Source organism: Apium graveolens, chromosome 7, assembly GCF_009905375.1.
Source record: "Apium graveolens cultivar Ventura chromosome 7, ASM990537v1, whole genome shotgun sequence".
NCBI classification, from domain to species: domain Eukaryota; kingdom Viridiplantae; phylum Streptophyta; class Magnoliopsida; order Apiales; family Apiaceae; genus Apium; species Apium graveolens.
The window spans coordinates 99,449,263-99,521,351 of record NC_133653.1 but is presented as its reverse complement, the minus strand read 5'-3'; the positions used below and the strand labels follow the sequence as shown (position 1 = coordinate 99,521,351).

Sequence of the window (72,089 nt, the reverse complement as noted above, 5' to 3'; positions counted from 1 at the left end):
TTATACATTATAACCTAGCAGCTCTTAGTGATATTTGTTCATCACTGAGAGAGAACAGCAGTTCATATTGTAACAGAGTTTATTGAATATACTTGATCTTTGTTACATACTTGTGTTAAATCGATTTGATTGTATAAACACTGTATTCAACCCCCTTCTACAGTGTTTTGTGACCTAACAATGTTATTTCTTCCAACATGGAAAAAGAGAGTGAGAGGAGTCCTACCTTAGATTGTGAAGGTGAGGGTGGTGAGCCAAGGGGAGCCCTTGATGCAAAAGAGAGAGAACATGAGAGAAAGGCATGTACTGGAGCAATAAGGGTGGAAGCCATTATAAGTGAGTCAATGAGTGTCAATGAGGCACAAAGGAAAAGACTATATCAGCAAGAATACCAAGTTGTAATAGATTATATTTCCCTAGATATTGAGACATTTACTCATCCAGTTATAGCCTATCAGACTTTGGCTGCTCAGGGCAATGGGGAAGCAGAGAGGATTCTCAATTTGGGTACATACTACAGCTTCAGTGCTAAGAGCAAAGGATGCCATAAAGTCTCTTCCACCTATAGCTGGTGATGATCTTAAGTATGATTATGGTGACTCTTTTGATGATGAGTCAAATGGGGAAGATACTGATGAAGCTGGCATGGACTTAGGGGGAGCTGATGGTCCTAGTTCCTCAACTAGTACTCCACCTTGGATGCTAACCAAGGAGTGTAGTTATCACCATTTCAACTTCATAATGTTCAAGCTTATTTCTCAGACTCAATCAGCAATTGAAGCCTCCACCAAGGCTAGTACTAGAAGTCTTCTAGAAGCCCATCTTGAATCTCTACAGCTGCACAAAATTTAGACGCTTAGACAGAATCAAGATGTGGATGAGCTCAAACAAGCCATTGATATATTCAAGAAAGACATTAATGACAAGATAGAGGTTAAGCTTTCTGAGTCAACTATGAAGGATATACGCCGGAAACTCAGAAAGGACAATGATCTCAATAGGAAGGTTGAGGCCTTGGGTTCCCAAATGACAGTTGTTGAGAACTCAGTGGCTCATATACTTTCAAACCAAGTAGCTCAAACTCAATTACTTCAATAATTGGTGGCTTCTCAAACTTCCAACCCTACTTTACTTGATGATAACAAAAAGGGGGAGAAGGATGAAATTATCCAACTCAGTAAGGGGGAGAAGGATGTGAATATTCAAGTCAGCAAAGTGATAGTGCCAGCTATCACTATCTCTAAGCCACCAGCTGTAGACAGTATTGATTTGATCAATCTAGCAGTAGTTGAGCTCAGTTTAAAAGAGCAAATGAAGAAGATTGATGATGGAATTGAGAAGATTTTTGCCTAAACTACTACTCAAGCTCAATCACTGAAACATTTCACTCAGTTGAGACCAATCACCATATAAGACATGCATCTAGGAAAAGGAGATAAGGGTGATCCCTCTATAAAGAATGAGTTCAACAATCTTGTGGTGCTGAAACCCAAACAGGAAAATGGCATAATATCAGTAAAACATCCAATGTTGGTTGATTATTCTCCTCCTAGGCCAGATGAAGAGAAACTGATTGGTGCTTCAATTAAAAGCTTCAAGACCACCAAGGATGCCAATTTGATAGAAAGAATAACAAGGATCTGCATACATGGTAAGATGATTTGTGTTATATCAGGACACCCTCAGTTTGATGAAGCTAAAGATGAGGAAAATAGAAGACTGGAAGCTCAGAAAAGAAGATTGAAGTGGGCCACTAAAGGAGGAAAAAGGAAACCGGAGATGCCTGCTACTTCAAGTATAACTGAAAAAACCTTAGCTGATGATCCAAAGAAGAAGGAAGCAAGACAAGAGTGGGCAAAAGGAATTAGAAGGAAGGCCAATGCAAAAAGACCACTAGTCCTACTGAAAGGTAAACTGATCAAATTCAATCTACAACTACAAGTCAACCGACTGTATGCACTGAGGAACCTGTTGAAATCAAGGTTCATCCGGGCATCAACTTTCATGGTGAACATATCATACCCAAGGATGAACCCATAGATTGGGACAGTCTACCTTTACCAGATTTGAATCTTCCAGTGCCCACCAAAAAGAAGAACAAAAGAAAGGGAAAGATTATGGGAGTCAAGTCAAATCCACCTCAACAAAAAGTAATCTCCAAGAACAAGCCCAAAATCAATAAAGATAATCAATTGTTCACATGTGACATCATGGAATTCTCAGACCTTATTCTCTACCTGGATGAGCTTGATGAAGTAAGGGGAATTGCTGCTAACACCAAGCTACCAGAAAGATTTGTGTTTAGATACAAGGGAGGCAACGAGATTACTTGGCCTCTATACAGAATCCTCAATGAAAGTCACAATATTCTAGTGAAGGTGTTCTCTGCTATGAAGAAGGATTTTGGTTTCACAAAATAGCCAAAACTGAAGTTCTCAAAAAGATCAGCCAAATTAGACAAAGCTAGAGAGATCCAAATGCACTACCTAGAGTTTTAACTATACCACATACTGGTGATACAATTCATTTGAGACTTTACTGGATGATAGAGTTTAGAGATGAAAAGGGAGTCATAAGATTTTTTAGACTTGAAGACCAGCTACAAATATCCAGTAATGAAACTCTCAGAGAAATGCAGGATATGCTGGATCCCAACGATGGTAATGAATTTGAATTCCATAAACAACTCCAACATCAAATTGAGGAGAATGACAAGAAACTGGGAAGGAGGTCCAGAGTTTCAAGGAGAAAGTAATGATCAGCTTAGGCTAAGGGAGCATCTTGAAATGACTTGTAACCATACTCAACTTTCTTTTTTCAAATTTTATTTGAAGCATTTTGCAACTTATCTACTGCTTACTGTCTGAGTTTTTAATTAGGGTGTTTTATTGTCATCAAGTTAACCTGAATTAATGCCTATAATTCTATTAGACATAAATTGGGGGAGATTTTAAGGAATATGTTATAGGCTTGATGACAACTCGACAAATCACTCTAAGTAGATAAGTTAAATGATTTTGCAACTATCAAAGTGATGGAGTAGCTTATATTTAAATAAGTCTGAAGTACATTCATGTATACTACAGTATCTTAGAAGTTTATAAGTTGTTAGAAATTCCAAATCATGTTGTCTACTAGCAAGATATGCAGAATAAGTTTGCCGATTGTAAATAGATGATGTATTGCAATTCTGCATAAGTGAAAGAGTGTCAACTGCTAAGGAAATACTATCAACAGATAATCTACAAAGCTCTCAACGGATGACTCAAGGCACCTTCAACGGATAAGTCATAACGGACTCAACGAATAATGTTGAAGTCTCAAAGAACATCAGATCTGAATAGCAGTTGAAAGTGAATTGACAGTCACATCGGTTGATTGTATACAAATGGAATGTGGTAGCCTAGAATCAGGATTATGAAGATCAAGAAGCATTTCTATTTTCATGCAAAACAGGGTCGTTCAAAGATACTATATCTATCTGGATTACATGGGATACAGAAATGAAGATATATGTGATTAGACTTAAATAATAGTCGTATATTTTGTATTATTACATGTGTAACTTGGTGATATATAAACCAAGCGTAGCAAAGAGTTAATTAATCAATCAAGACAATTAGGAACAAGAGAGCATTCGTAAGATGTATCTTTAACACTCTCTAGTTCAGTTTGTAAGAACTCTTGTAAGCAGCTGTGTGCTTTTGCATCACAGAGATCTTTTATATTTATATATATCTATGGTGGAAAAATCAATCCACCAGAAAGTTTTTAAACACCCTTATTTATTTACTTTGTGTTTGAATACCTGAATACTTCTTATCCGCAACTAGCTTATTCAGACACTGTTATATATATTTGTAAATATGTAGTTAGATTGTTCGGGAATAATAGTGATAATCTTGATGTTGAAGATCTTTCTGATGGAGAAGATGAACCTGAAGTTGTTCCAAACAACAACAATGACAATGGTAATGATCCCAATGATCATAACACTGATTCATAATCAGATGGAAATGGTCCGAAAATAAGTAATGATAGTCACACTATCTCTAGGACTAGTCCTCAAGCTTCAGATTCTGGAAATCAAGCTGGAAATAACTCGTGGGGAGCATAACAAGAAGAACAATAAGGATCTGGTAGTCAGACTCAACACAATTCTGGAAATACTGAGTCGTCAAGGGCTAGTCTACCAAGACATAGAGTATGGAGTAAAGATCATCCTCGAAACTTGATACTTAGTGATCCAAATAGTGGAGTCAAGACTAGAAGATCTACAGTAAATGAATATTTCTATTCTGGGTTTCTATCTCAAATGGAGCCAAAGAAAGCAGATGAAGCTCTTGGGGATTCTGATTGGGTGATTGCTATGCAAGAGGAGCTCAGTTAGTTCGAAAGACAAGAAAGTGTGGAAGCTTGTACCCAGACCTAAAGATAAATCGGTGATTGGCACAAAATGGGTTTTTCGAAATAAGCTTGATGAAGATGGAGTAGTAACAAGGAACAAGGCAAGACAGGTTACTACGGGATATTCTCAAGAAGAAGGGATTGACTATGATAAAACCTTTGCACCAGTTGCTAGACGTGAAGCCATCAGGATGTTCTTAGCATTTGCAGCATATTCAAATTTCAAGCTATATCAGATGGATGTGAAAAGTGTTTTCCTGAATGGTGAGCTTGAAGAAGAGGTCTATATGGACCAACCCCTGGCTTCATAGATCCTGAGTTTGAAGACTTTGTTTATTTTCTCTTCAAGGCTCTTTCTGGTCTAAAGTAAGCGCCGAGAACATGGTATGACACTCTCTCAGAATTTCTACTTGAAAATGGTTTCACTAGAGGTGTCATAGATAAGATTATATTTCATAAGAATCGTAAAAATAATATCATACTTGTGCAAGTCTATGTTGACGACATTATATTTGGGTCTACGAATGATGCATTTTATGCCAGGTTTGCTAAGCTTATGCAGAGCAGGTATGAGATGAGTATGATGGGTCAGTTGAACTTCTTCCTTGGACTACAAGTGAGTCAGAAATCATATGGTATCTTCATTTGTCAAACAAAGTACATCAGAGAACTTCTAAAGAAATATAACTTGGAAAATTCAACACCTCCAAAAACTCCGATGACAACTGCCACAAAACTTGATCAAGACAAGTCTGGTAAGAAGGTGGACATCACTAATTATCGAGGCATGATTGGATCATTACTCTACCTGACAACAAGTCATCCAGATATTATGTTTGTTACATGCTTGTGTACACAGTTTGAAGCTGATCCGAAGGATTCTCATCTGATAGCCGTCAAAAGAATTTTCAGATATTTGAATGGTACATATAATCTAGGTATCTAGTATCCCAAAGATACGAGCTTTGATCTTATTGGCTATACATATTCTAATTATGTTGGTTGTAAGATTGATCGGAAGAGTACTTCAGAAAGCTGTGATTTTCTTGGGAGAAGATTGGTTTCTTGGTTTAGTAAAAAGTAGCATTCAGTTTATACTTCTACTATTGAAGCCGAATACATTGCTGCTGGAAGCTGTTGTTCTCAAATTCTTTGGATGAGAAACCAACTCTGAGACTATGGACTTGATTTGAAGAATATTCCTATCTACTGTGACAACACAAGTGTCATAGCAATCTTAAACGATCCTGTTCAACATTCAAGGACCAAACATATTAATATAAGGTATCATTTCATAAGAGAGCATATAATGAATGGTATTGTGGAACTTCATTGTGTTCCACAACGGATCTAATTGTAGACATTTTCACGAAGTCACTTGATGAAGTTACCTTCAATAAGTTGGTTAGTGAACTTGGCATGTTGAATTTGTCCAATTAATTAGAAATCAACAAATGTAATTTGGTGCGAGTAAACTTTACTACCCCAATGATGATGCGTTGAGGGGAAAGTAAGTTTACATATCTCTTTCATTATATATTCATGTTTGTAAACTTTTTTTGAAGCTAACTAATTACCATGTGTTACATGTTATATGCTAGTGGTAAGTAAGTTAGAGTTTTTGATGCAATATATGAGTTGTTTGAATGTTTACATGCTATATGTTTACTCTGATGCAAATACTCATGATATTGATATTTATTTTAGCATACACACACATTTCAATCTTATTTGTACTCTGATCTAAGATCCTGTAATCTCATTTATGATCTTATCATAACTCTGATTTATATATTTAGATCCTGTGCAACTAGCTTGAGTACTCTGATTAGATTATGTGTGATTATATCATGTTTTCTGAGTAATTATGTATGATTTTTGAGTTTCAAACTCTTGGTAACTCTGACAACAGATTTTTTGGTCACTCTGATTCTCTGTTTATGCTAGAATAACTCTGTCTATCTTGTGCTAAAATTAATATGTAGCATTGCTAGTGATAGTTGTGATATATTTATGTCAGGAGTAGTTTTTAATTGGTTTAGTCTTGTGATTGACTGAACAATTGGTACAGACTTGTTGAATGTACTCTTGGCATAAATGATTAAATTTATGACTTATGTGTTGATCCTATATGTAATTCTAATGATCTTACAAGGCTTATACCATGTTCTGGATATTAGATCCTGATATATCTCTTATACTCTGATTACCTTATGCAAGTCTTATAGGTTTAAAACAGTGTTCACCCTCTCCTCTATATTGTTTATCTATATTGGACAAACTTGAATTGTTTTGAGCTAATGAGATTTAATTGAGTAGCATTGACAAAAGAATCAGAAAGCATGATCATCTGAGACATCCTTCATGAATCTATATTGTGGTAAGTAAAGATAAAAGATCTCTGGACCTGAAATCACTCTATTTTTTATCATTAAATTCTCTGATATTGTACTTCGGATGTTTGTAATCTTCAACACCCACAGTGGTTTTAGGAATTGACTAAGAGCCTATCAAATCTCATAGGTTCTAACCCAAGTCATTAGAACCAAACACTTCTCAAACAATATTCCATTACCTTAATCTGATATATATCTCCATATTTTGTTCTGATTCACTTAATTTTCTTGAGATATCAACTTAGTGAACAGACAAAATTACCACTTGGTATTGGAGTTGCGTTGAGAATGAGGGAGATAGTACCAAGAAGCACCACATAAGGAAGGAAAGGTCAACCATACAGCTCTTTCTCTCACAAAGAATTGGGGTATCTATAACCTGAGACATCTGTAATTCCATCTGTATTCTCTCAAAAGGATATGGAGCTGAAAAGGCATATAAACAGTTACTAGGTGCATTCTCCCAATATAATGTTATCTATTGAAAATTCGCTTGTCAGCCATGGCATCTGTATGAGAGTCACTACCCCTTGATTAAAATATTTTCAATGCACATGTGAGATACACACACAAGGAAGGTATTGACGCAACAATCGTTGTTATACCATATCAAGGTCACTAACAATGGTTGAATACTGGACCATACCTAGGCTAATTATCTCTGATAATGAATATGGGTTTATGATCCTAGATTGGTTACTCTGATAAGTCTTCACAGACTTCAGAAAAAATCTTTGATCCGTAATGGCATATTATTGATCATTGGTTATCTTCCCAGAATTTAAATCTGGAAATGATTTTGACTTTGTCAAAATAGCAACTTGTAAATGAGGACTCATATATTATCTGACGAGTTGATGATGTATACTTCCTCATGTAAATGCACTTCCTAGAGTTTTAACTATCCCATACAATGGTGATATAGTGCATTTGAGACCTTATTGGATGATGGAGTTTAGAGATGAAAAGGTTATCAGAAGATTTTTCATAATTGAAGACCAGCTACAAATATCAAGCAATGATACACTCAAAAAAATGCAGGAGATACTGGATCTCAATGATGATAATGAAGCTGAATTTTTTAGACAACTCCAAAACCAAATTGAGGAGAATGACTAGAGGCTGAGAAAGAGGACTAGGGATTCAAGGAAAAAGGAATAATCAGTTCAAACTAAAGGAGCACCTTGAAATGACATGTGACTATACTCAACTTCCTTTGTTCAAACTTTAATTGAAGCATTTTGCAATTTATCTACTGCTCAAAATCTTATTTTTTATTAGAGTGTTTTGATATCATCAAGTTAACCTGAATTTATGCCTATAATTCTATTAGACATAAATTGGGGGAGATCGTTGGGAATATGTTGTAGATTTGATGTTAACTTAATAAAACACTCTAAGTAGATAAGTTAAATGATTTTGTAACCATCAATTGATGGAGTAGCTTGTATTAAACAAGTTTTTAGAACATTTCTGTATGCAACAAATAGCTTAAAAGTTTAGAAGTTGTAGTGAATTATGAGTCATGTTGACTACTAGAAATATATACAAAATAGGTTGGCTAACTATATATAGAAGATGCCTTGTAATTTTTTATAAGTGAAAGAGTGTCAACTGCGAAGGAGTTCATCATCAATGGATAAACTTGAAGCTTCAACGGATGACTTAAGACACTTTCAACGGATAATCCATTAGAGATTCAACGGATAACTCAAGTGAAGTATCAACGGATATTGTTGAACTCTCAACGGATAAAAGATTGAAATATCAGTTGAAAGTGACTTGACAGTCACATGGGTTGATTGTCTACAAAAGGAATGTGATAGCCTATTTGAAGATTTTAAAGAACAAAGAAACATTTCCATTTCCATGCTAAAGTGAAGATATTCAAAGATGCTGGATAGAGAAATGACGTAACATGTGAATAGACCTCGATTCTTGTTTTTACTATTTTTCTTATTCATATATAACTTGTGAAAGAGATATGTCCTAAGTCCAATCATGTATGAGAATTTAGGAATAACTTTTATGTAATCTGTTTTGATTTCATTGATATTAATAAAAGACTTGTTTTGTTTTTATTAATTTAAATGTTTAAATAAGATATACCACGGTTTAGAGTAAAGCTTTTTATGGATTGTGATGAGATCATAATAAAGAGACCTAAACGATGATAACTCTAAACTTAAATAGTTCCTGGTCGTAGGATTACTAACTGGTAATTAATAATCCGCAAAGATCGGTACATACTATGCTTGCTTCATTATGAAGGATGTCTGTTCTCATAGACATTTGTGTGATGACACTATAGCTAGTATGTAGGTGCTTATTATAGAATAAGTTCACTGACCATGACTCACACAGCTGAACAACTGATGGAGTTCACTCACGTGTCAGCAGTTGTTCACATAGTGATAGTTTTACAAGTATCCTTAGACTTGAGGTCATCATAGTCATCTTGTGTACACTGAACTATGCTTTGGTTTAGTTCTTAGTCTCAAGGGACAATTATAAGGGCTCTACTGGGTATAGAAATTTGTACACGAAGATAGTGTATGATCAATAGAGGATCTACCCCTTCCAGTGTAGGAAGAGAATGTTCAATGCTGATCCACTTATGTTAGTTCAGGAATCTCTGGCTAGAGTGAATGAAATTAGAAAGGAGTTTCTAATTTACATTAAATAGAACTAAGCATAGTGAATGGAAAAGTAAGTGATTAAATAAGATAGGCTTGACATAAGTTCCATGCCTTGTATTTAATCGTGACATTGCAGGGTAGAAGGAATTAATTATACGGTAACTACTCACTGAATAGGTTCTTGGTATTCTAAGCAGTGAATTCGTATTATCCGGATAGTCGCGATATGCTGAGAAGTATCCCTCACGATGTAGAATAAATATGATTAATTAATTAATCATATTTAATGAATTAGAGAATTTATATAAATAATGATAAAATAGTTTTATTATTATTTATTTCTACTACTGGCTTAATATTGAACCTACAGAGTCACACCATAAAAGAGAATGATTTAATGGTGGAGGAATTAATTAATAATGGCTGATAATTATTTATTTATGAAATAAATAATTAATTGGAAAATTTAATAATTAATTAAATGAGATTTAATTGATTATAAATTAATTAAGAAAAGTTTCTTAATATTATTAATTAAGAATTTAATTTTTGGAAATTAAATCAAGTGAGAGAATTATTTCTAAAGAGTTTAGAAAAAGGATTAATAATTAAAAGATGTTTTAATTATTAGTGAGAATAATAAAGGGTTAATAATAATAATATTTTATGGGAAAATTTTCAGCTGAAAATTTTGCCTATAAATATACTATTATAAACCCTATTTTTGCCTCAACCAAAAAGATTTACAAAACCCTAATTCTCTCCATCTCCTCCTCCTTCATTACATCGTTTTCTTGGTGGATACCGGTGGAGTGCTTCACACTTGAGGAGCAGCTGCTAAGGATCTCCGTTCATCGTTCTTGGATCGCTATTAAAGAACTCCATCTTTTCATTAACGTAAAGCTTCTTAAGGTAAACATACTGAACTACGAATTAAATATTATTTTTCGCATGGATCCTGCGGAGGGTTTTCGTTTTTTTTTAAGATTAAATTTACGTTATTGTTGCGTTTATGTGCTAAAAACCCTTCAATGGAATCAGAGCTACTTGCGAAAAGTTTTTAATTCGTTTATGTGTTTAACTGTTTTCGATATATGAGCATGTACGTGATTCGCCATGATTTTGATGTTGATATAATATGCTTATATATGTATGGTTTTGAATATATGATATTCATGTGAGTTGTATAATCATAAGATGATTATGTAATCTGATATATACATGATTTATGTTTGTTCTAATTATGAGAATCATGTTAGATACGGATTCTGAATTGGCTGCTGCAGATTTGCTGAAATCTGGGTCTGGTGTCCGATTTACGCAAACGAATACCCTATTCCATAGGTAAACGAGCGTCTGAACAAAACTGATAGTTATAACTATCAACGACTCGTCTGTAAGGCGTTTGACGTCGTTTACTGCCCGTAAACAGTGATTCTTGTTATCCTGATTTGATTCTGATTTTTTTGATTTTTGTCATATTTTCTTTTTATGATTAGATCATGGATAATATGATATGTTATGATCAGATTATGTGTTTTAACATGCTTTTATGTGTTGTATGAGCATGGTGGATGGTTATGGCCTTTCGACCTTAGTGTAATGGTTTTTGTTTTGGTTTTAAATACGACTTGCATGTCGTCAATCTTTGTAATCATAAATCTCGAATGTAACTCGAGTTATTCTTGTAAGTTCATTAGATTAGTTTTACTTTCAATCATGTATTGTAATTGAAGACTCAAGAAGGCTATCCAATGGAGGTGATACAAAAAAGAAGACGAGGCATACAAGAAGTCTAAACAAAGAAGAAGACTTATGTAATAAGTAGTTGTATTTATTTCCATCACCATATTAGATTGACCTTGATCTTTATCATGAGCTTGATAAAGATCACATAGGATGGGGCCATAACCAAACATATTTACTTTATTGCACTTTACATTTACTTGTTTATTTAATTTATATATGAGATATATGCCTATGTTTACCATGCGATGATAGATTTAGGTGAACTTAAATCAATATAAAGCGTGCTCTACAAAATCTAGAATAGGAATCGTTTCTTGCCTTAACAATAAATATTATGAATACGATCATGAGATTCTTGTGTTTATGAAACACGTGAAAGGATGATTCTGTCAACAACATATTTCTATCTGTAAGAAAGGGTTATTAAATGACGCCTCTTGACAATGCTCCACCCGATCTGGGAATCATCTCATTATCGATTACTGATTTGAAATATTTAATTTAAAAGGAAGAATATCTTTATAATATGATTATGATTGTAACGTAATATAATCTCTCTAAAATTAAATAATATCAAGTAGTAATTGGCCAATGACACAACGGGCTTGTGTCGGTCATAGCCTTCCAACATGGTAGAAAGTGGTTCTTATTTTTAAATCATTATCGTTTCATGCTACAACCGAGGGCTTTGATTTCGAAATAAGAAATACTTGTCTATTACATAGAGATGTGTACATTGAATTAGAATCTAAAGGTCGGTACGTGCTACAGCCGTGGGCCGTTGGACACTAATTCAATTGTACGAAATGTTAGGTTAGAATTGACTTAGAATATTGAGTTTGTCGTGCCACAGCCGTGACTCAATTATTCAAGAGGCTAAACTTATATTAGGGAATAACATAAGATGTAATTGACAAGAGTTGTCTGCCTATTGAACATCACATGACGTTTCATGCCACAGCCGAGGTTGTGTGATGGAATGTAGGATCCCTATTCCCACTAGCATTATGAATGCTTAATTTTCACTTAGGGGGTTGAAAAAATTAGATAAACTAGTGGGAGACACTTATGAATAAAGACCCGATTCATATAGTGTTTTGAAATGAAATTGAATATTTGCTAAGTGTTGTTATTTGTTTATCATTTACAGATTTACTATATTCGTCATGTCTTCTGCACTATCACACCGGAGCATACTAGATGCTCACAAGTTGACTGGTCCTAATTTAGCTGTTTGTTTTCACTGTAACAAGTTGGGGTACTAGAAGAGGAACTGCAAGGTTTACCTTACAGAATTGAAGAAGAAGGGTAGTGAGACTACCGCTTCTGATTCAGGCATGTTCATGATCGAAGTTAATATGTCACTAGGTCAAATTTCTACTTGGGTATTAGATACCGCCTGTGGTTCTCATATTTGCAATTCGTTGCAAGGACTAAAGGGAAGTAGGACTCTTGAAAAAGATGAGGTGATTCTACGTATGGGCAATGGAGCAAGGGTTGCGGCCATATCTGTAGGATCATTTAGTTTACATATGCCTACGGGCAAGACTATTATTTTGAATAATTGTTATTACGTTCCCTCTATTGTGAGGAATATTGTTTCTATTCCTATGTTGGATGTGGATGGTTTTTCATTTATTATTAAGAATAATGAATGTTCTATCCTTAGAGATAATGTTCTTTTTGGACGTGGCATTTTAAATAATGGTCTGTATGTATGTGACGTAGAGCATGATTTACTTCAGATTAAACAAACTAATAAAAGAAAACGAGATGATGAAAATCTGACATATTTATGGCACTGTAGGCTAGGTCATATTAGTGAAAATAGACTGCGAACATTGCATAAGGAAGGGTAACTTCACCCCTTTGATTTTGAATCATATCTTACATGCGAGTCTTGTCTATTGGGTAAAATGACCAAATCTCCATTTAGTGGACATGGAGAGAGGGCTGCAGATTTGCTAGGATTGGTACACACAGATGTATGTGGACCAATGTCTACGCAAGCCATGGGTGGATTTTCGTACTTCATTACTTTCATAGATGATAGATCTAGATTCGGATATATGTATTTGATGAAACACAAGTCTGAAGCCTTTGAAAAGTTCAAAGAATATAAACATGAAGTGGAGAAACAAACCAAACACAGTATTATAACTCTTCGATCAGATCGAGGTGGTGAATACTTGAATGGAGAGTTTCTAGATTATCTCAAAGAAAATGGTATAGTCTCCCAGTGGACTCCTCCATATACTCCACGATTAAATAGGGTATCTGAAAGGAGAAATCGAACTTTGTTAGACATGGTTCGGTCCATGATGAGCTATGCGAATCTTCCAGTATTCCTATGGGGTTATGCATTGGAAACCTCAGCATATTTACTGAATAAGGTGCCTTCCAAATCTGTTCCTCAAACACCATATGAGATACGAAAAGAAAGGAAACCGAGTCTTAAACACGTTAAGATTTGGGGATGTCCAGCTTATGTCAATAAAGTTGACCCAGATAAGCTGGAATCTTGATCCGTAAAATGTAATTTTGTGGGATATCCTAAAGAGACTTTGGGGTATTACTTTTACACCGATCATCGGGTGTTTGTCTCCAGACATGCTACCTTCTTGGAAAAGGAGTTTATCCTTGAAGGAAACAGTGGGAGCAAAATTGAACTTAATGAAGTTCAAGAAGCACAAACTACTACGGATCAAGTGGAAACACCTGTTCAGACTGAACAACCATCTGTGGAACAGCCCATTCGTAGGACAGGGAGAGTGTCTCGCCAACCTGAGAGGTATTATGGCCTTGTCATTGAGAATGACGATGAGTTGTCAATCATTGATGATGACGACCCTGTGACCTATAATGAGGCTATGAGTAGTGTTGACTCAGAGAAATGGCATAGTGCCATGAAATCCGAAATGGAATCTATGTACACCAACCAAATATGGACTCTGGTTGAGGCGCCTGAAGGTGTTAAGCCTATTGGGTGCAAGTGGGTATACAAAAGAAATATTGGAGCAGATGGCCAGATGGAGACCTATAAGGCCAGGCTCGTGGCAAAAGGATTCAAACAAAGGCAAAGGATTGACTTTGATGAAACTTTTTCGCCTGTAGCCCTGTTAAAATCAATTCGAATTTTGCTTGCGATTGTTGCTTACTACGACTATGAGATCTGGAAAATGGACGTGAAAACGGCCTTCCTCAATGGGGAACTTGAGGATGAAGTGTATATGACACAGCCAGAGGGTTTTCTTTCCAAGGGAAATGAACACCTAATGTGTAAGCTGCTGCGAACTATATATGGTTTAAGGCAAGCTTCTCGTAGATGGAACATCCGTTTTGATGAGACAATCAAATAGTTTGGTTTTATCAAAAACATAGATGAACCATGTGTCTACAAGAAGGTTAGTGGGAGCGCGGTAACATTTCTTGTATTGTATATGGATGACATACTTCTTACAAATGATATATCGATGCTACAATCAGTCAAAGTATGGTTATCAAAGAACTTCACCATGAAGAACTTGGGAGAAGCATCCTATATTCTCGGTATAAAGATCTATAGAGATAGATCTAGAAGAATGATAGGTCTTACCCAGGGTACATACATCCAGAAAGTGCTTAAAAGGTTTAGCATGGAAAACTCCAAAAGTGGTCTCATACCGATGAGCCATGGAGTGTCCCTTTCCGAAAAATGTCTCCTAAGACACCTGAGGAAAGAGAGCGTATGAGTAAGATTCCTTATGCTTCAGCAATAGGATCTATCATGTACGCGATGTTATGTACAAGGCCTGATGTTGCTTATTCAATTAGTGTGACGAGCAGATATTAGTCCAATCCAGGTGAAGACCACTGGAAAGCAGTGAAAAACAACCTTAAGTACTTGCGAAGGACTCAGGACATTTTTCTTGTTTTTGGTGGTGAATCTGAGTTAAAAATAGAGGGTTATACTGTGGCGCCCTCCAAACCCGGGTTAGAAGTTTGGGGTCCACACACACACCTTAATTATAACCTGTTTATAACAATAATAAAGATAATAATAATATATGCAATGACCCTACTTACCAACCACCACGGACCGCAACAGGTTAAAGTATGCACACAAGCCAAACACACTAATATATTACAAACCGTTCAAATCCCAACTATTTCAAACTCAAACTGAGTATTAAACATTATTACAAACTTTTACAAACTTAAATTATTCCAAAAGAAGCCTACTAGCTCCGCTTTCTCAACCTGAACCCCTAGCTCTCGCGCTGGACTGGGGATCCTCTTTACCAATTGGTTCCTTTTTAACTGGAAATAATATAAACAACATCGCACAAATGAGCTAACTAGCTCAGCAAGTCACAATGACAAAACTGAGAATAATGATCATCAGATGAATATGGTTATGATATCAAGTGAACAATGGATTATGATTTAGAATTGGATATTATACTTTTAATTTAAAAACCAAGGTTAGGCTGCTGATCAGTCACACACTAACCCTGAGCAAGGCACACAGCATTGTTCTAACTACTGGATCCAAGGCTCACATTGGCCTAACTTGACCATTATATGGTCTGACCACGAATCTGGTCCATAATTTTATAAAAACAATCTAATTCTAACATAATAACAGAATATGCAATAATAAAAAATAACTGAAATCATTAACAACAATAAATGTTTAACAATGAAAGGGTTTCAATCCTTGTAAGGATCAATAAGGCAATTTAAAAGCTTGGATGCTGGGTAATGAAAGAATTGGATAACAAAGGAATCAACATTTCAAGGTTTCAAGGATTTGGTCTTTCCAAGTATAAAATACCATGGGTTGAGTATATAATAGTTCATTTCAGTGTTTGGTATTTAGTTTGTATGTATTTGTGGAGTAGTATCGTAGATTTGTGATTCTTGTTTGGGTATACAATAATCAATAAATTAGAAAGAATATGATTCATGGCTCAAGAATAATAACTGAAATCAGGATTTAGGTTTCTGTGCTTCAAAGCACTTGCAATATCACAGGATTATCAAGTACTACAATATCTCGAGAAAGTTCAGAACACTTGCCTGATATTAGCTTACTACACTGCACTCGTTTCCAATCACAACCGTCTTACTCTTCAACTATCTGTTTCCCTTTCTTACGTCTTGCCTCTTCTGCTCACATATCATAAGCATCTATCAATAATTTACTCATGGAATTCTATTCAACACATACTTCTATCTACCCTTCGTTTTACCCAAATCCGATTAACGGATTGAAAGTTATGCAATAATCAAGTAAACACCGAATATATAGACCGATAGTCAATTAACAAGTCACATATAGCACATAATACATCACGTAATCAATGATATATTATTTATAAAGAAGTCTCGGGTCATAAATAGGCTTTCTCGTACTTAAAATGATTTTTAAAACATTTTTCGAAATTAAAACGGGTCATTGGATCAATTTCGGGTTAATAAACAGGGTTCGGTTGGCCCATTCTGGCTCCGAAATAATTTTAGAATAATTCTCGAGCCTTGGAAATAATTTAGAATAATATTTTAAAGCTCGAAACTATTTTTCAGAATTTTTAAATCATTTTTAAATAATTAAATCTAATTAAATAATTAATTAAAATCAATTAATCAATTAATTTTCGAATTAATTAACCAATTAATCAATTATAAATTAACTGAAATTAATTAACTAATTAATTTAGATTTATTTGTGAATTAAAAATAATTTTCAGAATTAAAATAATAATTTTTAGAATTTTCAGAATTTAAAAATGAATTTTTATAATAAAAATAAATAGGAAATATGATTTTTAAACATTTTATAAACAGGAATCCTAAATTTGCAAAGTCTGGAAACTTCAGGGACCTAACTGCATCATTTTCAAAAGTTGGGGTACTAAACTGTAATTTTCCAGCCCTTCGCCGGAAAACAGTCGGGTTCGCCGGAGAACACGTTCCCGGCGTCCTCACCCCACCAACACCTCCAGATCACATCTACACAACACCAGGAACACAACCATGCAATCAATTCATCCTAACAATCCCTGAGTTGGCCGGAATTTGGCCGTGAAGTTTTCCAGTTTCCGGTGAACATCGGAAAACTTCAAAACACAACTCCCTTCTCTACAGACCTCGTTGGTTCATGAAACTTATACGACTAGATTGCAAATTTCACAGAGAATACAACCCACTATAACACAACATCAATCTATCACAGAATAAGAAACCCCCAAATTTCAATTAAGAACATTCATACGGGTTATAAACCCTAATTTTGAAATTCGAAAATTAAACCCACTTTTGAGCATGTTATTGAACTCCAAATCAGACGTATGACATATGAAAATCATCAGGAAAACAAGCTCTACAACATGCAATCATCAAATCATACTAACAATCATCCGAACAAAAATTCATATTTTTAATAAAATAAATTCGAAAATAAATAAATTTTTAGAAAAATAACCTTGATTTCTGCAGTGAAACAAAGCTCAGAATCTGATAGAACACTTCAAATCCTTCGTTTTGGTTACTCAAGCTTTGAAAACAGAGATCGGTAACGCCTTCGTTTTGCTGTTTGATTCTTAGAACAGTTTATGTAATTAGGGCTTTTCTCTGAAAATTATATAATTATCTGTCTGCAAATGATTTTGATACGAAATAAAATATGGTAAAAGGCTATTTATAATTACGGAAAATTAGTATCCCGTTGGATCATTCAGGATATAAAACGGTACGTTTATTTGTAAAAATTGATCCAAACGGTATCGGTTTTCGGGATAATTATCAAAATCAGTACAATTTGTACTGTGGTCTTGGTCTCAGCGCCTGGTTACACGTATTACGAAGTGATAATTGGGATAGTTTAATAAAAAGCTCCCGTTTATCGAAAATACGGGTTTTATTGATTTACCGAAACGAATATTGTATCGAAAATGTTGCGCCGGGACCCGGCAGGACAAACCGTACGCCGGATCGAAAAAGTCGAAACATGGAATATGCTCGGAATATTACAATTAGGTTAGGAAGGAGTTCTCGAAAGAGTTTCGGGTTTCAAAAACGTAATAACGGGTGACGTCAGTTGGTTCCCGTTTTTATAAAATAGATTTTAATTACCCGGAAAAAGATTTTAGAAATTTCATATGATTCTTATAAATCCATAAACCAACATAAAAATAATTAGGAAGATATGACAATTATCTATATTTTATTTTGGACATATAAAAATTAAAATACTCAATTAATATTATTTTTGAATATTCAAGTACAGATAACACTTAACAATTAGCTCACAGAATAGATACTGAACACACATAATAATTATATAATAGCAAAAATAATTACACGATATATCCCGGATATTACATATACTGACTCTAGTTTTCAATCAGAAAGTGATAGCAAATCCATGTCAGGGTACGTGTTTACTCTGAATGGTGGTGCGATTAGTTGGAAGAGTTCCAAACAGTCTACAACGGCTGACTCCACAGCGGAAGCAGAATATATAGCTGCAAGTGAGGCTGCAAAAGAAGCCGTTTGGATGAGGAAATTTGTTCTGAGTTGGGAATTGTTCCTAGCGTTGAAGAGCCTATTGTGTTGTATTGTGATAACAACGCAGCAATAGCACAAGCCAAGGAACCTAGGTCTCATAGAAATTCCAAACATGTCCTGCGGCGCTTTTATCTGATTAGGGATATTGTTGAAAGAGGAGATGTCAACGTCAAGAGAGTGGACACACATAACAACGCAGAAGACCCACTCATAAAGCCACTTTCTCATAGTCACTTTGATCGTCATAAAAACAAGATGGGTATTAAATACCAGAGTGATTGGCTATAGTACAAGTGGGAGATTGAAAGAGATATGTCCTAAGTCCAATTATGTATGAGGATTTAGGAATAACTTTTATGTAATCTATTTTTATTTCATTGATATTAATAAAAGAATTGTTTTGTTTTTATTGCGGGCTCTATCTATTTAAATGTTTAAATAAGATATACCACAGTTTAGAGTAAAGCTTTTTATGGATTGTGATGAGATCATAATAATGAGACCTAAAAGATGATAACTCTAAATTTAAATAGTTCCCGGTCGTAGGATTACTAACTGGTAATTAATAATCTACAAAGATCGGTACATACTATGCTTGGTTCATTATGAAGGATGTTTGTTCTCATAGACATTTGTGTGGTGACACTATAGCTAGTATGTAGGTGCTTATTATAGAATAAAATCACTGAACATGACTCACACAGCTGAACAACTGATGGAGTTCACTCACGTGTCAGCAGTTGTTCACATAGTGATAGTTGTACAAGTATCCTTAGACTTGAGGTCATCATAGTCATCTTGTGTACACTGAACTATGCTTTGGTTTAGTTCTTAGTCTCAAGGGACAATTATAAGGGCTCTACTGGGTATAGGAATTTGTACACGAAGATAGTGTATGATCAATAAAGGATCTACCCCTTCCAGTGTAGGAAGAGAATGTTCAATGCTGATCCACTTATGTTAGTTCAGGAATCTCTGGCCAGAGTGAATGAAATTAGAAAGGAGTTTCTAATTTACATTAAATAGAACTAAGCATAGTGAATGGGAAAGCAAGTGATTAAATAAGATAGGCTTGACACAAGTTCCATGCCTTGTATTTAATCGTGACATTGCAGGGTAGAAGGAATTAATTGTACGGTAACTACTCACTGAATAGGTTATTGGTATTCTAAGCAGTGAATTCGTATTATCCGGATAGTCGCGATATGTTGAGAAGTATCCATCACGATGTAGAATAAATATGATTAATTAATTAATCATATTTAATGAATTAGAGAATTTATATAAATAATGATAAAATAATTATATTATTATTTATTTCTACTACCGGCTTAATATTGAACCTACAGGGTCACACCATAAAAGAGAATAATTTAATGGTGGAGGAATTAATTAATAATGGCTGATAATTATTTATTTATGAAATAAATAATTAATTAGAAAATTTAATAATTGATTAAATGAGATTTAATTGATTATAAATTAATTAAGAAAAGTTTCTTAATATTATTAATTAAGAATTTAATTTTTGGAAATTAAATCAAGTGAGAGAATTATTTCTAAAGAGTTTAGAAAAAGGATTACTAATTAAAAGGTGTTTTAATTATTAGTGAGAATAATAAAGGGTTAATAATAATAATATTTTATGGGAAAATTTTCAGCTGAAAATTTTGCCTATAAATATACTATTATAAACCCTATTTTTGCCTCAATCAAAAAGATTTACAAAACCCTAATTCTCTCCATCTCCTCCTCCTTCATTACATCGTTTTCTTGGTGGATACCGGTGGAGTGCTTCACACTTGAGGAGCAGCTGCTAAGGATCTCCGTTCATCGTTCTTGGATCGCTATTAAAGACCCCCATCTTTCCATTAACGTAAAACTTCTTAAGGTAAACATACTGAACTACGAATTAAATATTATTTTTCGCATGGATCATGCGGAGGGTTTTCGGTTTTTTTAAGATTAAATTTATGTTTTCGCTGCGTTTATGTGCTAAAAACCCTTCAACTTGGTAGTAAATAAACCAAGTGTAGCAAGTGTTAATAATCGATCGACGAAGAGTGTGAAATAGAAGTTAAACAGAGAAATAGATAAAGCTACATCGGTTAAGAATTCTCTCTGTTCATCTTTGTAGAAACACTTGCTACAGCTGTGTGCATTCTTGCATCACAGAGTTCTCGAATCTATATATATCTCTGGTGGAAAGTTTAATCCACCATAAAGTTTTTAAACTGTCTTGTTTAATTACTTTGTGTTTGAATACTTGAATTATTTTAATTCGCACTACTGCATATTCATTCACACTTATATATATAAGAGATTTTAAATTTCCAAAAGAAACCAGAATTCCATTCAACCATCTTCTGTAATTCTGTTGTTAGATTGTTAGCGAATAACAAAAACATTGTGAGGTAGGATCGCTTTAAGAAGTGGCATGTGACTGGAATCATAAATCGGATTAATATGACATGGGGCTAATGTATCATTTATATATAAGGTGTTTAGTTTAGTTTTGTAATCAATGTTGTAAAAAGGAGAAATCTGATTTAGTCGGTGAATGCACGGTCCAGGGATTAATCGGGTAATTGGAGATTAATCGGAATGAATAATGAAGACTAATTTAATATTATTTTAGTTTTAAATAATAATATACGTAATTATCTTACTATTTTGATTTTACATATATAATTATTTTATATATTTATACAAATAAATTTAAAATAAGTAGTACTGTTAAATTAAATATAATTCCTAAAATCTAACTTATGAATTGAGGTTACTTTCAAATGAAAAAATAAGAAAGTTTATTATTTAACTATTTAAAATAGTAATTATATATGCGAGAATATTATTTTTTCTAACTCCTTTTACAAATTTAAATTTTTTTAGGTGTTTTAATTTTTTAAATATTTTAAATTTTTTACCAATAAGCCCGATTTTTGACCTATTAACCCAATTTTGACTGATTAATACAATTTTTTTTTATTTTTGACTGATTTTTGTAAAAAACGATTTTTGACCCGATTTCACTTAATCATTCAATTTTCTATCGAACAACGATTAATCGCCGATTAGTTCCGATTAATCGCCGACTTTTAGAATAGAGGCTGGAACGAATATGTTTGATTCAAAATATTAAATCGTTAATTTTAATTAATTTTAAAATATCATTTTAATTTTAATTTTATTAACTTTTTGGTTCATTAATTATTTTTTTATTAAACATTTACATTTTATTATTAAAATAAAATCAAAATACTAAAAACGAAGTTGATTTTTTTGTACCCCACCTTCGTACTCGCATAATGTATTTCAAAAACTTATATCTTTAACCAAATATCATATAGAAATGATACCAGAATTTTTTAACTAAATTGACCCTCTGTTAGGTTCTGTTATGGAATATTATAATTACTTTTAGAATTTCTATTTTAAATATTAAATAGCTAAGTGTTTTGGCGGGAAAAGTTGTTAGAGTTGTAAACATATAAACAGGTGTAATCTCATTGTGAAACATCAAGAAATTAAAGATTCAAATCTAACTATTTCAATTCTCATCTCTCTCTTTCTCTATCTCTCTCTTTCTCTATCTCTCTCATATCTCTCTGAACTTCTTAATTGCACTATTATCTCTAACTATCTATAGGAGGATCATACATCCTATGACAATGGTATCAGAGCTGTTCCTTCCTGTTTTTCGACCTCTTTAAATTCCGATACATACACTTCTACTTACGATCGATATACATATCGAATTGCTGGCGAAAACTCGACGAATTACAGCGATGGAGAGACAGAGCGGCTCTCGATCAGGAATTGAAGAACAGGTGAGATCTCTAGAGCAACGACAAGAGTTGCAAACACAGAAACTAACTCAAATTGATGATACTTTAGGAAAATTGATGAATGTAGTGGCTAGAATTGAAGATCAATTAAACAAGGAACCTGATCCTACTCTGAGAACGACTACAAATCGCCAAACTTGGGACACAGGTACTCCTAATTTGCTTAAGTTTGTACCTAAGCTTGAATTTCCCAAATTTGATGGTACAAACCCTAGAATTTGGATTAAGAAGTGTGCTAGATATTTTGAGTTGTGTAAAATTCCTATTCATCAAAAGGTTGATTTAGCATCATTGTATATGGTGGATAAGGCTAAAAGTTGGGCTAATAGTTACTTGTCTGGTAGGAGGAATGTTGAATGGGATGATTTTATCGTTGATCTCACGGCTAGATTCAGAGATGATACAACTGTTAATATTGTAGAACATTTCAATAAGTTGTATCAAGAAGATAATCTAGAGACTTATATTGACGAATTTGAGAACTTAAGATCAGTCATGAAACAACATAATCATGTCTTTCCTGATGGTTATGTTCTTGATAGTTTTGTGAGCGGATTGAAATCAACTATGAAACTGTTTGTTAAAGCTTTCAAACCAGCAACAATTACAGAGGCCATAGATTATGCTAGATTGCAAGAAGAATCCTTATATATTAATAGCACTAAAGTTGTTAAAGAAAGGATTCATTTTCCAAGTAATAAGTCTGTGCCTCTGTTAGCCAACACCAAGCCACCTTTATTACCTACGCCTAGTTTACCTGTAACAGTAACTAAGGATAATCAGTTGGCTTTGACCAAATATCAGCCTAAAACTCAAGGACGGAAACCTACTAGATATATTCCTGCAGATGTAAAGGCAGAGAAGATTGTTAAGGGGTTATGTTATTTCTGTGATCAACCCTATAAGAGAGGCCATAGGTGTAAATGTAGAGAACCTCAACTGTTTACTGTAGAAGTTTCAGGTGATGAGTTGTCAGTAGAAGAGTGCAGTGAAGAGTTGGTTGTGCTGGAAAATGATCCTTGCATTTCAGTGAATGCATTAGTGGGTATTCATTCATTTCAGACAATGAGAGTGCAGGGAATGGTACAAGGTAAAATGGTGCATATTCTAATTTATTCAGGTAGTACTCATAATTTCTTGGATTTAGAATTTGCAAAGAAATTGGGCTCTGCTATGGAAAAAATTCCACATCAAGCTATTGTAGTGGTAGATGGTAACAATATTTCTTGTAACCATGTTTGTAAAAATTTCAAGTGGATCATGAATGGTGAAGGATTCAATACAGAAGCTATGCTAATTTCACTGGGAAGTTGTGATATGGTCCTAGGAATACAATGGTTACGTACACTAGGACCAATTTACTAGGATTTCAAACATCTAAAAATGGAGTTTATATACAAGGATAAACCAGTCTCCTTGAAGGGTGTGTCATCTAAGAAGCTTAAGGTCATTGAGGGCAGGACTTTACAAAAATTGTTGGAGAATGCATCTCAGCTATGCTTATTACAGGTTCTTCCAGCTGTTAAACAGTCAAGTATGATGGAATGTAATACTACAGAGACTACTGATCAGCTTTATCCAGAATTGGAGCATTTAAAGCAGAAATATGCAATAGTATTCTCAGAACCACAAGAGTTGCCACCAATTAGAGGAGTTCATGATCATCGTATCCCACTAAAGCCTGATAGTACTCCTGTAAACATCAGGCCTTATAGATATCCTCTTAAACAAAAGGACGTAATTGAGCAATTGGTCCAGGAAATGCTAGACAGGGGAATAATACAGGACAATGCTAGTCCTTTTTCTTCTCCAGTAGTGTTAGTTGGGAAAAAGATGGTACTTAGAGGTTGTGCATTGACTATAGGGAGTTGAATAAAAGGACTTTAAAGGATAAGTTCCCAATTCCGGTAGTAGAAGAGCTTATAAATGAGTTGGCAGGATCAAGTGTGTTCAGTAAATTAGACCTTAGGTTTGGTTATCATCAGATGAGGCTGAATCCTGAAGATGTATATAAAACTGCATTTAAAACTCACAGAGGTCACTATGAATTTCTAGTCATGCCTTTTGGCTTGACAAATGCACCGGCTTCATTTCAAAGATGGATGAATTCAGTTTTCAGGCCATTGTTGAGAAAGAGTGTATTTGTAACACCCCCAGATCCGGGGTCGGGGATCCGGGTTGTCACGGTCTTTCTTTCCACAATATCACTTCACTTAATTAATAATAAATAACCTCATACTGTGACCCCACACTAACACACACCACAACCCGTTATAGTCTCAGAGATGAAATTGAAATAAGTACAAGTCTTTGAATCCACAATTTAAAATTATTACAACCCAAAATGATTACTTGATAATTTACAGTTAATTGCCATTATCTGCCACAAGTTATAATTATACATAATTTGATTCTCAAAAGTAGATGGTCTAAACTACAATGGATCTACCTCTGCAGCTATAGCAGCTACAACATCAGCGGGAAGACGCGGGACGCTTCCCACGCGCTTGCGCTGGGTCTGCTGGAGTCTGGCCATCTCTCCTAACTGTTGTTGTGTGATTAAGAAATAAAGCAAGAGTGAGCCTTACAGCTCGCAAGATAATATATATAGTGATAACAATAATATAAGTATCTAAATGGATACTTAATAGCATCTCTATCATATGCAAGATAATTACTAGCTAGATATAAGTAAAAACAAGGAATGAAGTTACCAATACTTCACCACACTTATATCATATAAAGTTACTTGAACTGCCACCGTTCAAGGTATTATAAGTTTTAAGAAAAACATCCCATAGATGAGACCACAAGTTAAGACTTGAATAGATTCAATCTTTGAAATATTATTGAATGAAAAAGTTATGAGATACTTTATTTAGTCCCGATATATATATATATCCACATATATATATATCCCGAAAACATTTCCTGGAACCTCTGTTATGTGAAGTATGAACAGAGTTCGAAACATCCAATGAATTTTGGAAAGGAAAAGAATTTTGGCATAAACCCGATATCTCGCTGATCAGGCAAAGATACCAATAAGTAACCTTTTCTACTAGTAGATGGATGAATTCCTCACCGGTCATCACCCTGGCCGCATTAGGACCTCGCGCTAGACCGTACCCCAGCCCCTCACGCGTTGATGGACTGCCACCCAGCCACTTACACAAATATAGACCGTACCCCGGCCTGTCGCTTATGCCGACTCAATGAGATGGGCTTACTTCCCGAACGTTGGGCAAGTAATCAATTCATTTACCAAATCTGCAACCTCGTTGCGAATATAAAATACACCACAGAGCCGGATTCCCCAGGTTTTTGAGCGAGTATTTAAATCCCCTTTAAAAAGGAAGATCTTAAATATAAAAATGAGTTTTGGGATCCGCTCTGACTTTTAAAAATCATTTTGAAGACTCGAAAACACTTTAAAGAGTGTTTGGAGTAAGGCTGATTTAATGAAGTAAATCAGTCCCCAGAATATTTAGAAAATATCTGAATATTATTAATTAATTAATATTCCCATAAAGAATAGTCTTTATAAAAATAATTGAAGTAGAAGTATTAAAATTTATACTTGAAACGAGTATTAAATAACCCAAGATATACTTATATGAAAGTATTATCTTTATTTGAATAATCGAAAATAAGTTTGATTATTGACATCTTATTCTTTAATAAAATAAAGAATATATTTCAGCAAATAATCGGAGTCATAGATCCTCAAATGAATATTCAAATAATATTCAATAAATAAAATAAGCTGAGTCATAATACCTCGAATGAATATTATAAATAATATTCATTAAATAAAATAAAAGGAGTCATAAGTCCTCGAATACTATTCGAAATAATATTCAATAATAAAATAAAGTTTCAAGTTATCGAATAAACCTTATTCGATTAATAGTTTGGAAAACTATAACCATATATATATATAAATATATATATATATATCCATATCCATATATACAAGATTACTCGGGATCCTCGACTCCCGGTTTTTAGAAAATATTTTCACCTTTGAGTCCCTATACTAAGGGTATATGCAAGATACAACTATCCTTTAGCATAGGTATTATCAAATAAACCAACAGATATATATCTCCAGAATATAAAACAGGCATGCATATATACCATATCACATGCTACAATATATCGCAACATTTGCTAAATAACAATCATGCAATATCACAAGATAATGCATAAACATACATTTACATCACAACAACAGTGTATCGGATAGAATACTTGCCTGAGCGACTTGGGGGTGAGAAAGGCTCGGGACGAGTCTGGTAACCTATAAACAACAAGTAAGTTGGAATTAAACCAAAATCACTTGTAAATCTATACTTTAACTAACTTAGACTCTAACGCTTGTTTTGCGCTCACCGATTCGCTTAAGTCACTCGGGTACCCTCGGCTCCACCATTTTTAATAATTTAACCTTTACGCGTTTTAAAGCGATTCCTTCGCGAATGACTTACCAACTGCCTAACACACTTACCATAAATGTGTCACACATTAATTAACCCTTTTTGGTCTTTAACCTATGTTCCAAGGTAAGGCGAGGGAAAAAGTTTCGTCCGCGAAACGCCGTTACTTGAAACGGTCGTTTCTCCTAAACCGTAAATCGGAATCGGACGAACTACATATCAAAACGAAGCTCGTAACATGAGCTATCTAAACATGGCAGTGGTCACAATCTAGCAGGGGGTTCTCGGGTCCTAATGCTATGCACAAAAACAGTCCAAAGAAAATCGGACGTTACGACGGCTATGTTTACGTGATTTCCAAATTTTAACCCATTCACAAACAACCCAAATCAACCTCAAATCCAACATACAACCATCCTCCATCCTTATCACATCATAACAACCCCAACCAATTCAATTTAACCATTCATACTTATGCTTAAACTTTACTTTAATCATTCTTAAGTTTCTTTAAATCAAAACCACAAAATTACCATTTCATTTCACTACCATTCCAAATCTCAAACTCTAATCATAACAACAACTACAATAACATCCTACTCATCAAAATCACCTTATAATATATATGAACCTAGGGTTTGAAAATGGTATACCTTCCTTGGATTGGTGGGTGGAGCTAGGAAGCCTTAAGAAGCTTGGAGAAGCCTTAGGAAAGCTTGGATCTTCAAGAAAAACAAGAAAAAGTTCAAGTTAAAAACTTGAAAACACTATTCATTGTCTTCTTCCTTGATTAAATGAAGAAGTTAGAGAAAGAATTAATGGCTTAAACTCATGATATAGCCATAACTAAGCATAAAGATGATTAGGGAATTTTCTTACCAATTTAGGATGCTTGGATCTTGATTTTGAAAAATCTTGCCTTTTAAAAAGTAAAAAGCCGAGAGCTAAGTGATGAACAAATGCCTTGGTTGATTTTTTGATTTTTGATGAAATGATTTGCTAGCTTGGTTGGCTTGGTTTTGTTTTTGATTTAGCAAATTACTACCTTGCCCTTGAATTTGTGTGGTCCTTAATCAACCACACCTCCCTTCTTCCCATGTCATGCTTACCTCATCCTCATGATGTCATCCTTCCTTCCTTGTCTTCTTTCTATTGGTTGGATGACATCACTCCCATTAATCCCTTTGATTAACTTCCTAATCGTTTGCCTAATGACCGCTGATCTGTTATACGGTTCGCTTAACTTTCGTTCTCGTTTATCGTTTGAAGGATCATACCCGGGATCTTATTACTTAGGTTCCCTTAACCTTTCTCAATACATTATATTCCTTTTTATGATCCTCTATTATAATCCTTTAATTTAAATCCTTTTTATCCTGTTACCTTATACTCAATTCTCTCCGTATCTTATGGATTTCCGGGAAAAACCAAAGTGTTCGGAATTGGGTTCTGACGATATTTACATACACTTATATACTTCATAGAGTACTAATAAAATCCCAGAATATCCATAACAGAACCCCTACATAGTGTGGCGTGAAAAGTTTTCTCATTCAGCTAAAACACTATTCACAAGGGTTACAAAAAGTTGAAAAATTTTGGGGTTATTACAGTCTCCCCTCCTTAAAAGGATTCCGTCCCGGAATCAAACAGAAAACAATTGGGGGGTACTTTTCTAGCATTGCGCTCTCTAGTTCCCAAGTCGATTCTTCCACATTATGATTCTGCCATAGTACTCTGACTAGCTTGATCACTTTGTTCCGAAGCACCTGCTCCTTCTTATCCATAATCCTTACTGGCTTCTCCACGTAAGTTAGATCTGGCTGCATATCCACCTGCTCGTACTCCACTATGTGCCTGGCATCCCGATGATACCTCCTTAGCATTGACACATGGAACACATTATGAACTTGTTGCAAATTAGGGGGTAGGGCTAGCTCGTAAGCTAACTTTCCAATCCGTCTTAATATCTCAAAAGGTCCAATGTATCTTGGGCTTAGTTTTCCTTTCTTTCCGAACCTCATTAATCCCTTCCAAGGGGATACTTTCAACAGTACTAAGTCCCCTACTTCATATTCCTTGTCCTTTCGGGCTAGGTCTGCATATTTCTTCTGTCTGTCTTGGGCTGCTACAAGTCGCCCTCTGATAAGATCCACTATATCTTTGGTCCTTTGGACCACTTCGGGTCCGAGCATCTTCCGCTCTCCTACTTCATCCCAGTATAAGGGAGATCGGCACCTTCTTCCGTACAAGGCCTCATAAGGCGGCATTCCGATGCTAGCATGAAAGCTATTGTTATAAGAAAACTCGATCAACGGCAGGTGATCATTCCAACTTCCTTTAAGGTCTATTGCACAGACTCTCAACATATCCTCTAGTGTCTGGATGGTCCTTTCACTCTGTCCATCCGTTTGGGGATGGTACGCGGTACTCATATTTAACTTGGTCCCCGCACATTCCTGAAAGCTCCTCCAAAATCTGGAGTTGAACCTTGGGTCTCGGTCCGAGACAATGGACGCTGGGACTCCATGTCGCGTTACTATTTCCTTAAGGTAAATGTCCACTAGTCTATCGACTGTGTACCTCTCGTTGATAGGAATGAAATGAGCTGACTTTGTCAGTCGGTCTATAATTACCCAAATGGCGTCGTGATTGGCTTTCGTCCTTGGCAAGCCTACAACAAAATCCATCGCTATCTGTTCCCATTTCCATTCGGGAATCTCCAGGGGTCGCAAAAGTCCACTGGGTCTCTGGTGCTCTGCCTTTACTCTTTGGCAAGTCAAACACTTGTTTACCCATTCTGCTACGTCCCTCTTCATGTTGGGCCACCAGTAATATTCCTTCAAATCCCTATACATCTTGGTACTTCCCGGGTGAATGGAATACCTTGAACTATGGCTTTCATCCAAAATCTCATCTTTAAGTTCTTGAACATTCGGAACCCAAATTCGGTAGGAGTACCTCATTATCCCTTTATCATCTTTCTCAGTATGGATCTCCTCTCCAGTCATTGACTCTCTGTCTTCCTTCATTGTTTTCTCTTGGCACAATCTGATTTTTTCCAATAATTCTGGCTGCATTGAGATCTCAAAAAGCTTTTCAGTTCCGGTTCCGGTTACCTTTACCTCTATTTCCATTTTCTCAAAATCCCTTATCAACTCTTCCGAAGTCGTTATCATTCTGAGTCTTTCCTTTCTACTAAGGGCATCAGCCACCACATTGGCTTTCCCTGGATGATAGAGAATCTCACAATCGTAGTCCTTGATTAGTTCTAACCATCTCCTCTGGCGCATGTTGAGCTCTTTCTGCGTAAATATGTACTTGAGGCTCTTATGGTCTGTGAAAATCTCGCACTTCTCTCCATACAAGTAGTGCCTCCAAATTTTTAAAGCAAATACTATTGCCGCGAGCTCAAGGTCATGAGTAGGATATCTAACCTCGTATTCCTTCAGTTGTCTCGACGCATACGCAATGACTTTACCGTGCTGCATAAGCACACATCCTAATCCTTTGTGCGATGCGTCACTATATATCACAAAATCTCCTTTTCCATCCGGCAATGCCAATACCGGAGCCGTTATCAACCTTTTCTTTAATTCCTGAAAACTGTTCTCGCATTTCTCCGTCCATTCAAACTTCTCTGTCTTACGAGTAAGTCGTGTCAAAGGGGCTGCGATCTTCGCAAAGTCCTGTACAAATCTACGATAGTAGCCGGCCAATCCTATGAAACTCCTTACCTCTGTGGGTGTGGTTGGCCTTTCCCAATTTGAGACCGCCTCTATCTTGGAGGGGTCGACCAATACTCCTTCTTTATTGATCACATGTCCTAAAAACTGTACTTCATTCCGCCAGAATTCACACTTCGAGAATTTGGCATATAACTGCTCCTCTCTGAGTATCCCTAGAGTTATCCTCAAATGCTCTGCATGTTCTGCCTCAGTCCTTGAGTAGATCAAAATATCATCGATAAAACTATCACACACTTGTCCAAGTACTTCTTAAATACTCTATTCATTAAATCCATGAAAGCCGCTGGGGCGTTGGTTAGTCCAAAGGACATTACCAAGAACTCATAATGCCCATACCTGGTACGGAACGCTGTCTTGGAAATATCTTCAGGTTTAATCTTTAGTTGGTGATATCCAGTTCTCAGGTCGATCTTGGAAAAATAAACAGCATCCTTTAGCTGGTCGAACAGATCGTCTATTCTAGGTAATGGGTACCTGTTCTTTATGGTTAGCTTGTTCAACTCTCGATAGTCTATGCACAACCTCATGCTCCCATCTTTCTTTTTAACAAATAAAACTGGTGCTCCCCACGGAGACACACTGGGTCTTATCATACCCTTATCCAAGAGTTCCTGCAATTGGATAGCTAATTCCTTCATTTCTAACGGGGCTAACCGGTAAGGTGCTTTTGAAACTGGCGCCGTCCCTGGGGCCAACTCAATAGCAAATTCAATCACTCTATCGGGTGGTAATCCCGGAAGGTCTTGGGGGAATACATCTTCAAATTCGTTGACTACTGGAATATCTTGTAAGTTGGGCACCTCCTTCTGTGTGTCCACCACATAGGCTAGGTAGGCCTCACTTCCTTTTCGTAGCATCCTTTTGGCCTGAGCCACGGTCAAAAATTTCTGCGTCTGCCTCTTTCCTCTAAATATAACTTCTTTCTTCCCGGGGATATTTAACTTAACTTTCTTCCCTTTACAGTCTATCTGAGCATCGTTGCTAGATAGCCAGTCCATCCCCAAAATCACATCAAACTCCCCTAATTTAAAAGGAATCAGATCAACACTGAAAGATTGCTCCCCTATGCCTATCTCACAGGCGGGGTGAATCTGGTTAACAGGAATAATTTCATGATTGGCTATTTCTACTTGTAAGGGTTCTATCAAAGGTTTAGCCTTAAGTCTTAACCTACGCGCAAAGTCCTTTGATATAAAAGATTTAGTTGCTCCCGAATCAAATAAAACATTTGCACTGACTGAATTTAGAGAAAGGGTACCTGCTATCACATCTGAATCTTTCATAGCATCCTGGACTGTCATGTTGAAAGTCCTCGCAGTAGGTGGCTTATTGGAAGCAGCCCTGCTTGCTCCCGAAGCTGCTGGTTTGTTCATTGGGCATTCTTTCTTCCAATGACCCGAGCGTCCACACTGATGACAATTGGTGGTTGGAACGACAGCAGGGGTTAATGATGGGCACTTATTTGAATAGTGGCCCTCCCGACCGCACTTAAAACAGGTTACTGGCCTTTCCTTACACTCCCCAGTGTGATTCCTTCCACATCTGTTACAGGCTGGCAATGGGGGTCGAGACTGGTTGGAATAGGACATTCTTGACTTCTGGCCGCCCTGGCTCACACTCACACTCATTGGTCGCTTAAACCCAGTGTTCCTTCCTGGCAGGGACACTGCTCCTCGATTAAACCTAGTTGGGAAGCTCCTTCCTGCGGAACCTCCACCCATGCTCATACTTTTCCTCTTTATTCCTTTCTTCTCTCTTTCCTTCTGCATCTGCTCACTTCCAACTTCTACAATCGTTGCTTTTTGCACCAGAGTGGCATAGTCCGTAAGCTCAAGGATTGCCACCCTATTCTGAATCCATGGTTTCAGTCCCTGCTGAAACCTCCTAGCTTTCTTTTCCTCAGTGCTCACAAACTCCGGCACAAACCTTGATAATTCAGTAAATTTCGCTTCGTACTCTGCTACAGACAAATCATTCTGCTTTAGCTCCAAGAACTTGAGCTCCATCTGGTTTTCCATAAACCTCGGGAAATACTTTCCCAGAAACAACTGACTAAATCTCTCCCAGGTTATAATAGCATCTGTCTCCATGTTTTTCTTGGCCTCCCACCAGTAGTTAGCTTCTCCTTTCAGAAGGTAGGTAGCAAATACAGTTTTCTGTGCCTCATCGATACTCAAAATCTCAAAAGATTTCTCCATTTCCTTTAACCATGCCCTTGCCTCAACTGGGTCGGCTGATCCGTGGAACTCAGGGGGCTTAAGGGACTTAAAAGCCCTGAAAGAGTTTGCCACTGCATTGTTACTTCCTTGAGGGGGTGGGTTGGGTTGACGTTCCAAATTCTGTCTTAGGAGTTGCATGAACTGGCTCATGGGATCCATGCCTGGGTTTGGTACTGGTTGCTCAACCTCGGTTTCTCCTTCTTCAGCCTCTATCTCGAATCCCTCAACATCATACGTTTCCTCTTCCTCTTCATACAGGGAGTCATCCTGTTCCACATAATCCTCATCTTCCTCTTCACTGTGTTCTTGGTTTCTATTGTCCTGATTATGGCTTCCCTGGTCCTCAGACCCAGGGTTCGCCCTAGTTCCAATCTTTCTTGGCGGCATGATTCTGATAATAATAAAAATAATTATTGAGAAAATTCAACGTTAGGTCACAATCATATACAACATTGTGCCTTGCACAGCTCTTATAATGGGGAGAACGTATATCGCAATTCTATTAATTTAAGAAAGTTCTAATGCGAAGTGCAGTAATAATAATAATAAAACAGTGATCCCGTCACTATGGAACTGAACTGAAAGGAAACAAATATATACATAATGCAAGAATACATAGTTTGATCTGGTCAAAAGTACAACAGTGCTACAGTCATCTGTCCCAAAAGTGATACACAAGAGTCTATCTGTCTAGTCAGAAAAAGGGATGCTATATACAAGTCAACTATCCCGGAAAATTGGCTCTTACTAAGGCCTCGGCTAACTAGACAACTAGACTATTCCATCATCAATCCTGAATCACACACCGGAACGGGTCAGCTCCCAAACCCTTTCCATCGCACGACGGAAGATATAGTCGGCCTGCCGCCTGGAGATCCTACCATGCCTGTCCCCCTGGAGAGATCTGAGTCTCGCTCGGGACGTGAGCTCTATCCCCGTAAGCTCCCTCCTCAAGGATCGGGGTATAGAAGCCCTGGTCTCATAAGCTCGGGTACGCCTACCCGCCCTCTCTGCATCCAACTCCCTCCTGGCCTCATCCAGTCGGGCCTCGGCAACAGCCACTCGGGTCCTCAAAATATCCTGAACATATCCATGAGCTAACGAAGACTGTCTCTGGGCAGGGTCAAGAGGTGGTGAATCCGGAGCCGCTGAGGGTGCCTCCTCGGTCTGCCTAGGCTCGGAAGTATGGGTCTCTGAGCTGTCATCATCAGGAATCCAAGATAGTGGTGGAGGGGTAGGGGCTCTGACCACCGGAAGTGTGGGTAAAGGGATACCAGCATACACTACCATAGATCCAACACGCTCCTCAGCTACTGGGACCTCATCCGGGTCCTCCTCATCTGGAATAGCAATAACCTCTGTCTCTGACTCCTCTGAGGGGTCCTCCTCATCTGAAACAACAATAACCTCTGTCTCTGACTCCTCTGAGGGGTCCTCCTCATCCTCCTCCATCTCAGGCTCCTCCTGATCCTCAACATCCAGCAATGCCTCATCATGCTCACGCTCGTACATCTCGGGGTCCTCCATCTCAGGCGCCTACACATTAAACGAGCTAAGTTACTATCATGATACTTATAAGGGTTCCCGTAAGGGTTTTAACTGTCAGCACTACTTTAAGTAGTCCGACCATGAACTTGGCAAGAGTTCTTATTATCTTTGTGAGTTTATTATTTTATCGTCGCATCATCTCTGAGGTTTATAACGCTTTGCTCTGATACCATTTCTGTAACACCCCCAGATCCGGGGTCGGGGATCCGGGTTGTCACGGTCTTTCTTTCCACAATATCACTTCACTTAATTAATAATAAATAACCTCATACTGTGACCCCACACTAACACACACCACAACCCGTTATAGTCTCAGAGATGAAATTGAAATAAGTACAAGTCTTTGAATCCACAATTTAAAATTATTACAACCCAAAATGATTACTTGATAATTTACAGTTAATTGCCATTATCTGCCACAAGTTATAATTATACATAATTTGATTCTCAAAAGTAGATGGTCTAAACTACAATGGATCTACCTCTGCAGCTATAGCAGCTACAACATCAGCGGGAAGACGCGGGACGCTTCCCACGCGCTTGCGCTGGGTCTGCTGGAGTCTGGCCATCTCTCCTAACTGTTGTTGTGTGATTAAGAAATAAAGCAAGAGTGAGCCTTACAGCTCGCAAGATAATATATATAGTGATAACAATAATATAAGTATCTAAATGGATACTTAATAGCATCTCTATCATATGCAAGATAATTACTAGCTAGATATAAGTAAAAACAAGGAATGAAGTTACCAATACTTCACCACACTTATATCATATAAAGTTACTTGAACTGCCACCGTTCAAGGTATTATAAGTTTTAAGAAAAACATCCCATAGATGAGACCACAAGTTAAGACTTGAATAGATTCAATCTTTGAAATATTATTGAATGAAAAAGTTATGAGATACTTTATTTAGTCCCGATATATATATATATCCACATATATATATATCCCGAAAACATTTCCTGGAACCTCTGTTATGTGAAGTATGAACAGAGTTCGAAACATCCAATGAATTTTGGAAAGGAAAAGAATTTTGGCATAAACCCGATATCTCGCTGATCAGGCAAAGATACCAATAAGTAACCTTTTCTACTAGTAGATGGATGAATTCCTCACCGGTCATCACCCTGGCCGCATTAGGACCTCGCGCTAGACCGTACCCCGGCCCCTCACGCGTTGATGGACTGCCACCCAGCCACTTACACAAATATAGACCGTACCCCGGCCTGTCGCTTATGCCGACTCAATGAGATGGGCTTACTTCCCGAACGTTGGGCAAGTAATCAATTCATTTACCAAATCTGCAACCTCGTTGCGAATATAAAATACACCACAGAGCCGGATTCCCCAGGTTTTTGAGCGAGTATTTAAATCCCCTTTAAAAAGGAAGATCTTAAATATAAAAATGAGTTTTGGGATCCGCTCTGACTTTTAAAAATCATTTTGAAGACTCGAAAACACTTTAAAGAGTGTTTGGAGTAAGGCTGATTTAATGAAGTAAATCAGTCCCCAGAATATTTAGAAAATATCTGAATATTATTAATTAAATAATATTCCCATAAAGAATAGTCTTTATAAAAATAATTGAAGTAGAAGTATTAAAATTTATACTTGAAACGAGTATTAAATAACCCAAGATATACTTATATGAAAGTATTATCTTTATTTGAATAATCGAAAATAAGTTTGATTATTGACATCTTATTCTTTAATAAAATAAAGAATATATTTCAGCAAATAATCGGAGTCATAGATCCTCAAATGAATATTCAAATAATATTCAATAAATAAAATAAGCTGAGTCATAATACCTCGAATGAATATTATAAATAATATTCATTAAATAAAATAAAAGGAGTCATAAGTCCTCGAATACTATTCGAAATAATATTCAATAATAAAATAAAGTTTCAAGTTATCGAATAAACCTTATTCGATTAATAGTTTGGAAAACTATAACCATATATATATATATATAAATATATATATATATATATATATATATCCATATCCATATATACAAGATTACTCGGGATCCTCGACTCCCGGTTTTTAGAAAATATTTTCACCTTTGAGTCCCTATACTAAGGGTATATGCAAGATACAACTATCCTTTAGCATAGGTATTATCAAATAAACCAACAGATATATATCTCCAGAATATAAAACAGGCATGCATATATACCATATCACATGCTACAATATATCGCAACATTTGCTAAATAACAATCATGCAATATCACAAGATAATGCATAAACATACATTTACATCACAACAACAGTGTATCGGATAGAATACTTGCCTGAGCGACTTGGGGGTGAGAAAGGCTCGGGACGAGTCTGGTAACCTATAAACAACAAGTAAGTTGGAATTAAACCAAAATCACTTGTAAATCTATACTTTAACTAACTTAGACTCTAACGCTTGTTTTGCGCTCACCGATTCGCTTAAGTCACTCGGGTACCCTCGGCTCCACCATTTTTAATAATTTAACCTTTACGAGTTTTAAAGCGATTCCTTCGCGAATGACTTACCAACTGCCTAACACACTTACCATAAATGTGTCACACATTAATTAACCCTTTTTGGTCTTTAACCTATGTTCCAAGGTAAGGCGAGGGAAAAAGTTTCGTCCGCGAAACGCCGTTACTTGAAACGGTCGTTTCTCCTAAACCGTAAATCGGAATCGGACGAACTACATATCAAAACGAAGGTCGTAACATGAGCTATCTAAACATGGTAGTGGTCACAATCTAGCAGGGGGTTCTCGGGTCCTAATACTATGCACAAAAACAGTCCAAAGAAAATCGGACGTTACGACGGCTATGTTTACGTGATTTCCAAATTTTAACCCATTCACAAACAACCCAAATCAACCTCAAATCCAACATACAACCATCCTCCATCCTTATCACATCATAACAACCCCAACCAATTCAATTTAACCATTCATACTTATGCTTAAACTTTACTTTAATCATTCTTAAGTTTCTTTAAATCAAAACCACAAAATTACCATTTCATTTCACTACCATTCCAAATCTCAAACTCTAATCATAACAACAACTACAATAACATCCTACTCATCAAAATCACCTTATAATATATATGAACCTAGGGTTTGAAAATGGTATACCTTCCTTGGATTGGTGGGTGGAGCTAGGAAGCCTTAAGAAGCTTGGAGAAGCCTTAGGAAAGCTTGGATCTTCAAGAAAAACAAGAAAAAGTTCAAGTTAAAAACTTGAAAACACTATTCATTGTCTTCTTCCTTGATTAAATGAAGAAGTTAGAGAAAGAATTAATGGCTTAAACTCATGATATAGCCATAACTAAGCATAAAGATGATTAGGGAATTTTCTTACCAATTTAGGATGCTTGGATCTTGATTTTGAAAAATCTTGCCTTTTAAAAAGTAAAAAGCCGAGAGCTAAGTGATGAACAAATGCCTTGGTTGATTTTTTGATTTTTGATGAAATGATTTGCTAGCTTGGTTGGCTTGGTTTTGTTTTTGATTTAGCAAATTACTACCTTGCCCTTGAATTTGTGTGGTCCTTAATCAACCACACCTCCCTTCTTCCCATGTCATGCTTACCTCATCCTCATGATGTCATCCTTCCTTCCTTGTCTTCTTTCTATTGGTTGGATGACATCACTCCCATTAATCCCTTTGATTAACTTCCTAATCGTTTGCCTAATGACCGCTGATCTGTTATACGGTTCGCTTAACTTTCGTTCTCGTTTATCGTTTGAAGGATCATACCCGGGATCTTATTACTTAGGTTCCCTTAACCTTTCTCAATACATTATATTCCTTTTTATGATCCTCTATTATAATCCTTTAATTTAAATCCTTTTTATCCTGTTACCTTATACTCAATTCTCTCCGTATCTTATGGATTTCCGGGAAAAACCAAAGTGTTCGGAATTGGGTTCTGACGATATTTACATACACTTATATACTTCATAGAGTACTAATAAAATCCCAGAATATCCATAACAGAACCCCTACATAGTGTGGCGTGAAAAGTTTTCTCATTCAGCTAAAACACTATTCACAAGGGTTACAAAAAGTTGAAAAATTTTGGGGTTATTACAGTATTGGTATTTTTTGATGATATTCTTGTTTATAGCAAGAATATTACTGAACATTGGAGTCATCTTGAACATGTACTACATTTGATGCAGAAAAATCTGATGTATGCTAAAGAATCCAAATGTTCATTTGCTATGTCAAAGGTGGAATACTTGGGTCATTTTATTTCTGGTAAGGGGGTCGAAACAGATCCAAGAAAGATTGCAGCCATTGTGCAATGGCCAAATCCAAAAACTGTAAAGGACTTGAGAAGTTTCTTGGGATTATGTGGATACTATAGGAAGTTTATCAAAAATTATGCTTTGATAAGCAAACCATTAACTGATTTACTCAAAAAGGGAGCATTTGAATGGACTGAGGAGGCTCAATCTGCATTTAATCATCTTAAATAGGTACTAAGTTCTTCAACTGTTTTGGCGGTTCCAGATTTTCTGAGCCTTTTACAGTGGAAACTGATGCTTCTCAGTTTGGAGTTGGGGCTGTTCTTATGCAGAGAGACCACCCTTTAGCATTTATTAGCAAAGCTTTGGGTCCAAAATGGCAGAAATTGTCAGTTTATGAGAAAGAGCTACTTGCTATTGTTACTGCGGTCCAAAAATGGGAACAATTTCTGTTAAACAATCATTTTGTTATTAAAACAGATAAGAAGAGTCTTAAGTGGTTGTTGCAGCAGAAAATATCTACTCCTTTTCAGCATTTTTGGCTTTCAAAGTTGTTAGGTTTTGATTAAGAGATCCAGTATAGAAGTGGTAAGGAAAATGTGGCTGCAGATGCATTGTCTAGGGTGCATAGTAATGAAATATTATGTCTGGAAATTTCTGTGGTATCATCTGGTCTGGAACAGTTGATTAAGGATAACTATCAGTTTAATTCTCATATTATGTCAATTCTAAATCAGCTACAACAACAGGAACATGTCCAACATTATAAACTGCATGATACTTTTATCAGGAAAAAGAATAGGATTTTGATTGGTCCAGATGCTGATTTGAAATTGAAAATCTTTCATTGGCACCATGTTACACCTGAAGGGGGCCATTTTGGGAGGGATCTTACCTTTAAGAGGGTTAAACAATTGTTTACTTGGAAGGGTCTTACTAAAGGAGTAAGGCAATTTATAAGAAATTGTCATATCTGTCAAGCTGCCAAGTATGATGCATCAGCTACCCAGGCTTGCTTCAACCTCTTCCAATTCCAGTGGATATTTGGGTGGATGTCTCTATGGATTTCATCATAGGATTACCAAAATCACAAGGGAAGGATGTCATTTTTGTGGTAGTTGATAGATTGAGCAAATATGCTCACTTTATCAGTTTATCTCATCCTTTCACTGCTGTACAAGTGGCTCAGGCTTATATTGACAATGTTTTCAAACTCCACGGTTGGCCTAGAAGTATAGTCTGTGATAGAGATGCTATCTTTCTTAGTCACTTCTGGCAAGCTTTATTCTCTTTACATGGAACTGAGTTATTACTATCTTCTTCTTATCACCCTGCTACTGATGGGCAAACAGAAGTGGTTAATAGATGTTTGTAGACTTATTTGCGATGTATGTGTGGACAACAAGAGAAATATTGGGTTTTATGGTTGCCTCTAGCTGAGTGGTGGTATAATACACATTACCACACGGCTACTAAAAAAACACCATATGAGCTGGTATACAATCAACCTCCTCCATTACATCTACCCTATTTGGCTGGTGAGACATCTAATAGAGAGGTGGATAGGAGTTTACTGAGAAGGGAGGAAATTTTCAATCGTTTGAAGGATCAATTACAAGAAGCACAGACTCAGATGAAATATTAGAGTGATAAATACAGATCTGAGAGACATTTTAATGTGGGTGATTGGGTTTGGTTAAAGCTTCAGCCTTATAGGCAACAATCAGTACAGATTAGGAAGAATCAAAAACTTTCTTTCAAGTATTTTGGACCATTTAAGGTTTTGGCCAAGATTGGCAATGTGAAGGGTTTTTAGCACATAAACAACGAAACGTAAATTTAAATCTTAAAAAAAAAACCGAAATCCTCCGCAGGATCCATGCGAAAAATAATATTTAATTCGTAGTTCAGTATGTTTACCTTAAGAAGCTTTACGTTAATGGAAAGATGGAGGTCTTTAATGGCGATCCAAAAATGATGAACGGAGATCCTTAGCAGCTGCTCCTCAAGTGTGAAGCACTCTACCGGTATCCACCAAGAAAACGATGTAATGAAGGAGGAGGAGATGGAGAGAATTAGGGTTTTGTAAATCTTTTTGGTTGAGGCAAAAATAGGGTTTATAATAGTATATTTATAGGCAAAATTTTCAGCTGAAAATTTTCCCATAAAATATTATTATTATTAACCCTTTATTATTCTCACTAATAATTAAAACACCTTTTTATTATTAATCCTTTTTCTAAACTCTTTAGAAATAATTCTCTCACTTGATTTAATTTCCAAAAATTAAATTCTTAATTAATAATATTAAGATCCTTTTCTTAATTAATTTATAATCAATTAAATCTCATTTAATCAATTATTAAATTAGCCATTTAATTATTTATTTCATAAATAAATAATTATCAGCCATTATTAATTAATTCCTCCACCATTAAATCATTCTCTTTTATGGTGTGACCATGTAGGTTCAATATTAAGTCGGTAGTAGAAATAAATAATAATAAAACTATTTTATCATTATTTATATAAATTCTCTAATTCATTAAATATGATTAATTAATTAATCATATTTATTCTACATCGTGAGGGATACTTCTCAGCATATCGCGAGTATCCGGATAATACGAATTCACTGCTTAGAATACCAAGAATCTATTCAGTGAGTAGTTACCTTACAATTAATTCCTTCTACCCTGCAATGTCACGATTAAATACAAGGCATGGAACTTGTGTCAAGCCTATCTTATTTAATCACTTGCTTTCCCATTCACTATACTTAGTTCTATTTAATGTAAATTAGAAACTCATTTCTAATTTCATTCACTCTGGCCAGAGATTGCTGAACTAACATAAGTGGATAAGCATTGAACATTCTCTTCCTACACTGGAAGGGGTAGATCCTTTATTGATCATACACTATCTTCGTGTACAAATTCCTATACCCAGTAGATCCCTTATAATTGTCCCTTGAGACTAAGAACTAAACCAAAGCATAGTTCAGTGTACACAAGATGACTATGATGACCTCAAGTCTAAGGATACTTGTACAACTATCACTATGTGAACAATTGCTGACACGTGAGTGAACTCCATCAGTTGTTCAGCTGTGTGAGTCATGTTCAGTGAACTTATTCTATAATAAGCACCTACATACTAGCTATAGTGTCACCACACAAATGTCTATGAGAACAGACATCCTTCATAATGAAGTAAGCATAGTATGTACCGATCTTTGCGGATTATTAATTACCAGTTAGTAATCCTACGACCAGGAACTATTTAAGTTTAGAATTATCATCTTTTAGGTCTCATTATTATGATCACATCACAATCCATAAAAAGCTTTACTCTAAACTGTGGTATATCTTATTTAAACATTTAAATACATAGAGCCCGCAATAAAAACAAAACAAGTCTTTTATTAATATCAATGAAATCAAAACAAATTACATAAAAGTTATTCCTAAATCCTCATACATGATTGGACTTAGGACATATCTCTTTCACAATGTGGCATATAAACTCAAGTTTCCAGAGTCTGCACAAATCCATGATATTTTTCATGTTTCTCAATTAAAAGTCTTCTATGGTATTCTTCCCTTGGTTGCTCATATTCCTGACTGGATGCAACAATCCTCTGCTCAAGTTCACAGGACACCAGTTGCTATTTTGAATAGACGAGTTGTTAAGTTTCAAAATCGAGTGCAAGTGCAATATCTCATTCGTTGGGCAGGGTTGTCAGAACATGAAGCTACTTGGGAGATAGCTGAGACATTTGAGGAACAATTTCCGCAGTTTGTTGCTAGCAGTTCAGCTTGAAGAGTATTGGAACTTGGGGCAAGTTCTTTCTCAAGGGGCAGGAATGTTATGAAATATTAGAATTACTTTTAGAATTTCTATTTTAGATATTAAATAGCTAAGTATTTTGGCGGGAAAAGTTGTTAGAATTGTAAACATATAAACAGGTGTAATCTCATTGTGAAACATCAAGAAATTAAAGATTCGGATCTAACTATCTCAATTATGATCTCTCTCTTTCTCTCCTCATGTCTCTCATGTCTCTCTGAACTTCTTAATTGCACTATTATCTCTAACAATCTATAGGAGGATCACACATCCTATAACAGGTTCTACTTTCTTGAAGATAATCCAAACAAGTTCACGTCTCCATGACTCCAAACATTGAATTTTGGAGGTCAACACGCTGAAACATCGAAAATAAAATGCTTATGCAACATTACAAAGCGACGGCCAAAACCGGAAATAAAGTGAAATAAAAGCAATAAGGACGTGTTTGGGTAGAAACATTCCTCGACGGCTGCCGCGTTTGCCACTACCCAAATATACTTTATGCACACGTCGATTTCACAACCTTCTAGTTTCTTAGTAATAATTTATTTTCTTTTAAAAACTGATTATTTAATTCTAATCAATTGAACATGACACTAATTAAAACACCTCTATATTAAAATTAAAACATTAAACCTTTCAAAAAAAATAAAACATTAAAATCTTTTTATTATACAATTTCTGATTTTAAATTTTCATTTTTCAAGATTTGACATTTGAAACATTTTTTTCATTATGGTATATTTTCATTATATTATCTTGGGCCATCCGCTATTTAATTTTTAAGATATGATTTGTAGTGAGTATACAATCATCCCTCACTTCCTTTAATAACCAAAATTTCGTTGTCTCCACTCTTTCTAAAATCTAAAATCTCTCTCTCTCTCTCTCTCTCTCTTATAAATCTCTCCTCTCGTTCATATGTATAATTAGTGCATATACACTATACATACAGCGATATTTATAATTTATACACGCCTCCCTCCCGTTGAATTGTCGTCTCCGGTGCTTTTCGATGGCGCCAATTCACAAAAACATGATCCAATTGACCGGCGCCGATCGAAACTCGCCGGACGGCGACGAGCTCGAAGACGTCCGACTCCTCGATTCATACGAGGACGCCGATGAACAAGCTGATAATTACAATAATTTATCGAATCAAAAGAGAATTCAGGTGAGAATCACCGGGATGACTTGTTCGGCGTGTTCTAATTCCGTTGAAGGAGCTTTGAAGAGCTTAAACGGCGTCGTTAAGGCTTCGGTTTCGCTGCTTCAGAATAAAGCTGATGTAGTTTTCGATTCGGGTTCGGTCAACGTTAGTCTACTTTCCTTCTTCCTGTTCTTTAAATTTTGTTGTATGCATAGCTGTTGTGTCTATATTCGTATGTAATTGTCATGTTGATCAATGATTAAGCTCAATTTAAACTGTGATTTAACCTAAATTTTGTTTAGATATATTCCGTTATAAAGGGTAATTAATACTAATTTTGAATTCTGTGATATGTATGCTGTTGCTATATCTAATTGTAATGTTGATCGTGCTTGTTAGATATGTTAACTTGTGCTTATGTAACGTATGTAAATACTAAAAGTAGTCAAGCTTGTTGAGCCTTGTGTTTTATGTGTTTTTATCAGTTTATATATATGTTTTTTTTCTTGAGAACATTAATTAGTTTTCTAGATAAATAATGATGTTTATGATTGTATATATTCGTATTTTAATGCGATTTTGATCATGATTTGTGAACTTAAAGTTAGCGGATACAGTAAATATACTCTTATTAACTGGGTGCATAGCCTTTAAACATTGATGATGTATGCGTGCGCAGAAAGTCTAGTAGTATTGTTCAAGGTATTTTTAGCTTTCCTTGATTTTGTAAATGAAATAAGTTTATTGTTGTTATCTATATTTGTTGTTCATATAACTAAATATTTAAGTACAGTTTATATACTTGTCTGTCAGCTTGAGCTGATAATGATTTCAAACTTGCATTTATCTAAGCAAATTTGCCAAGTTGTTAAGCGTGTATGTGTTGCTACATAGGAGTTAGTATTAGCATGTAAACTTTGATAATTTATCCAGTCTGTTCTGGAAGCTAACTAATATGTTGGAGCAGAAAAGGGTCGGAAAATACATAGGGATGTAGATGAGGTCTATTGTATGCTGATTCACCGTTATTTATTTACATCTATAATCTTTGTACAGGATGACGACATAAAGAATGCAATTGAAGATGCTGGTTTTGACGCTGAGATTGTACCGGAAGCCAGTTCATTTGAAAAAAGTTCAAGCGGAACATTAGTGGGACAGTTTTCGATTGGAGGTATGACATGTGCAGCATGTGTAAATTCTGTTGAAGGCATTCTGAGAAAACTCCCTGGTGTAAAAAGAGCAGTTGTTGCATTGGCTACATCTTTAGGAGAGGTAGAGTATGATCCTAATGTAATTACCAAGGATGAAATAGTGGAAGCAATCGAAGATGCTGGTTTTGAAGGTTCTCTTGTACAGAGCAGTCAGCAGGATAAAATCATGTTAGACGTGATTGGTGTGCGGAGTAAAATGGATGTACAGCTTTTAGAAGGAATTCTGTGCAATTTGAAGGGAGTGAGACAATTTTATTATAACACCACATCAAAAGAATTAGAAGTTTTATTTGATCCCCTGGTTCTTAGTTCAAGAGCATTAGTCGATGGGATTGAAGAAGAAAGCTCTGGAAATATTAAGCTACATGTCAAAAACCCTTATACAAGAATGACTTCCAAGGATCTTGAAGAATCTTCTAACATGTTTCGTCTGTTTATGACTAGTCTCTTTCTCAGTGTAAGTATATACCAATCCCATGGAACCGGATTAAAGTACAAGTACATTATTAGCTTTCTTTGTCTTTTCAGTAAAGTGATTACTATAGTGTCTTCATTTCTTATTAGAATAGGAGTTATACAGTACTTATAAATGTACAGAAGCAAAGAGGTAATAAAATTCTATCAAAATGGAGTCTCTTCATGTGTCATTTAATATGACGACATGTTAGGTTGTACGTACAAACACAACTAGAAGTGAAAAATGGCAGAATGATTGTGTTTTTCCTTTTTGTAATAAAAAGAGGCAATATCATTGATTTAAGCAAGGATTCGAAAACTGAAGTATTATGTTTTCACAGTTAACAGAATAAATAGTTTGTATTCTATAATATATGTAACAAATAAATGAAATATATTTGGCAAGGCCTATAAGAAAAACAAGAAAAATTATGTCGCATATATTATTTAAAGCCATTTAATTATGAATGTCTATTTAGTAATATAAAGGCTTGTCTTCCTTTGTAGAAGATATGACCACATTTCTGCCCATATTTATGTATTGTGTTCTGAAAGGTATTTTTGTTTAATCATAAATATAATGAAGTCCTGATATTATGAATATATCCAGTAAATTTAACCAACTATAATTCTTCTACAAACAGATATGGTTCGCACACATTTCTCATTGTTTCTTCTTAATTTTATGAATAACTCAGTTTTAACTCCACTTACTGTCACCAGATTCCTCTCTTTCTCATGCGAGTTGTCTGTCCAAGCATTCCTCTTCTGTATGCATTGTTGCTTCGGCAATGTGGACCTTTCATGATGGGTGATTGGTTGAAGTGGGCATTAGTGTCCGTTGTGCAATTTGTTATTGGGAAGCGTTTCTATCTTGCAGCTTGGAGAGCCCTTAAAAATGGTTCAACGAACATGGATGTTCTGGTAGCGTTGGGAACTTCTGCTTCTTACTTATATTCTGTCTGTGCGCTGCTATATGGTGCAGTAACTGGATTCTGGTCTCCTACATACTTTGAAACAAGTGCAATGTTGATAACATTTGTATTGCTGGGGAAGTACCTAGAGACTCTTGCTAAAGGAAAAACATCAGATGCTATAAAGAAGTTGGTGGAACTAGCACCGGCAACAGCAGTGCTTCTTCTCAAAGACAAGGGTATGGTGCTTTTGACCTTTTAAAAAAAAATTGAAACGTGGATTAGTTTATTTTGAGTTATATTATTTTTTTAAAGTTGAGCTTCTTAGCTGTTCCTATAAGCTCTACTCAATTCCTGAAATCGAGAAAAGAAAATAAAAAGAAAACATTAAGCAAAGGGCCAAGCGCGTTGCCACTTTGGTTATCCTTTTGTTTAATATCAAGAGGTTAAACTTTAAGTGCGTGCGAGTCAATGTTAGTAAAGTGATGTATGACAAACAATTGATAATTTATTAGCAGAGTTACTTGCTTTTCCGAATAATTCCATCCATACATTATAAAGCCCAGATCATATGATTGTAATTTTTCCTCCTGGATTTTTAGGTGGCAAAATAATTGGAGAAAAGGAAATAGATGCTCTGCTGATTCATCCTGGTGATGTCCTAAAAGTTATTCCTGGAACTAAGATTCCTGTGGATGGCGTGGTTGTTTGGGGTACAAGCTACGTCAATGAAAGTATGGTTACTGGTGAAGCTATATCAGTTTCCAAGGAGGTCAATTGTTCAGTTATTGGTGGTACCATAAATTTACATGGCTCTCTTCATGTAAAGGCTACCAGAGTAGGGTCAGACACAGTTTTAAGCCAAATAGTGTCCATGGTTGAGACAGCACAAATGTCCAAAGCTCCTATCCAGAAATTTGCAGATTATGTAAGTATCAATGGTTAGAATTATAATCAGTTGTGAATTTTCATTCTTAGTAATTTCGAATTTGTTGTTGAAGTTCTGTCCTTAGGCACTTAATTCGCTGGTTACTAGTCTTGAAATTGTTTTAACTTTCAGTTAATCTTAATTTTTGTGGTACTTTGTTGGTAATTGATATATTTTGCAAGTGCTTGTTGATTAAATACGCTTTCACTTACTAAAACAAATGTAAGACAAGTAACAGGTAACAATTTTTTTAAGTAGTTACCTAGTGAAATAAAATGCTGATTGAGCAATTGACTGTTTTGTTGATTTCCTTTCCCAAGATTCCCGACGCAAACCTTTTGTAGGCGACACCAACAAAGTTTCCAGAATTCCATAGCATGGTATTTATTGGTTGAATTTAGGACAGTGATTGCAATTTGTATCCTTCCGGATGGATTTAGCAGTATTTGAAAAGTAAAAAGCGAGAGACAGATATTTCTGAAAAGTGTAAGCAAAACAAGAACTGTGATTTGAGAAATTCGAAAGTTAATAAAAAATAAATTACATTTGCAGGAATTTAGAATTTTGTATAGGAGAAATAAATTCGAGATAAAAACATAATGGCATCCCATACTAGTTACAGGGATATGGTTTCATTAACTCTCTATTTTGAGTAGCTTTATCTATGTGCTCTGATGCAAGTTACAAGGTTAGGTGTTTAGGGAAAATTACAGTTACCCACTTTTACTTTATTACAACTTTACAACCTTATTGATATAAGAGAATTATAATATTAACTGTTGTTCACTCTGAAAGCATGTTGATTACATTTGATGAAATTATATTGTAATATAGAGGAAACTTTATGTAAGTATTTAAAATTTTTCTAATAAGTTATAATTTGTCCCATGATTAACAGAACTGAGCCAAAAATATGACACTAAAAAGTATAAACTGGATAATAAGTGCAAACATATTAATAAAAATCTCTATCTGGATATTTCATAATTTACCATCCTGAACACTTTTCAGGAGTGCCCTTTGCCTATCTTACCAAGTTTTTGGTTAAATATTGAGAGAACTTTGGCGGTTCATGTCGTGATGTCCCATGACAGATTAATAGGAAGCTTGTTTTAAATATTATAGATATGGCAAAAATGAATCTTACATTTTAAAACCAATTTTCTCTTTCCTGCCTTGTACATTTGGAGACAGAACTCTGTGCTAAGCTGGTTTGTAATTCATTATCTATAATAAGTAATGGATGTTGAACTTAAGCTAAAACTTGTCATGATTAACATGCATTGTTAATAATCGTTTTTTCTGCTGCCTAATAAATCTAGAAAAAATAAAAATGGTGTCTAACCTTTGCACTTTAGGAATATGTATAAGCCAAGTAGTACTGAAGTGTTCTATTTGTGTATATTTGGACCCCTCTCTATATATTGGATAGACTGCCCAATATAAAAATAACTAATTCCATATATATACTCATCATTATTCATTAGTCATGCAGTATGAAATCCGGCCTATATAGAATTACCCTAAGGTGTGTACTATTGGCTTGATGATTTCTGACGATAACATGGATTAGCAGTTATAGTCTGTAGTTTTTTTTTGTGTTTTCCAGAATGTGTTACTTTGTTGGTACAAGATAATTCAAGTATGATCCTCATTATTGTATCTGTATTACTTGCAGGTCGCAAGCATTTTTGTTCCTACAGTTATTGTTTTTTCGATGTTGACATTTGCTGGGTGGTAAGTTGATTATATTTAAAACTTAAATTAGTCGTCTAGATAACTGATACTATTCATCAAAAATTCTAATAGTCTTACATTTTAATATATCATTTTTTAGGTATATTGGTGGAGTTCTTGGTTCTTATCCAGAAGAATGGCTTCCTGAAAATGGAAATCACTTTGTTTTCGCTCTCATGTTTGCAATATCTGTTGTAGTGATTGCATGTCCATGTGCACTTGGCTTGGCTACCCCAACAGCTGTCATGGTTGCAACAGGGGTTGGAGCTAATAATGGAGTGCTAATTAAAGGCGGAGATGCATTGGAGAGAGCTCAGATGGTAAATTATGTTGTATTTGATAAAACAGGCACTTTAACCCAAGGAAAGGCTACGGTTACAACAGCAAAAGTTTTCACGGAAATGCAGCGTGGAGAATTTCTTACGTTGGTAGCATCAGCTGAGGTATGGTTCAATCTCAAACTTTTCTGTGACAAACTATAAAGTATGTCACAGATGCTAAACATGAAGTGGAAAAAGGTCATGTCATGCATTGGGCCGTCCTTGTTTAGTGTGTATTATAAATGTAAAATATTATAAAACTTAATAATTCTTCTTTTCTTTGTTTTAGGCTAGTAGTGAACATCCTTTGGCTAAAGCTATATTGGAGTATGCACGCCATTTCCACTTTTTTGACCCTTCTACTACCTCTGATATCAAATACCCTGAAAAAGAGCCCAAGTACTCTGGATGGCTTCTTGATGCATCAGAGTTCTGTGCTTTGCCTGGAAGAGGCATCCAGTGCATTATTAATGAAAAGCAAGTTTTGGTAAGTTTCTGACACTTAGTTTGCATATTTATGTTTTATAACAATAAAGAAACATAAATTTTATAAAACATAAATAAGCAGAAGAATGTTCTCATGTCAAACGTAATTCATGAGTATTGGTTTTTTGCTTTCAACTAAATCATGTGTATTCAACAGGTTGGTAATCGTAGTTTGCTTACAGAAAGCGGAGTTATCATTCCAACTGATGCGGAGGAATTTGTGGTAGAACTAGAAGAAAGTGCCAAGACAGGCATACTTGTGGCATATGGTTCGGTCTTTATTGGTGTCTTGGGTGTAGCGGATCCACTTAAGAGAGAAGCTGCTGTAGTTGTGGAGGGCCTGTTGAAAATGGGTGTCAGACCTGTCATGGTTACAGGGGATAACTGGAGGACAGCTCAAGCTGTTGCTAAAGAGGTGAGAACATGTCAGGGTTAAATACATTCACAAGATTTAAATGTATATTTTGTCACTTTCACTTTGTTTAACAAATGGTGGTACTAATGCCCCCTCTATATGTCAAACCCCTCTGGTTCTATGTTTAGGGCAGGGAATTGTCTGTGAAAATTGCCATTATAATGCTTTAGTAAATACCGAGGAATTTGCTGTTAGAGTTGACTTCAGGTACACCATTTTATAAGGGAGAATATTAACTTTTGGTAGGACTGCATGGAACTACTTTTGGACAAGTGAAAGCCAACAGCTAGATCAGAAAGTGGAATTCTAGTAAACTATAAATATAAAAAAAGGATGAGCAAGCCAACCTTACTTTTGAGATTGATACGCCTAATTTTTTTGGCAGTAGGTAGCTAATAAAGATTATAGTTTGATTTATTAATGTGAACATGTAGTCAGTCACATGTATCTGTTGAGTCTCGAAATCCCATTTATGGGTTAAAGAGTTGAACACCGGAGCCCATCTTTGGAGCATTAGTCCTCCCGCTGGCCTAAGCTTTGATACCATGTTGAGTAACCAGCTCATCTAAAACCTTAAGGTGTTAGAGCAAGACCCCAATAGGATCATATAGTTAACAGTATCTCAATTTGATTTTGAGCATCTTTCGCAGGATAAATATAAATTACAAGTGCAATGAGTTATAAATTAAATTTGCAACAATTCTTACTTTGCCGATCCACTTAATATTGAGTGATGATTGCTAAGACAATGGCAGCAGCTATTCTGGTTACATCACGTAAAAATGTAACAAATATTAATGTACACTTCCCATGCAGGTTGGCATTCATGATGTAAGGGCGGGGGTAATGCCAGCCGAGAAAGCTGATGTCATCCGTTCATTTCAGAAAAATGGAAGCATAGTTGCTATGGTAGGTGATGGTATCAATGATTCACCGGCTCTAGCTGCTGCTGATGTTGGTATGGCTATTGGAGCGGGAACAGATATTGCAATTGAGGCTGCCGATTACGTGTTGATGAAGAGTAACTTGGAAGATGTTATAACAGCCATCGATCTCTCAAGAAAGACGTTTTCACGTATCAGATTGAATTACGTATTTGCTATGGCTTACAATCTCATTGCCCTCCCTATTGCTGCTGGTGTATTCTTTCCACTCGTAAAGCTCAAATTGCCACCATGGGCAGCCGGTGCTTGTATGGCTATGTCATCTGTAAGTGTTGTGTGCTCTTCTTTGCTTCTTAGGAGATATAGAAAACCCAGACTCACAGATATTCTGGAAATAACTGTAGAAACTTAGCTAGGGAATTCAGAAAATAAGCCGAAACAGAAGAATCAAAATCAATCTACGAGGTGAAATTATAATGGATGTTGACTAATTCCTCCTAGTATCCAATTTTGTACCATATTCTTTTCTCCTTAGCTTCACAGCTGTAATAGGTCAATGTTGTGGTGATGTTGTAGTGTTGGTTTCAATGTAAATATAGCAAACTTGTACCAGTGCGTGGTTTGTCCTGTGCTTTGTTATTTACCTGTTATAGTAAATAAACGTAAAGCTCTCCATATTTCTCATTCCGATGCAGATGTACTTCCCTGATCCGGTTGTACGTCTCACTTAGAGTGAGAAAATCAGAACTTAATTGTACCTTGCACGTCCTGCCATATTAGCTAAAGTAAAATTATGAAAATTTACTTATATTCCCATTTTTTAATAGAATAAGTTTCTCTCCTGCAACCTTTTCTTCTTGTGCTGGGAAATGTCTCAAATTACCACGGTTAATGGTAATTAGTTTTGTACGTGTACTTCTTCCGGTTCAATAAATTCAATTAGTTCTAGTACAGTTTACACGGTGTTCATTAAATCTGTTCCGTAATGTATACAATGCAAAGTGAGATTTCAGGAACAGAGCAAATTTCAATGGATAGTATTGGTAGAAATGATGGGGAAAATGGAGAGAGTTTAAATATGGTTGGCAATTAAGGGCAGGAAAAAGAAGATATAATGAATTGTAATAAAATTTTAGGAAATATAATAAACGAAATAATAAACGGAATTTCAAATCCACATTAACGTTGATGCACAATTTGTGAGTTGGGACATGGCTTGGGAAGCTTCAGCTGCTGTTTTTCTTTTTATGCGCTCGAAAGGGAAGAAAAAAGCATTCAATCTCGTGTGTATATATATATAGGCATATAGGTGCAATAGATATTAATACCGATAATAGTCCAGAAAAGCATATGACTGCGTTGGTCAGGTTAAAGCCACAACATAAAGTTGCAATTACAAAGGCTATTGGATTACAAATTAAGGACTAGTTGCCGGTTGTATGGCTTTCTGTTTTGTTAGTTTGTTAGACTTGTTTGACTATAAATACTCAAGGACACTCTATATCAAAATAATTGAATTGAAATACATTTCACTTTCTTCTTCACCACTACGTCTCCATAACTAACTTCTCTTATATTCATAGCTGTAAGTTTACAATCTAATATGGTATCAGAGCTAGACATGACTGATTATGATTTGATAGATACTACGTATTCTTCGTCTTCTTCATTACTTGTTTTGGATTGTTACAACATCTACAATTTCCATTGATGAATTTTTAAAACCCTAATTTTCAGGTTTTCTCGTTCTTTTTATCAATTTTCACGAGTTTTCATTCTCTAAATCTTCGATTCATAGTTTTAGGCTGTGTTTGGTATTGCTGTTGCAGACAGCAACAGCAGCTTTTCGCTGGAAAGCAGTTAAAAAACTGTTTGGTAAAATTTAAAAGCTGCTTTTCTGAAAAGTGCTTTTGACTTAAAAGATGTTGTTAGAGAAAACAAGTCCCCCCATGCTTTTAGAAAAAGCTGATTTTCAGCTGTTGCGGGAAGCAGATGCTGATTTCACCATCAAACCTTACCAAAAACATCATTATTTTTTAATTTTTTGCATCAAAACATATACGAATAAAAAAAATTACCAAACAGTCATCTGATTTTTACAACAACACTTTTTCCAGCAGCATTTTTTCTAACAGCACAGCAATTTTTAACAGCAATCCCAAACAGAGCCTTAGAACAATAATCGTTTGATTAGATCTGGTTGTTAAATCGTCAATTAGACTTGTTTCCGTAAACAAATTGACGTTTTATCAAACACTTTGTATACATTCAGTCATGTTGAAACATGCTTCTGTAAACACTGTGCATGCTTCGTCTTTAAATAGTCATTCAGATGACGTTGTTGATGATAATAATGAACAAGAACAGGTTACAGAACAATTGTACAATAATATAGCTGTAGATAGCAATGCACATCCTTTGTTTCTTCATAACAATGATCATCTTGGCTTGCTTTTACTTGTTAAGAAACTCACTAGTCAAAATAACTATGCATCTTGGAGAAGATCTATGCAGATTGTCCTAAATGCTCGTAACAAATTTGTTTTGGTAAACAGAGTTTATCCGAAGCCAAAATCTGATTCACCGTTATGTGCACAATGGGAGAGAGTAAACGATTGGTTATAACCTGGATTCTCAATTCGGTTGCTGATGATATATCAGATGGATTGAACTATGTAACCAATGCCAATGAAGTCTGGAACGAATTGAGAGAAAGATTTTCTAGTGTTAGTGGACATATAAATTTTCAAGTCCTTAAAGATATTCACAGTTTGGAGCAAGGCAACAAATCGGTAGAGGTTTATTTTCACAAACTGAAGGGCTTATGGGATGAGTATGCTGTACTTGAGCCGACTGTTGATTGTGTTTGTGGTGCACATAAAATTCAGATTGAAAGAGACCAGAAGAGGAAGCTGCTGTAATTTTTGATGGGGCTTCATGAAAGTAATTCTATAATACGCGGTCAAATTCTTATGATGGCTCAATTACATACAGTTTCACATGTTTATGCCTTTATCAAACAGGATGAAAAGACTCGTCAAGGTCATCAGGCATTTTCTTCCCCTGTTAATCCTTTTGCTAATGCTTTAGCAGCAACGACAGATTCTCCAGGTTCTGTTGCTGGTTTTAGGAGGTCTTTTACTCCGAACGCAGTTAAGCCAGTCATTAAATGCTCACATTGTAACTACAATGGACATACCAAAGAGAATTGCTCAAATTAATCGGTTACCCTCCCAATTGGAAAAAGAAGAAAAAGATTAATACTGCAATAGAAGGCAACTCCTCACAATTTAGAACCTTGCCTAAACAGCCACAAGCTAATTCTGCTTTGACCGGATCTTCTAGTTGTTCTCCTGATCAGATACATCAAATGCAGAATTATATCAATCAGATAAGCTAAATGATGAGTTTTTTTATGGGAAGCATAAAGAGTACAGGCAGTCCAGAAGATCACTTGGTTGGGATGGTTACTTCACAGGCTAGTCTTGTTGTTTTTCAAACATCTGCTTACATTTGGTTGGTGGATACAGGGGCCACAGATCATATATGTTGCTCATTGATTTGTTGACCAATGTTCAAAATCTTGTGCAGCCTATCAGCTTGGCACTGCCAAATGGCACCACTATCCTGGTTACACAAACAGGTACATATGATGTCCATCCTAATCTTCAGTTACAGAATGTGTTGTTTGTGCCAACTTTTGGCTACAATTTATTTTCTGTTTCCAAGTGGCTAGTAGACTCACAGGGTAGTGTGGTTTTTCTGCCTGCACATTGTAAATTTTATGGTTCTCGATCTATGATTCCTTTGATTACTGGGAAGTTGATTGAAGGTCTTTATCATTTGGATTATTCTTTGCCAAGTAAGACTGATCCTTATAATTCTTAGCTCGTGAATAATGTCATTTCTAAACATCAACTCAGTGCACTATGGCATTTACGTTTATGGCACGCTTCTACTGATGTTTTACAACAAATTTCTAACATCAATAACACTATCTTGGAAAAAACAATCAAAGTGTCCTATTTATCCTATTTCGAAACAAACTAAGTTGCCATTCTCATTGAGTGCTAGTCATGCTAAGACGGCTTTTCAGCTTGTACATATCGACTTGTGGGGGCTTTATGCCCACGAGACACATCAAAAATGTCGATATTTTCTCACTGTGGTAGATGATCATACACGAACAGTTTGGACTTTTCTATTGCCAAACAAACAGTTTGTGTTTAGTCAAATTCGAGATTTTCTAGCAACTGTTGAAACCCAATTTGACACTAAAGTTCAACAAATTCGTAGTGATCATGGAACTGAATTCTTTAATGCTGTCATGAATTCACTGTTATCTGATAAAGGGATTCTACATCAGGCTTCTTATGTTGGCACACCTTCTCAAAATGGTCGAGTGAAACACAAACATCGAAATCTTTTATCTGTTCCTCGTGCCATTCGTTTTCAATCAGGCCTTCCTATTCAATATTGGGATGAATGTATTCTGACGGCTACTTACATTATTAATCGGTAGCCCACGCCTATTCTTGGAAATAAAACTCCGTTTGAATGTTTATATGGTAAACTGCCTGATTACACACAATTTCATGTGTTTGGTTGTTTATGCTACTCATCTGTTCATGATACAGATAAGTTTAGTCCTCGTGCTATACGTTCGGTTTTCCTGGGTTATCCACTTGATCATCAAGGTTTTAAACTTTTAAATCTCACTACCAACAAGATTTTTATATCACGACATGTTGTGTTCTATGAAATCCGTTTCCCATTTCATGATGTTACTTCAGGGATTTTTCAAATAGATCCACATTATTAACATTATTGGTTAGAAAATTCAACTGATTCTGACGTTCCTTTTAAGGTATCTCCTACTCATTCAAACACTATTCACAGTAATCTCTTGTTCCTGATTCTATTAATTTGGACCCCGTGCCTACTTCTTCCTTTTCTAATTGGCATAATTTGCCACATGATGAAGATAGTCTTGTTACTTTGTTACATGATCATACTTTGGTCAATGATAGTCATGATTATTTGCTTCAGAAGTCAAACAGAGATCGTAAGCCTCCTGTATGGTGGACAGATTATCAGGTCAATACTGTACAAGGCTCTACGACTGTCAAATATCCTATGTCTAGTTTTCTTTCCCCTGCTTCTTTTTCTCCTACACATGTTGCTTTCTTCAGTCAGATTATTCAACATCATGAACCTAAATCCTTTGCTCAAGCAGTACATGATCCACGTTGGATAACATCCATCAACAACGAATTGGATGCTCTTCAATCTAATCACACATGGAACTTGGTTCCTCTTCTATCTGGTAAGCAAACAATTGGATGTAAATGGGTATTTAAGATCAACTGACAAATGGTGAAATTGACAGGTTCAAAGCTCATTTGGTGGCCAGAGGGTATACTCAAGAACCCGATATTGATTTTCATGACACATTTGCTCCTGTTGCGAAAGGGGTTACTGTTAAATCAGTCAGGGCTATTGCAACATCTAAGAATTGCCCTTTTTTAAACTGGATATTAACAATGCCTTTCTTCATGGAGATCTTAGTGAAGAGGTCTATATGGATTTACCACAAGGCTATATTGTCGATTCTGATTCTATGCATCTTGTCTGTCAGTTGGTTCATGGTTTGCGCAAAGTCTCTCGTCAGTGGAACAAGAAATTGTCAGATTTTTTGTTAGTTCTTGGATTCACACAGTCTTTGACAGATTATGCATTATTTACTCATCAACAAGGTGTTTCCTTTAGAGTGGTTGTCATCTACGTTGATGATATTTTATTGACTGGTAATTCTACAAATTTTATCACTTATGTTAAAAATGCTTTACATGCCAAGTTCAGCATCAAAGACTTAGGGAAGGAAAAATATTATTTGGGGCTTGAGATTTCTCGGGCAGATTCAGGTTTACTTTTAAGCCTTAAAAAATTTATTCTCGACATGCTTGCCCACACTAATTTGTTTGATTCTAAACCACTCTCAATTCCACTGGATCAACATACTAAACTCTTTTATAATATCAAATCTGGTGCCCTCATCAAGAACCCATCTCTTTATCGAAGCCTGGTTGGCAAGCTCTTATATTTGACTTTTACTCGTCCCGACATCAGCTATTCCGTTTATTTACTTAGTCAATTTATGCAAGCTCCTCGCGACAAGCATTTAGCTGCGCTTTATTCAGGGTCCTTCGCAATTTGAAGTGTACTATTGGCATGGGCCTTTTCTTTCCAGTTAATACACCTTTGCGACTCAAAGGCTATTGTGATAGTGACTGGGGACGATGCATTATATCTTGTGTGATGGCCTCAACCCTGGGGTCAGGAGTTGATGTCACGAATAACAACTGCAAATATAATACAACCAAACTCATTATTAATACATAAATATGACCCCCTTACCAAGATCTTTTCCAGGTTCAAGTATGATTTAGACTACTCAATATTACAATACCAAATCCATTTAAACAAGTGTGACACCACCGTCTTATTACAGCAACTGAATAGACCCACAACAGGTCTGACAAACTACCTCATAGGAATCCGATAGAGGAGGAGCTGACTCTCCGCCCTGGCTACAGGTAACCATAGGTCTTCTAGCAGGCACTCGATCTCTAGGCATCTGAAATAAGTAATATATAGATATACAAAACAATGAGCCAACGAATGCTCAATAGTACCAGATATATGAATAAAGAGGTTATTGATTTCATACCAAACGATTAAGTAAAACAGTTGAAATCTATTTTTTAAGAACTGGAAACCACATTATACTAGCATGCTTTTCAAACCAAACACAATATAACAGAATAAAGAGTTCCAAAAATTTTGAATTTAGCATGCTAACCTTTTTCTGAATAAATTGACTATAACATTTTCAAAATTGATTTAATCAGTTCCATTGGACGTTCAACATGTGAAGAGAGTGAAGATAGCTGATCAGTCTATCATCACCGAACAACGACTAACAATCATCCATAATAAAGAATGTGTTCCGGAACTTGGGAGACTAGCTAGGTCTCCCCCGCGCTGGACTAATCGGTTTAACAATGTGCACAACCGAATTAGCCTCTTATGCCACCATCTTCTGGGCCGTTATCGAATAACGGGCCTCTTACGCAACTCCAATAGATTAACTGATTTCCCTTTTTACCTCTTTCCAAATTCCACGACATAGGTGTACAAAACATTCCACGATATAAGTGGACAAAACATTTCCACGACATAGGTTAAAATGTTCCACGATATAGGTGGACAAAATATTCCACGACATAGGTGGTCAAAACATTCCATGACATAAGTGGTCAAAGCATTCCACGACATAGGTGGACATAATCAAATTTCCACTTTATCTAGTTTTCAAACCCATTTATACCTATCTCGTTTTAAAACAATCTATATCACAACACATGTTCAAAACCTTTTTCAATATCAATCACAAATAGAGATAGGTAATCCACGAGTTACTATTCCCCAAAACAACCTTGAATAGAATAGAATTTCAAAACAAGGGAAAACATAACTTAAATCATTTTGATCAAGTATGAGTACGTTAATCAAATAATGCAACCATGTTTATTCAAAGTACTGAATAGTGAAAGATATGGTCAGAGGTATTTGCCTTGCTGAGATTTATCGACTAAATACCAGACGATCCTGGGTCCGACTTCAACACTCGAGTCCTTCGACTGGAACCTTGCGGAACTTGTCGACTGACCACTAGGCTATTCTTAGTCCAACTTCAACACTCGAGTCTTCCGACTAGAACCTACATAATTGAAATACCCTAATTTAGATGATCGAATATGCTTGACATATTCTCGCTATCAACTCTCCCCAAACGATATCAAGTCCCGACTCGTAAGTATACATATTATTATAATACACATAACAACTAGGGTTCACATACTCAAAAACTCAGTTCCGTATCTATTTTTGGAAAGTGCGTATAATTGTCGTTTCGAAAAAATAGGGTTGTCGAATATTTTGCCAAAATATCTCACCATGATACGCAAGTAGGTTTCGTAAAATATTTATAATTATATAGCTATACACGTTCGATAGGCATTCCCGATAATTACAGGTTACGATCCCGTATTTCTGAAATTAATTTTTCAAAAATCGGATAGCGGCCCCTTTATTTGTAGGACTACCAGTCGAAACATAATCGACACAATTTTGCAACAACACAATCAAAATTCAATTACCAACGCACCAACTTTAATCAATGACTAATTTACATATTCGAAACTAACTAACTTTATGAAATAAACATTTTTTTATAATTGTAGGACTCAGAATAAATCATTACAAGTCATCGTCCGCTCGCCGAAACTCATTGCCGACAGCGGTAAAATTCGTTGGTGCCCGATTCATTCGGGTTTCCAATACGAATTCTACCAATAAATAAATAAATTAATCTTAAGAATAATAATTAATTTCATCCAAAATCAATACTTTTTCAGAAAATTTCTGTAACCAACACACACAAATACATATGGCCGAAAACTAAATCGGTGATAGGGTATAAGCAACCTGGCTAGGGCCCAACCCAGATCTAGGGTGAGGCAGGCTCAGCTGATGGACCAAGAACCCCCCTCACCCAGCGCAGTCAAGTGGAGAGACCCAGGCTCAGGGCCAACCCAGGACCAGGATCATCTCCCAATCAGGATCCAACCCAGGACTTGGATCACCTACCAACCAGGATCCAGCCCAGGATCAGGAATACCCAGCTAGGGCAGACCTGAAGGGGGTCCCGGCAAGCACATGCACACTTCACAACCCGCCAAGGAGAGGTATGTGGGCACGTGACGATGACGACTATCAACAACTAACATATTAGACAAGCACGGCGCGTGTCAGTATACCGTTGGGGCATCCTGAAGGTGGTCCTTTCCTAGACACCTATACGCAATCTACCCAAGCCAGGCATTCTCCGCCTCCAACAACGAACGACCCTGATCTAGAGGTACCAACCCCTAATCCCTGCCTTTGGGCTATATATACCCCAAAGATGAAGGGTTTAGGGGGTTAGAAGACATATTTTTACACACACACTCTCTTACACACAAGCATATACACACAGCCACCCCTTGTCCTATCTATCTTCATCTTCCCCAACCAAGCTCTAACTCTCACACCAGAGGCGCTGCGGGGCTTAAACCCCCCTCCGGTGTTGTTTTGCAAATACCACACAACAGCTATACCTCGTTCACACCCAGAAGGTCCAGGAATGGCGTCGGAAGGAGCCTCCCCGCTCACCGAAGCTATCATTTGGCTCTAGAAGGAGGGGTGACTGTCCATCCTTGGGTCTCGGTGCCCCTGGATTCACCTTCATCAGCAAACTCTTAAGAGAGTCCATTTATCAAACTTGTTAGAACACAAGCAACCATACCCTCTCTTGAACCATTAATGTTATTTATTTAAGCCACGTTTGTGTGTGCTCGTTATTTTAGGCCACATTTGTGTGATCCCGGCTATGTTCATTTTTAAGCAACATTTGTGTGTGGTATAGATAGTTTTGGTTATTTTCAAACCCCAATCTGCTTTAACTTGCATATTGTCTTCATGTTTTAGACCCTAATATACTTGTTTGAAGATATTGTTAGCAAAACCTAGAAAGTTTGTTTGGTGTTATTCTGGAAATTTTTTGTACCTTCATAAAAGCAACCTTAGATCCACATTTTTAACCTCAAATCTTGGTCAGTTGTTGTTTGTACACTTGAGATAATGGAAAGAGCAGGAAAGAGTACGGTTGGAAGACCCTCCGCTAGTACCCAGGTCCAGAACCTGGAGCACTCTCAGGCTCAAGAACCTGGGGGTGACCGGGAGACCCTCCAGGAGCAACCATTGACACAACATACCCCAGTCTTCGAAAGGGTAGTAACGCCCCGGGATGCAAGGAACCTAATTGAGCTCAATCAATACAAGTATACCAATGTTCCAGTGGCCGAGGAACATATGGCCAACCTAACAAGCAATGAGTTGGCTGAAGGAATCAGACTCTACAGAGAAAAGCAAGCCTGGGGTCAAATAGAATATGAATAAGAAGATGACCAAGAAGAGTTCGGGGACTCTCAGCAATCTAGGAGATCTATCTTCGACCGAATCGGGGCCAAGGGAAAGAAAAATCAGAAAGAGCAAAGTAAGAAAGAGACAGAAGCAACCAGGAAGAAGATGTTGGAAGAAATGAGGGAACATATAAGAAGAGAAGGAGAAGCAAAACTTGAGCTAAAAATTCAAAAAAGAATGCAATTAGAAGAGGAGAGGCTCCTAGCCAAAGCCAAGGGCAAGAGGACCCGGAGGGACCCCACCCCCGAGGTCATTTCTGATGATGATGAGGAGGGGCAGAAGGACCTGAAAGATATGATCTATAAACTTCAAAGGAAAATGGAGAAGGACTCTGAAATGGAGATTGGGGAAAATCTAACACTCTTTAGCCATTCTTTAGAGGCCATTCCTAGGCAGAGAAACCTCAAGCATTATAACTTTGATTCTTTTGATGGATTGGGGGATCCGGAGGAGCACTTAAATTATTTTGAGAAGATTGCACAGATATAATACTACAACGACTTGACAAAGTCCAGGTTCTTTGCCTCGACCCTCAAGGGGGGGCTCAAAGGTGGTTTAACAGGATCCCCTCCCGAAGCATCCACAGCTGGAAAGAGTTCCGAGGGGCCTTCCTTAGGAGGTTCTGAGCAAACAAGACACATGAGCTACACATGTGCCATCTCGAAACCATACGCCAATATGTCAATGAGACTCTCTCGGCCTACATGAGGCGGTTCCAGGAAGCAATTAATAAAATCTCAAACTTAGATAAACGGGAGGCACTAAGCATATTCAGAAGGAACTTGGATCCAGAACACAATGAGAGGTACATTGTAGAATTGATCAACAAAGAGCCACAAAGCCTAGCTGCTGCCTATTCTATGGCAGCCAGATTCATAAAGGAAACCGATTTGCTCCAGGTAATGAGGATGATCCGGAACGGGGGGTCCAGGAGCAAGAACTCTGATGACCGACCGAAAGGGGGTTACCATCAGGACAAAAAATTCAAGCAAAGCCAACAAGCCCAACAGACCAATATGGTCCAGAACACTCCAATATTTCAGAGGCTGGGTCCCAAGAAAGAATCCAAAAGTGACCCCGGGCCAGCAGGCAAGCCAGGGAGCCTAGGCAGGAGCCAGAGTGGACCCCATTGAACAGGACCAGGGAGGAGATACTAAAAGAAATCAAATGCAAGCCATTCTATTATCCCCCAAAGCCCTTGCAGACTCCCCTGGAGAGCCGACCCTATAATAGACAATGTGATTATCATGAAACACATGGGAACAAAACTGAGAATTGTCTGTCTCTCAAATACTTCATCGAAGACCAAGTCAAGAAGGGTATCCTAAATCAATATTTCTCCCGGGACACCAATCAGAAAGAAGAAAGACCAAGGAGAGGAAAGAACATAGTGAATGTGGTCCTCGGAGGTTCCCACTCGCCTCCCCAGAGCCCGAACTCTGGTGATGAAGTATTCTCTATACAATGGTGTCCCAAACTGATACTTGAGCCAACCAATTCTCAAGAATCTCCCACACGATACCCAAGACGACTACATCTCTTAAGCATACATCAAAATAATAACATGACTATGTATATAGCCATCATAAACTTAGCCAACAAGACATACCTAATCTGATTACAATAATAATTGTCTGCCCATACAATTATTACCCATTCCCATTATTATAATAATTGTCAACACATACAATTATTACTCAATCCCATTATGATTATAATTGTCAACAAAATACAAATATTACCCAATCCAATTTTGTCTTGTATCACCAAGCCCATATCACATATTGGGTTTAACCCCAACAGGCATGTCATGCTAAGTTTCATGGACACTTTCTCGGGGTACAACCAGATCAAGATGAATCCGAAAGACATCCAGAAGACATCATTCATCACCCACAGTGCAGTCTATGTCTATTTCATGCTGCCTTTCAGATTGACGAACGCATGCTCAACCTACCAGAGAGAAATGAATAAAATCTTCAAGTCCCAGATTAGAAGGAACCTGGAATCCTATGTTGATGACATTATTTCAAAGTCCACAAGCATCCCTGGTCACATAGAAGATCTAAAAGAATGCTTCGACAACTTAAGGAAATACTCACTGAAGCTGAATCTGGAAAAATGCACATTTGGAGTGGGGGTATGAAAATTTCTAGGATTCATGATCAGCAACCGGGGAATTGAAGCCAACCCAGAGAAGATAAAAGCAATCCAGGAGATGAAGCCTCCTAGGACCCAGAAGGATGTTCAGAAACTTGCAGGGTCCCTGGCAGCACTTAGAAGATTCATCTCAAAGCTAGCTGAGAGATGCCTACCTTTCTTTGATCTATTGAAATGAGCAACCAACAAGAGGGAAATCATTTGGAGCCCAGAATGCCAAAAAGCGTTTGAAGAAATCAGAAGGTATCTCTCCCAGCCACCAATCTTAACCAAAGCCCAACCCGAGGAGCCTCCATTCCTCTACCTATCAGCAAAAGCCCTGGTGGTTGGAGCAGCACTGATCAGGGAAGAGAATGGTAAAAAACAACCAGTTTACTATGTAAGCCAGGTACTAAAAGATGCGGAGACCCGATACCCAAGGCTAGAAAAGTTTGCTTTTGCCTTAGTCACGACATCCAGAAAGTTAAGACATTACTTCCAAGGAAGGGAGATCCGGGTTGTGACTAATCAACCCTTAATGAAGATAATACACAAGCCATATGTCTCAGGAAGGCTGATGAACTGGGCAGTCAAGCTAAGTCAGTTCAACTTGAGTTTAATTTCGAGAACAACTATCAAAGCCCAGGCGTTCACTGACTTCATTATAGAATGCAACTTTCCAGAAGATGAGCCTAGTCCCATGAGCATTGACATAGAGAGCAAAAATGATCACAACCCGGGAGCCTGAGCCCTAAAAGTGGATGGATCTTCAACAAACGAAAGGCCAGGATCAGGGCTCATTCTAAAGAGCCCAGATGGTTTTACAATCCAAACTACCATATCCTTTGGTTTTTCAGCAACAAACAACCAGGCAGAGTATGAAGCCCTGATAGCAGGATTGAAGCTAGCCAAGATCCTTAGGATCCAGGGCCTTAACATCTATAGCGACTCCCAGATCATAGTAAAACAAACAAATGGCGAGTAAATAGCCAATAATCCAGTTTTAGCCAAGTACTAGGCTCTGGTCCAAAGCTACCTTGCCTCAATACTACGAAGCCAAGTCCTACAAATCTTTAGAGAAGAGAATTCAGAGGCAGATAATCTGTACAAGCTGGTTCAGAATTCATCAGACCTAGATTGCTCTGTCTACTTCGAAGAATTACAAAAGCCCGGTATAGAATCTGAAGAAGTCATGGAGATAGACAATAACCCGAATTGGTTGACTCTTTTCATCAACTACCTGGAAAAGGGAGAACTCCCAGAGGACAAAGGGAAGGCATAAAGTTTAAAAGCTAAGGTAGAAAAATTCTTCCTTGAAGAAGGAATACTCTATCACCAGACATTCTCATCACCTATCCTGAAATATGTTGGCCCAACAGAGGCAGAATATTGTTTAATGGAAGTCCATGAAGGGATATGCGAGGATCACATATCTGCGAAGGCCCTGGCTCACAAGATAATAAGGCAGGGTTACTACTGGCCAATGATCCACCAAGATGCAAGTGACTTTGTGAAAAAGTGCAAGCAATTCCAGCTGTTCAACAACGTATCCCGGATAAGCCCAGTCCACCCACATCAGTCCTATCTCCAATCCCCTTCGCTGTTTGGGGGATAGATATCATGGGACCCTTCCCCCGGGCTAAAGGAGACCTGAGATACCTACTAGTCTCAATCGACTATATGACTAAATGGGTGGAAGCAAAGGCAATGAGGACAATAAACCAGCAGGATTATATAAAGTTCATGGATAATATTTTGATGAGGTTCAGAATCCCAAGAGTCCTGGTATTAGATAATGGGCCCTAGTTTGTTGGATCAGAATTTAAATCCTATCTCCAAGAATGGGGCATCAAGCATAGGAAATTGTCAGTAGCCTACCCTCAAGGAAATGGTCAAGTGGAAGTAACAAACCGGATCCTTCTCCGGGGCATCGAGAAGAGGCTTAGAGAAAGTAAAAGCAAGTGGACAGAAGAATTTCCCAATGTGCTATGGGCCTATAGGAACAATCTCTGGACAAGCACATACAAAACACCTTTCAAGCTAGCTTATGGAACAGAAGCAATGCTGCCCATCGAGGTAGAATCCCCCTCTCACCGAGCAATCAACTTTGATGAAATAGCCAATGAGTTGGGGCTCAGGATAAATATTGAGCTAATTGACGAGGTCCGAGACCAGGCTGTTACAAGGATGGAAAAGTACAAGGAGAAAACTATGGAACACTTCAGAAAAAAGTTCAGGGTCCAGAACTTTCAAGTTGGAGACCTGGTACTTCGAGACACAGAAGCTTCAGATCCAACCAATACTAGAAAACTGATGCCCAAGTGGGAGGGGCCTTACAAAATCAAAGAAGTATTAAGTCCAGGGACCTACTAGTTGATGAGCATGGATGAATCCGAGATCCCGAACACCAGGCACGGACTCGGGCTCAGAAAATTCTATCAGTAGAAAAAATAACCAAAAGCAACCAAAAACTTGTATCCTATTGCAAGTAACCAATCTATGATTCAATATTTTGTATGAAGAAAATTTCAAATCAATGAAAACAATTTTACTTTTTAAGTCAGTTCTGATTTTAAAAGTTACTACAAGCAAAGCATACTTCAACCCGAGTAAGCAATAACAATCGGGTTGAAAGCAAACATCAATCCGGATATGGTGCCATACCAGGATTGAAAGCCAACATTAAAAGCAACCAACAACCCGGATAGGTATCCAAATCCGGGTTGACAACAACTACAATGTACTTAGGTCATTTTCTAAGTACACAAAGAAGCAAAAAGCAAACATCAATCCGGATATGGTGCCATACCCGGATTGGAAGCCATCATTAAAAGCAAACAACAACCCGAATAGGTATCCATATCCGGGTTACAAAACAACTAATATGTACTTAGATCATTTTCTAAGTACATAAGAAAAAGCTAATAACAACCCGGATATGATGACATACCTGAATTGGAAGCCATCATTAAAAGCAAACAACAACCTGGATAGGTATCCAAATTTGGGTTGAAAACAACTAATATGTACTTGGATCATTTTCTATGTACATAAGCAAAATCTAACAACAACCCGGATATGGTGCCATACCCGGATAGGAAGCCACATCCGGATTAAAAGCAACTACTTTGTACTTAGGTAATTTTCTAAGTACATGAAGCAGGAAAAAGCTAGAATTATGTAAACCTGGTAAGAATTCATACCCGGATTCAGACCGGCTATAAATCCATACCCGGTTGGGAGGCAACAACCATCTACTTAGAATTCCTGAAGTGTAAAACAAACCAAAAAACAACCAAGACCCGGAATGGTTGCCTTACCCGGAACTTAAACATCATTTGTACATGGAATATTCTAAATACAATGTAGTTTGCATATGATTCATTCCAGAATTCAAAGAGGTTCCTTAAAACCCCTTCAACTTGGACATTAACTCTACCTTGGCTGGAAGCTTTTGTGTTATATTTCAAATGTTTCCCAGATGCGAAACAAGCCAGAAAGCAAACAGGCCCAGGTAGGATTTCATACCCGGATCAAAAGGATAAATAAACTACTTGAAAATTTTTCTAAACATGCAAATTAGCCAAGCATCAATTAAATTAAAAACATCAATCCGGATTGGCCACCAATCCGGGAAAATTCAAATACTACAAACTATTCAGAATCAAAGTACGAAACGCTACCAAAGTACTGAAACAAAGCAAATTACATGGGCAAGTCCCGGAAAGCTTGACATGGTTAAGGCAAATCTAAATGAAGTTGGGACTGGGACCGTCGTAGGGTTTCGGCTCCCCCTGACCCTGCTCGACAGCTGCCTTGGCTGCTAGGAACGCCTGAATGAAGCTTTCCCAGTTCGCCAGGGGGTCGGTCTTGATTTGCCTTTCCGTAACGAGCCAGGCCCTATGAACTTCAAGGACATCGGCCTGAGCAACTTTGAAATCATAGACATCGCTCGCTTTGAACTCGGTAATAACGGCCTCTTTGTGTATGTCCTCTTTTACAGCCAGGTCATCCTTGAGCTTCTCCACCTCCTTGGCCAGACCATCAGTCCCGGTCTTCTCATCCTTCAGCCCGGACTCCACAGTCCTGAAACCCTCCCGGGCCTCATCCAGCTCCACTTCAAATTATCAGCCCTTATCTTCTCAGCCCTAGTCCTGTTATTGGCCTCCCAGACCTCAGTGAAATCAATATTAGAGCAAATAGCTATGGCACTCCCCACCTGAAATAAGATAAGGGAAAACAGCTAAGAAAAACAATGCAATCCGGGTGGAAAACCACAAACTACTGAAAGTTACCTGTCCCTATTGACCTGTTACCCTCTTAAAAGCCGCGGTCATCCCAGGACCCTCCACCTCCTCCCAGTCCTCTTCTACGGGGATATCTGACATGAACCCGGCCAGCTCCACCAGGGTCTTAGTACCAACCTTCACTGGGTTCCCGTCTGGGCCCTTTCCTTCCGAATCACAGGGGACCCAGTTGGAGACGACATTTTTCCCCCGGGGAGGCTTAGCCGAGACGTTCTTTCTTTTCTTCCTGGGAGGATCATCATCTTCCGGGATCTCCTGGACAACAGGATCAGAGTCACCATGATCGTGACCCGAATCAAGGACGTTTTGGGGATCAGACGATTCGGCCCCACCCTCAATATCGACAGACCCGGATCCTGGTCCTGGGGCCCCTTCGGTTGTCTTGAAAGCCAGGCCCAGAGTATTACAAGCAGCAGCATAGGCAGAGGAAAATATGATTCCAATAAAGGTAGGATTGAAATGCAGCAAGCCTGGGAGAAGAGAAGGAAAGTACATGTGAGAACTATATACTGACAAAAGGATCCGGAGTAGTATGCATGGGAGATAATCCGGGACAAATAAAACAGCTAATTCTGTAAAGCGAATTCTACAAGAAGTAACCATGATCCGGATCACCATATGTAGTGAGCAATCCGGATCAGGCAGACAATAAATTCTATGGAACAAATTCTACAAGTAAAGAGCGGATATGATCCGGATCAACATATATAGTGAGCAATCCGGATCAGACTAACAACAAATTTTATGGAACAAATACTACAAGTAAAAAGCAGCTATAATTTGGATAAACGCATTTAGTGATAATCCAGATCAGACAAACAACAAGTTACATAAAAAGCTCAAGCAAAAGAAGAGAGATAGATCCATATTGGGGTAAACACAATGAAACTCGGATCAACGATATCAGAAACTCAAACAAAGCAACCAAAACGAATACGAGAAAAAGAAGAACCAAAATATTATCAAATATGATAACCCGGACTGATAGATGACTTACAACCGAGTTTAAAAAGAAGCTTATGATTCATGAACACGGGTCGGCTGGAATCCGAGAGAGTCACAAAATGCTCTCATCTCAATCAAGGTCTGCCCTTCTAGGACAACAGTCTCAAACTTGGTCTGGATACCCTCCATTATAAAGTAAGGCAGATAGGCCAGATCAAACCCATTCAACATTATAATCTCCCCATTCCAGTACTTCAAGGAAGTCTGGTGCATAATGGGCTTGGCTCTACCCGGGCCGTATCCGCACTCCGAGGCCCGGAACCTAATCTCATAAAAAGGCTTCTGGCTAGACTTTGACAGATAGAAAATATGGTGTAAAAGCTTCAGGGTAGTCAAGAATCTGGATTTATTACAGCAGACTATAAACCAGGTCATAGACCTGATCCCATTCGGGGTGATCTGCATGGGAGATATCTTATAAACATGCTTGTAGAGGACCTTAATGAAAATATGGCACCAGGGACTGCACCCGGATCTAAGGTGCTCCAACCATACCGGGACAAGGCCATCATCCGGGAAATGATAGATCCTCTCGTGAGGTTCCGACCACCTCCACTCAATATCGGGAGTCAGCTGGAACACGGCCCGGACAGCTTCGTCCATCTCAACTGAATCAGCCTCAGCATAGAGATCCTTCAATTGGTAATGATCCCGGCTGATAGGGAACTCGAAAAAGGCCCTCTCGAGTGCCTCTTGGTTATAGACCCCGGGGTGACCATCCCTCTGCCTGTCATACCTAATCTTTCCATAATAAACACTATCTTCAATATCTAGGGGCTTAGTCACGAAATGGTACTTCACATTGGTCCAATAACCCCCATGAGTGAATGGAACAGAGTTTTCCAGAAGCTTTTTTACCGGAACTTGGTGATTATTTCGGTGGAAGCAGAGGCCTTTTTACCCATCTCTACCCGGATCCGTGTTCTCTCAAACGGATTTGGATCACTATCCTCACTGGAAAAACCCGGGTAGCAGTTGAAAGCTCTTCTAGAAAGCTGCTTGATCCGGACCATAAACCTATTCAAATCAAGGTGAGTTAGTCTGGGTTCCTATAGTTTTTAAATATTTTTGCTAGGCGGTTCGGATTAGGCACGTTATGTTAGTTGTATCATAACCTACCAAATCGGACCACTAATGCAAGTCCAACCCGGAAAAACATCAACGATCCGTATCATCTATACTAAGAAAGCAAAAACAAGCCCATACACAACTCCAGACTCAACCCCAACCCGGGTAACAAAAAGCAACCAAGAACCCAGACCCGGATCTGTGAACCTGACCCGGATCTGGACAACCTAGATATATACCAACAAAATCTTTACCATTTAATTATCAACCTAATACATGCAATTCTATCCAAGTAAACTAATTTAGATCCGGGTTATGAACCCCTACCCGGATCAAAGCCAAAACCCTGACCCCAAAATGATTTTTTCGAGAAATAAAAACCAAAATATACACCAAAAATATATACTTACATATATTTTCACCAAGAACATCAAGAAATCCTTTGAATAACCCAGAAAATCGACCCCAAAACCAATAATTTCGAACAAAAATTAGGTAAAAACACACAAACAACTACAGATCTAACCATAAAAATCCACCACAAACATAAGCAAACAATAACCAACAACAAAAACCAACCAAAAAATGGAAAATCTATTGCTAAATCAAGGCATGCAAGAACTTGGAGAAAATTACAAAAACTCGAAGAAGAAAAATTGAAGAAAGGGAGAAGAAAACTTACAGATTTTGGAGCACGGTAGAAGATCGAAGACTAGCGAAAATAGGGAATATGATCTAAGATTCAAACTGCGGAAAAAGCTTCGAAGAATCTGAGAGAGAGGAGAGGGAGAAACTGTTGGGTTTTTGCTATTTGTGAGAATAAAAAATAAAAAGGTGAAGGAGACAGCCTTTTATAGGCCTGAGGAGGTGAACCACACCTGCCACATGGCAAGGTGCAATTGGCCCACGGAGCAGTTACAAAAAATAAAAAATATATATATACATTTATATATATATACATAAAAGCACATTAAACCCCATTATCATTATGGAGCAATTTTTAAGGAAAGTAGCTGTCAACAATTTAAAATCATGGGGGGAAAAGCTAAAAAAACGTTACAAGTTCCACATTTTTTAGAATCCAAAGCCTTCAACACAGATCAGTGACCCCTACCCAGATCCTCGACAATCCGGATTCGTATCCTAAGGAAGCAGAAATTTTCCTAAGACAACCAATCTCCCTTCTCAATCCACATTGGTCTCTACTATACCAGACCCGGATTGGGGGCAACAAAGAAGTAAAATTTTTTCTAAGGTAACCAATTTCCTATACCTCAATCCGGATTGGTCTCTACTACACCAGACCCGAATTGGGGGGGGGGCAACAAAGAAGCAGAAATTTTTCTAAGGGAACCAAGTTCTCCTACTTCAATCCAGATTGGTATCTTCAACACCAGACCCGGATTGAGGGGCAATATAGAGGCTGAAATTTTTCTAAGGCAATCAATTTCTTCTACCTCAATCCGGATTGGTCTCTTCAACACCAGACCCGGATTAGGGGGCAATAGAAAGCCTAAAAATTTTCCAAGGCAATCAATTTCTCCTACCTCAATCCGGATTGGTCTCTTCAATACCAAACCCGGATTATGGGGCAAGAAAGAAGCATAAATTTTTCTAAGAAAACCAATTCCCTATACCTCAATCCAGATTGGTCTCTATTACACTAGACCCGGATTGGGGGCAACAAAGAAGCAGAAATTTTTCCAAGGCAACCAATTTCTCCTAATTCAATCCGGATTGGTATCTTCAACACCAGACCCGGATTAGGGGGCAATAAAGAGGCTAAAATTTTTCTAAGACAACCAATTTCCTCTACCTTAATCTGGAATGGTCTCTTCAACACCAAACCCGGATTGGGGGGCAAGAAAGAAGCTGAAATTTTTCGTAAGACGACAACAACTACGTGACACTTCTCTACTCCCTCATCCAAAAAATCTGAATAAGGGAGTGGGGGGGAAAATGATAGGGTATAAGTAACCTCGCTAGGGCTCAACCTAGATGTAACGCCCTCCAGACCCGGGGTATTAGTCTGGGGGTTACTAGCTAATCACCAAACCTGTACAATCTGATTAACAAATAATAAAGAAATATATCTAAACCCCTTTTACACTAACCATGATCTTTTTAGGTTGAAGTATGAAAATAAGAACCACTAACTACTTTATTACAAACCAAATTCAAAACCTTACAAAATCTCTTTATTACAAACCATTGTCTAACCAGTTTTAAACTAATTTCAAATTTTATTCGAACACACACACCAACTATCTACACTCCACCTGTTCGGGCAAATCAAAGCTTTTGGGATCAACACATTGAGTATGAG

At 37.0% G+C, this 72,089-nt stretch overlaps 1 protein-coding gene across 2 annotated transcripts; it reads left to right on the top strand.

Moving 5' to 3' along the window:
- The first annotated feature begins 43,500 nt into the window (after positions 1-43,500).
- LOC141675157 (copper-transporting ATPase RAN1-like) lies at positions 43,501-51,835 on the top strand. 2 transcript variants are annotated; one of them, XM_074481874.1, is made up of 10 exons: positions 43,501-43,969; positions 44,861-45,475; positions 46,198-46,627; positions 46,991-47,316; positions 48,995-49,053; positions 49,154-49,496; positions 49,663-49,860; positions 50,017-50,274; positions 51,091-51,483; positions 51,563-51,835. In XM_074481874.1, exons 1-10 carry the CDS (start codon positions 43,670-43,672, stop codon positions 51,572-51,574), a joined length of 2,934 nt encoding a protein of 977 aa, XP_074337975.1. In that variant the 5' UTR covers positions 43,501-43,669; the 3' UTR covers positions 51,575-51,835. The 2 variants fall into 2 exon arrangements, with proteins under 2 accessions (XP_074337975.1, XP_074337973.1); XM_074481872.1 differs by having other exon boundaries at positions 43,502-43,969; positions 51,091-51,835.
- The last annotated feature ends 20,254 nt before the right edge of the window (positions 51,836-72,089 follow it).

Coding starts and splice junctions, on each gene's coding strand:
- LOC141675157 (XM_074481872.1), top strand. CDS start 43,670: ATGGCGCCAATTCACAAAAACATGATCCAATTGACCGGCGCCGATCGA. Junction 43,970..44,860: donor TCGATTCGGGTTCGGTCAAC/GTTAGTCTACTT, acceptor ATCTTTGTACAG/GATGACGACATAAAGAATGC. Junction 49,054..49,153: donor ATGTTGACATTTGCTGGGTG/GTAAGTTGATTA, acceptor ATCATTTTTTAG/GTATATTGGTGGAGTTCTTG.